Source organism: Nicotiana tabacum, chromosome 2, assembly GCF_000715075.1.
Source record: "Nicotiana tabacum cultivar K326 chromosome 2, ASM71507v2, whole genome shotgun sequence".
In the NCBI taxonomy this organism is placed as follows: domain Eukaryota; kingdom Viridiplantae; phylum Streptophyta; class Magnoliopsida; order Solanales; family Solanaceae; genus Nicotiana; species Nicotiana tabacum.
The window spans coordinates 62,307,931-62,380,019 of NC_134081.1; the positions used below are offsets into that span (position 1 = coordinate 62,307,931).

Consider the following 72,089-nt stretch of genomic DNA (forward strand, 5'->3'; position numbering starts at 1 on the left):
TAAAATAGGAAAAGTCCCCCCAAAAGGTGTCCCCCCCCCTTTTTTTTTTTTTTAAATTCTTTTAATTTTTTTTTTTTAATGTTTTATTCAATTCTGCTCCAAATCTCTTTATCTTCATACTGCTTTATTCCTACACAATTAAAATATAATATTAAGCATAAAGTAATATAATTAATACTCAAAAGACGATTAAAAATATTAAAATATGAGACAATAATAATTAAATATATGCATTTTTGGCCGAACATCACAACAACTTTCCAGAGGGTTATTTTTGCACTTTAATTTGCAGTTACGACCAGGTTGTAGTTGAAATATTCTACATGATGGTTTAGTTTAAGAGTTATAACATCTAACTTAGACGAATTCAACTTGGTGCAATGCATAGATTTCTTTAGCTTTTGCTTGGTTACTTCTGTACTAAATCTCTATTGATTATTACTCTGTGAGTCTGTGTTTTAATCAGAAGGTTTAATTTGGTAAACGCTCATTGTATAAATTATTATAATCCTACAGATATAGTTTAACCTCCTTCATGTTAAACACGACTTATTTTAGCCTCAACATTTAAACAAGTTAAAATTTAAGTTCTATCCGTTGACAATGTAAAACTACTTACTCCCGTTTCAATTTGAATGACACGCTTTCCTTATTAGTCTGTTTCAAAATATGACATATTTTTATATTTGAAAACAATTTAACATTAAACTTTCGTTATACCCACTTTGTCCTTAATGAGAAGTTTTTATGCCCACACAAATATCATGACCCCATAAAACTTTTGTCCTTAAGCTTTTATGACCACATGTTTTAAAAGTCTTTTTTTTCTCTTAAATTTGGTGTCAAGTCAAACTATATCATCTAAATTGAAACAGAGGGAGTACATAAGTATAGGGCAAGTGCACACAGTCATTCTTAGGTATGTTATTTAGAGATTAGCCAGTACTTATTTTGTCCTAAAATTTTAAATTAAAAGTCTTAACTTTAGGACAATTCATGTCATTTTTGTCCTGAAATATTGAATTTGCAAAACTAAAATTCAGAACGCACTACCTAATACCAAAATAGCAGCCCTTTAGAGTGGCTATCTGATGTCATTTCTACCATAATTAATCTATGTGAGTGGCTCCAACATGTAACCCATCTTATATATATATAAGGCATATTGCGTGGTCAGATGCTTATGTGTATCTTGCATAGAAAGTCAGGAACAAGATTCAAATAAATCAAGATAAGGTAATGAGTCGACAGATGCTTAAATACATCTTCTAATGAAAATACACGAACAAGATTAAGAAAAATCAAGATAAAGTTGGAAATATATCTTATTTTCATGACTTGTTTCTAGATGTAAGCGCATTTACAGAAAATAATAGAATATGATAATAATTGGGGTATATCCATGCACTGCTAAATTATTAGATGTATATACTTTTTTTCTTCTGAAAAGGGAATATATTAAAAACTAAAAATAAGAATTATTGCAAGTACTCGGGAACAAATCTAGTTTACTTAATTTGTCCCTGTTAGGTTCGATACGTAAAAGTTGTTTACATGGTAAAAAGTAAAAGTTACTCACACGGAATATTTATACCAAATTACACCAACTTACTATGATTAAATGGTTTAAATTATTTAAAGAAAAGGTCTTCTTGACCATCCAACCTCAAACTCCATTTTGCAAATTGATCAGCAACTTGGTTGGCCTTTCGAAATAAGTGTTCTACTCTTGGTGACCATGCTATAATCATTAATGACCTAAAATCATCAATAATACGTTAGAACGCCCATGATTCTGCAATCGCAAAGGGGTCAACCCTCGATTGCCGGTCAACCCTCACTGACCGGCCAACCCTCACCACGATCATGAATATCGTTCCACACGCGATCATGGGAAAGTGAATTTTTTCGGCTATTTATACGGTTAAAACCGGGCCCACCCGATTTTACTATTTGACCGAGACCGGGAGGTTGCATCGAAGGACGGCCTCGTAATGGAACAAATCACGAGGATAAGGTACCGAGTTCAGAATCGAGGTACCTGTCGAGATCGAGGCTAGTAGCGATCGAAGCCAAATGAAACAGATATCGAGCAAGATCGAAGATAGCACAGTAACAGAAAGACGAGATATCCGTGACTGGTCGAGGATCATGGCGTAAATCTCAGAATGGATCAAATCGAAAACGGTTAATTAGCTAATCATGAGATTTCCTTCTGTAATTAGAATTATACCATAAGTAAAATTCCTCTACTATTTAAAGGGGGGTTCAAATCATTTGTAACACACATTGTTCACAGATATCAAAGCAATATAATTCTCTTTCTCGTTTACACTATTGTTCATCAGCTTGTTATATTTTAATTGTTCTTGCATCAACCAGTTCGAGGGTATCCAAACTCGAGGGCTGAGTTTCATTCTAACACTGGTTTGCTTTACTTTATAGTTCATTTTTGTTATTAATCTTCATATTTATCAATTGGTATTAAGTGAAATCACGTATCCTAAGAACCACATTATAAGTTTAATTGTTATCCAATTTTAAGGGTAAACAGCTTGGCACCCACGCGGGGCCAAAGATAATAGTTATTGCTTAATACTGATTCCGATAACACATGCTGCTTTACACTTGTTCTCGTAAGAATCTTTATTTTCAGGATAAACATGTCAAAGTCACAAGCAGCACCTATACATGGTGACAACGACCTCAGATTTTACGGGAAAAATGACAATATAGACGCCCAGGGATCGAGGCGCCTCTGGCTGACCTCGAGGGAACACCAATTGCAAATTTCATCGATGTCAGTTCACATGTCGCCCTAAATGCAAATTTAGGCATTGATCCCGAAGGTAGCGTAAGCATGAAAGTTCGATTAGGTGGTCGAGATACGCAGGGCGGAGAAGATGGTGGAGTTAGCCTCCAATTGATTTTTGAAATGTTACAGGCTCAACAAGCCACTATAGCACAACTACAAAATCAGCACCGAACACCGAGTAGCATCGAGCCAGAAGTCGTCCACAGGACCGAGCCTGTGCCGGAAAAGTCGAATGTCAACGAATTGGGGACTGACCCCGCAATTATGAAAATGCTCGAGGATCTCACTAAACGGATTAAATCGGGAGAAAAGAAAATCGAGGCAAATGACAAGAAAGTAGAGACATACAACTCCCGGGTTGACCAAATACCGGGGGCACCGCCGATTCTAAAGGGTATGGATTCAAAGAAATTCGTACAGAAGCCTTTTCCTCCAAGTGCGGCTCCGAAACCCATTCGGAAGAAATTTAGAATGCGAGAAATTCCTAAGTATAATGGGACCGCCGACCCTAATGAGCATGTCACTTCTTATACATGCGCAATAAAAGGGAATGACTTGGAAGACGATGAGATTGAATCTGTTCTACTGAAGAAATTTGGAGAAACCTTGTCGAAAGGAACAATGATATGCTACCATAATTTACCGCCTAATTCCATCGATTCCTTCGCCATGATTGCAGATTCCTTCGTAAAGGCACATGCCTGAGCAATAAAGGTTGCGATTAGGAAGTCGGACCTCTTCAAGGTGAAACAAAAAGATAACAAAATATTGAGGGAATCCGCATCTCGGTTCCATATGGAACGCATGGAACTACACCGGTCACAGACGATTGGGATGTTCAAGCCTTTACTCAAGGTTTGAACGAACGAAGTTTGGTGGCATCACGACAGCTAAAGCAAAATTTAATTGAATATCCAACGGTAACCTGGGCCAATGTACATAATCGGTATCAATCAAAGATCAGGGTCGAGGATGATCAATTGGGGACCCCTTCCGGTTCCGTTTATCCAAACAGGTCCGTCGGCAGAACTCAAAGGGATATCGACAAAGAACCCCTGTCGAACAGAGATCGGTATCAACCATACAACGCAAATCGTAGAAACAACGGCCCAGGATACAATCCCATCCAAAATAATCGAAGGAACGATCGGGTACAGAGCTCTCGAGGGCTCATGAGAAAAAGTGGCTTCGATAATCATGCCGATCCCACAGAAGCACCACGATTATCAGATTACAACTTCAGCATCGACGCATCAGGTATTGTGTCAGCCATTGGGAGAATCAAAGATACTAGATGGCTCAGACCCCTACAAACTGATCCATCCCAAAGAAACCCCAATCAAATATGCAAATACCAAGGTACACATGGTCATAGAACCAAAGACTGCAGACAACCAAGGGAGGAGGTGGCCCGTCTATTCAACGAGGGTCACCTTCGAGAATTCTTGAGCGATCGAGCTAGAAATCATTTCAGAGACGGGGATGCAAATAGGAAAAACGATCAAGAAGAACCACAGCATGTGATTCACATGATCGTTGTTGGGGTCGATATTCCACAAGGGCCCGTGTTCAAATGCTCTAAAGTATCAATCATCAGGGAAAAATGAACTCGAGACTATGTTCCAGAAGGCACTTTATCATTTAATGATAAGGAAGCAGAAGGGATCTCACAACCCCACAATGATACTTTGGTAATCTCTATCATTATGAATAAAATTCAGGTTAAACATTTTTTAATTGATCCAGGAAGCTCGGCCAATATTATTTGATCGAGGGTCGTGGAGCAGCTCGGCCTATAAGATCATATCGTACCCGCAGCTTGGATTCTCAATGTCTTCAACATGGCGAGTGAAACAACTAAAGGTGAAATCATCCTACCAGTAAATGTAGCCGGAACTATTCAAGAAACAAAGTTCCATGTGATCGAGGGCGATATGAGATACAACACACTACTCGGAAGACCCTGGATTCACAACATAAGGGCGGTCCCTTCAACCCTTCACCAAATGCTGAAGTTCTCAACACCGGATGGAGTAAAAACGGTGTATGGGGAACAATATGCTACTAAAGTGATGTTCGCGGTCGATGAAGTAATACCTGTATCGGCACTTTCGTCAACAAAGGGATCGGAGTCCAAAGGAAAACAGGAAGCTAAATAGCAACCACAGCCACCAGACTCGACTCAGTCGGAGAAGCAGGAAACGGATGAGGACGATGACTACTAGACCCCTCGATCCTTCATAATCCCCGAGGATTCCGACGCCACCAAATCGACAGTCGAAGAGCTAGAAAAAGTCATATTGATCGAGCATCCACCCGATCGAAAGGTATACCTGGGTACGGGATTAACCCCCGAGCTCAGGGAAAAACTCATCAAATTTCTTATCAATAATATGGATTGTTTTGCTTGGTCCCACCTAGATATGACAGGGATCTCGCCGGAGATCACTACACATCGACTGAGCTTGGACCCGAAGTTCCGCCCGGTAAAACAAAAGAAAAGGCCCCAGTTCGAGGTAAAACATGCATTCATCAAGGACGAGGTAGCCAAACTTCTCAAAATAGGATCCATTCAGGAAGTAAAATATCCCGAATGGTTAGCAAACGTAGTCGTAGTCCCTAAAAAGGGAAATGAACTTAGAATGTGTGTAGACTATAAAGATTTAAACAAAGCATGTCCTAAAGACTCTTTTCCTCTGTCGAATATCGATCGCATGATCGATGCCATGGCCGGCAACGAGATCCTTAGTTTTCTCGATGCCTACTCCGGGTACAATCAAATACAAATGAACCTGGAGTATCAAGAAAAGACTTCGTTCATCACTAAGTACATCACCTATTGTTATAATGTAATGTCGTTTGGAATAAAAAAATTTTTGGTGCCACTTATTAGCGCTTAGTAAATCGAATATTCGAAGAACAAATAGGTAAATCAATGGAGATTTATATTGACGATATGCTAGTTAAGTCCCTGCGAGCAGAGGACCATTTGACACATTTGCAGGAGACCTTCGATATACTAAGGAAAGACTACATGAAACTCAACCCGGAGAAATTTGCATTCGGGGTCGGCTCGGGTAAGTTCTTCGGCTTTATGGAATCAAATCGGGGGATCGAAATTAACTCCGATAAGATCAAGGCAATCGAAGACATCACAGTCGTGGACAATGTTAAGGCCATATAAAGATTAACAGGGCGCATAGCCTCCCTAGGCCGATTCATATCGAGGTCTTCAGATAGAAGTCACAGGTTCTTCTCACTATTTAAAAAGAAGAACAATTTTGCATGGACCCCGAAATGCCAACAAGCATTGGAAGAATTAAAGCGGTACCTCTCGAGCCCGCCACTACTTCATACTCCAAAAGCGGACGAGCAACTCTACTTATACTTAGCAGTCTCGGAAATCGCGGCAAGTGGGGTCCTAGTTCGAGAAGAGCAAGGTACGCAATTTCCTGTTTACTATGTTAGTCAAATTTTAGGTGAGGCCGAGACCCGGTACCCACACTTAGAAAAATTAGCGCTTGCCCTAATAAGCGCCTCTAGGAAATTAAAACCATATTTTCAGTGTCACCCGATCTGTGTGGTGACTGCTTATCCCCTTCACAATATTTTGCATAAGCTCGAACTTTCGGTCCGATTGGCCAAATGGGCCGTCGAGATTAGTGGGTACGATATAGAGTATCGACCTCGAACGACCATCAAGTCTCAAATCTTAGCGGACTTTGTGGCCGACTTTACGCCAGCCCTCGTACCCGAGGTCGAAAAGGAACTATTATTAAAGTCGGGTACATCATCGGGGGTGTGGACCCTCTTCACAGACGGCGCTTCGAATGTGAAGGGGTCCGGGCTAGGCATCATTTTGAAGCCGCCCACGGGTAATACAATTAGACAAGCTATCAAAACTTTCAAGTTAACTAACAATGAGGGCGAGTATGAGGCCATGATTGCAAGTCTAGAGCTAGCTAAAGTTTTGGGAGCAGAGGTCATCGAGGCCAAATGTGACTCCCTGCTTGTGGTAAACCAAGTCAAAGGAACCTTCGAGGTTCAAGAAGATCGAATGCATAGGTACTTGGAAAAACTACATATGACTCTCCATCGGTTTAAAGAATGGACCCTACAGCATGTGCCTCGAGAACAAAACAGCGAGGCCGATGCCCTTGCACATTTGGGGTCATCAGTCGAAGACAACAAAATTAGCTCGGGGACTGTCATATAACTTTCAAGGCCAGTAATCGAAGAAGGCCACGCCGAAATCAACTCCACAAGTCTGACTTGAGATTGGAGGAACAAATATATCGAGTACCTAAAGAACGGGAAGCTTCTATCGGATCCTAAGGAATCGAGGACTCTACGTACGAAGGCCGTACGATTCACATTGGCCAAAGATGGAACACTATATAGAAGGATGTTCGATGGACCATTGGCAATATGTTTGGGACCAGGAGATACCGACTACGTCCTACGAGAAATCCACGAGGGCATCTGCGAACATCATTCCGGTGCCGAATCATTGGTTCACAAAGTCATCAGAGCAAGATACTATTGGGCCGATATAAAAAAGGATATAAAAGAGTTTGTTCGAAAGTGCGACAAATGTCAAAGGTATGCGCCGATGATTCACCAACCCGGAGAGCAACTCCACTCAGTCTTATCCCCATGGCCATTCATGAAACGGGGAATGGATATCGCCGGCCCTCTACCATCGGCCCTAGGTAAAGCTAAATTTATTTTGTTTATGACTGACTATTTCTCTAAGTGGGTTGAAGCACAAGCTTTCGAGAAAATTAGAGAGAAAGAAGTCATAGACTTCATCTGGGACCACATTATATGTCGATTCAGGATGCCTGCCGAGATCGTATGCGATAATGGAAAGCAATTAGTCAGCAGCAAAGTGACAAAATTTCTCAAAGATCACAAAATAAAAAGGATCCTGTCGATGCAATATCATCCTAGTGGGAACGGACATGCCGAACTGACAAACAAGACCATCATTCAAAATCTAAAGAAAAGATTGAACGGCGCTAAGGGAAAATGGAGAGAAATATTGTCCGAAGTCCTTTGGGCATATCAAACAACGTCAAAATCCAGTACGGGGGAAAGACCATTCTCTTTAGTATATGGCGCCGAAGCTCTGATCTCGGTTAAAGTCGGGGAACCTAGCGTCAGGTTTCGATATGCAACGGAAGAGTCAAATCACGAGGCTATGAATATAAGCCTTGAATTGCTAGATGAAAGAGGGGAAGCCGTCCTCGTTCAAATGGCCGCACTGAAACAACGGATCGAAAGGTACTACAATCGAAGAGCCAATCTTCGATACTTTAAAATCGGGGACTTGGTTCTGAGGAAGGTCACCCTCAATACTCGAGACCCAAACGAAGGAAAACTTGGCCCGAACTGGGAGGGACCGTATCAGGTCCTCGATATCATTAGAAAGAGATCCCACAAACTTGGCACGATGAACGACGAACAATTACCAAACAATTGGAACATATCACTCCTCAAACGATATTACTGTTAAGGTATGACCTTCTCCATTTCGTTTATATTTTATACTAACCATTTGCAGGTGTTTAATCGAAGACACCAAAGGATTCTTCAAACACAAAGTCCTTAGGTCTGAAAGCATGCGTTGCACTCTTTTTCCCTTAGACCGTTTTTGTTCCAAATGGGTTTTTCCGGTGAGGTTAACGAGGCAACCATTGTTCGTCCTAACTTAGAGCAATTCAATAGTATCCGAGGCTCCTTTACAATCAACCTCGAATACTGGGGGGCATCACCCTCAAATAGTTACAAGGAAAATACTTCATGTCAATAGGGTCTCGATAGGTAAAGGACCAAACGGTCAAATGAACCGTGTCCATGTAGATTACTCGAGCCCTAATGGCAAAACATGTACGCATGTATAATCTATTAAAAGAAGTATTTTTCCTTACTAGATGTTCCATGCCTTAGAGAAATTTATACTTTATAATTTCATACTTATGATCTATTGTGAAAACTGGCTTAAGGGCCGATCACAAATGAAGTTCAAATAATTTACCCTATACTTGGGGACTGCCGTTAAAAAAATCGACATGATCGAATTACTAAACCTCAAAATCGTAAGACCTTAAAAAGGCAATCCTCAATTTTATAGGCCACGGCCACCCCACTCGGGGACTGACACTTCGAACGAGTTCGAAGTATAGCAGGGAAACACGCCTAAGGGACAAATCCCAAACTAAAGTCTACGACCAAATTAACACGGTTCAGAGACGTCCGAATTCCGCTATAAAATAGGCCTTCAAATATTCTCATAAACCGGTTAAAAAAGGCAACCCTCGACTGAATTACTAAGGGTCTCTATAATATCGACCCTCAAAAAACCCTAAGGGGTATCGAATTGTTCGAACTCCCGGACAATTTTGTCCTAAGGCATAACAATGCAAAGGATTTCGATAATACCAATCCTTGAAAAACCTAATGGGTACAAATTTATCTCGTGCTAAGTCATGACAAAGTTTTATGATTAATTTTTCAAGCCGAAAAAGGGGAAAAGCCATTCTTTTGAGGCCATATCGGCCTAATTCAAGAGCCTAAGGTCTATTTTATTTTTTAAGTTCGAGAAATCATCCTTACTCAACTAAAACCTAAGGGTCACTCTACTTCGAGTTCGAGCAAGTACTCACTCGATTTTAAAGACTACACTGGTCCGACTTCGGTCTAGTTGCCTAAAATCCCAAACTTGTGAGCAAAATCTCCATAAGGCATGAAGGCATGAATGAAATAGAATTTTCACGAGCCAAGAAATAGAATAAAGAAAAGTCAAAGAGAAAAAATATCTTTTGTATATAAGAAAATATTTACAAGGACCGATCAGGGTCCCGCACAAAAAAATCAAAAAAGAAAAAGCCTAAGATTCCTAATTTTCCTCAGGGGCAGCTTCTTCTCCATCGAGGTCCTCCCCATTCTCGGACCCGCTCTTGCTTCCATCATCATCATCATCATCGAAAGAGGCTAGCGCTCTAGCATCAACTTCATGCTGTTTAGCATTTATTATCTCGTCGGTAAGATCGAAACCTCGAGCATGGATCTCCTCGAGGGTTTCCCTCCGAGATTGGCATTTGGCAAATTCAACAATCCAATGTGCTCGAGTTTGAGCGGTCTCGGCTGCCTCTCTCGCTTGGACTTGACCGGCTTCAGCATCGGCCCGGTAGACGGCCACGATTGCCTCTGCCTTGGCCTTTGCCTTTTCGGCTTCAGATTTGGCCTTTGCAAGTTCGAAAGCCAATCGAGCCTCGAGCTCCTCTATTTTCTTTGCCTAAGCTGAGCTTTTCTCCTTCATGCCTCGAAGTTGACAATTGGGCTCGAGCAGCCTCTTTTTTAGCAGCAAAGCGTTCCATACTTTCTTTCCACCCCAAGGTCTCCGCCTTCATTATGTTGACCTCCTCGCGGAACTGCTCGATCCTCTCGACCTTCTGCTGCAACTGTGAGATTGAAATGTTAGCCACCGTTCCCGAATTGAGCCCATGAGCTTTTATGATTTTCATTACCTGCTCGATCAGGTCGGTCTGATCTTGGTAAGCCTTGGCCAACTCGGCTCAGAGGTCCTTGATCTCCTCTTCTTTTTGCCCACTGAGAAGTTTAAGGGCATTTCTCTCCTCCGTGAGCCCTCGGAGGTCGGCCTCACATCGGCTCAGCTTTGCTCGGGACTTTGAAAATGCCTCCTGATGGAGTGCCAAAGCCTATACGGAAAAAAAAGAAAGGAAATTAGATAGGAAGAATAGAAATAAACTAAGTATGATATCAACAAAGGGAGTTGAGACTCACCCGATTCAAGGCTTGTTGAGCCTCATCGAGGAGAATTGATGCTTTACTCAGGTCGGTAGCATCCTCGACCCCAATAAAGTAACCACGAAAGGGGTCCTCCCCTCCATGGGCCCTGTCTACTTCGGGAGTCCTCGTAACTTGGGCCTCCCGAATTACCTCCTCGAAAAACGCAGGGAGAATCAGCGAATATTGCCCTAAGTGAGCCACTTGGGGAGTTCTCCTCGCTGCGAAGGACCTCGGAGCCGGCCCCTTCAGACATACCTGCCTTTTGCTCATCTCGGCGGGAGGCATCTTTGATCTTTGACAACTCGGGGACTTTGCGCGAGTCCTTTTCTAAGATTCGCTCGGCTCGAGGCGGAATATCCTCAACCACCACCGACTCAGAGGCCTTTGGGGCCTCGATGGTTTTCTTCACTCGGGCCACCAGTTCCGAGCCATTGTCTTCATCTTCTTCTTCTTCCTCCCTTAGCCGTTGAATCACATCTGCAAGCAGGGCAACAATGTCTTTCTTCGGCTTACGAACCGGATTCTTCTTAGGCTTTGGATCCTTGGAGGTTGAGGTCCTTTTCCTCTTCTTATCCTTCTCCAGCTTTAGAACCAGGGTCGAAGTCTCCTCCTCACCAGACGAGGGCCTCATGACTGCATTATTTCCCAGGCCTGTACACGAGAAAATTGAATAAGTAGAAGAAGGGCATCTTAATCAAATCATCAAATACAAAAAAGTGGGCTTATCATGATTCTTGGCCTCCCATCGGCCCTTTGCTAAATCGCACCATGAGCGCTCGGCGTTTGTAGAGGCCGAGGCCAGGTTCTGAACCCAGCTCTCGAGGTCGAGAATCACATGGGGCATCCAAGCGACCGCTACATCATGGAGAAAGACATCAATGATAAAAGACAAAGGAACAAATAATACATGGAAGCTAATAGTGAGACAGTACTTACGATTCATGTTCCATTTCTCAGGAAATGGCATCTTTTCGACTGGGATTAGGTCGGAAGTCCTCACTCGAACGAACCGGCCCATCCAACCTCGATCCTTGTCCTCGTCTATGCTCGAGAACAACACTTTGGTAGCATGACGTTGGAGTTTTATTAACCCGCCTCGATAGAGGCGGGGGCTATACAATCTGATAAGGTGATTGAGGGTGAAAGGGAGCCTTTCGACTTTGCTCACGAAGAATCACAGCAGAATAACAATTTACCAAAAGGAAGGATGGATTTGGCCTAGGGTTATTTGATATAGATGGCAAAAATCAACGATTACGGGGTCGAGGGGGCCCAGAGTGAAAGGGTAAGTGTAAACACTTAGAAAACCTTCCACATGGGTGGTGATGTCTTCTTCGGGGGTCGGGATCACCACCTCTTTGCCCTCCCAGTTGCAGTCTTTCTTTACCTGCTTAAGGTATCCCTCAGTTATCGAGCATATATACCTCGACATTGGCTCGCATCGACCAGGAATCGACGAGGCTTTATCGGTCTTGAAATCGGAGTTTAGCGCGCACCCCCGAGGAATGCATTCCTCAAGACGGGGTTCCACCAGCGTTTTCCCGCCGGCCGGTCGAGAAGATGAAGCAACTTCTTTTTGTGGTACTATTTTCGATGTTTTTACCATTTTTGTGTAAGTTTGAAGAAGAGGAAGATAATAGGACTTGACGTTTGAGAAAGGATTAACAGCAAAACCTGAAGATTTGTAGAAGGGAAGAACTTAAGAGATGTAAAAGCTTTGGAGATTAGAAGGAAGTGAAAGTAAAGTTTGAATCAATGAGAAAGGGGTCTATTTATTGAATTCACTGCGACGGTTCAAAGGCACTAGTGGCCGACCACCAACTAATACTCATTAATGACTTGGGGAACTGTACCGGCGGGACGTTTTGGTCACTCCCGTCACTTACATCACGAGGATGACGTCATGACAGGTCGAGGTAGAAAATTGAAGGCTCAATTTGTTTCTTGTCATTTCACTCTAAAAAATGAGGGGACTATCTGTATACGGTTAAAACCGGGTCCACCCGATTTCACTATTTGATCGATACCGGGAGGTTGCATCGAAGGACGGCCTCGTAACGGAACAAATCACGAGGATAAGTTACCGAGTTCAGAATCGAGGTACCTGTCGGGATCGAGGCTAGTAGCGATCAAAACCAAATGAGACAGCCATCGAGCAAGATCGAAGATAGCACAATAACATAAAGGCGAGATATCCGTGACTGGTCGAGGATCATGGCGTAAATCTCGGAACGGATCAAATCGAAAATGGTTAATTAGCTAATCATGAGATTTTATTCTGTAATTAGAATTATACCATAAGTGAAATTCCTCTACTATTTAAAGGGGAAGGGGGGGAGGGGGAGGGGGGGTTCTAATCATTTGTAACACACATTGTTCATAAATATCAAAACAATATAATTCTCTTTCTCGTTTATACTATTATTCATCAGCTTGTTATATTTTAATTGTTCTTGCATCAACCAGTTCGAGGGTATCCAAACTCGAGGGCAGAGTTCCATTCTAACACTGGTTTTCTTTACTTTATAGTTCATTTCTGTTATTAATTTTCATATTTATTAATTGGTATTAAGTGAAATCACATGTCCTTAGAACCACATAATAAGTTTAATTGTTATTCAATTATAAGGGTAAACACCCCAGTTTATCTCGGCTGCAATCGCAGTCTAAGTCTTGCGTTGGTAGCCCACCTGCGTTGCCACCTTACTATTTCTTTGTTATGATTGTGGCTCTCCTTTTGCAATTGCGGTTACACGAGAACGTGTGCTGGTGTAGAGTTCACGTTTCAAACTTGTCCAGAATGCATCTGGAATCCTTGGAACTCAACTAAAATCATTCATACACGTGACATTCAGTTATATCAACTTTGTAGCATGCTCAGAATACAATTTAGAACGCAAATAAGAAAACCTTGGTACCGGGCTTCTTTCTTCCCATAATTCTTTTGCCTTAATGGTTGAAATGCATCCGTAATTTAGAAGTACTCTAAAGTTCCCTAATATGGTCCAGTTTGAGCACACATATCCAAGTGCAAATAAGCCAATAACTATATTTGATCAATAGAAATGTCAAATAAGCTCACACATATATACTTGTATGTTATTCTTTGAAAGTCGTACGAAAAATTCAAAATCTTCGTATCAGTGGCTTAGATTGAAAGTCCGATATTCTTCAAAGCTCACCTAATTAATGCTTGTTCCTTTTAGTGGACGAGTTGCACTCATGATCACACTGCCATAAAATTTGAAGTGCTAATAAAGTTTAAACAATAAGGGCCAATTATTTTGAAGGCCATCGATTTTCTAGATCGTGAAAAGTCCACCTGGTCCTCACTAAAGAGATTTCTCCAAAATTATGATTTCAACTTAAATCCTCTGCACATAGATAGATAGACAGAGTTCTAATTTTCCACTATGTCTATATATATCATTCTTAAAGGGAATTTGTGAGAGTCACGACCGAAAATCCAAACCGTCGTTATGGCACCTAACCCAACCTGCTAGGTAAGTCAATTAACAAAATAATATAATATAATAACATTGATGTGAATCAAAGATGAGATAACCAAATTTTGTACAACTCCCCAAGGACTGCTAGTACAAATTATGAGCTTCTAAGCTATAGAGTTTACAAAGCTGGTTTGAAATAAAATAGACCATCTATTTGAAATATACATGAACAGATCTGAAATACTAAAGCTACCAAGATCAAGAGGTAGCTGTGACTGGAACGCATGTACATCTTCAGATTTCAGCTCCCGCCGTACGCAGCTACATCAGCATCCAACATTTGCACGCAAGGTGCAGAAGTATAGTATGAGTACTACTTACCCCATGTACTCAATAAGTAACAAACGTAACCTTAGGTTGAAAGTAGTGATGAGCTGGGACAAGGGTCAGAGTCCAACTTCAATAACCATCAACAGTTCATAACAATATAATAAAAGCAACACAAGTAATAACTCAACAATAAAGATGCTCAGCTCATTCACAGTTCCGGAAAATAGATATTTGCTTTACAAATATAATAGTAAAACCCAATCTTTTGTCGAAATCACCGAAAATATGAGTAAGTCTCAAAACTGTAATTTTTCTCAAAACTTTCAACAACATATAAGAAATTTCAATATCAAATGGCATGAGGAAAAATACTTCTCTATGCCTATATATCAAGTATGCATGTCTAATGCAATGCAGCACAGTGATGAACTTATGTACTCACACCCTCAGAAAACTCAATCTCATTGTACATGGAAGATCTAGCCCAAGGAAGATCCATCCCTCACACTCAGTCACTCAGTACGGTTTAGGGCAAATCTAGCACAGGTAAGATCCATCCCAAATATAAATAACAAATGCGCTCACTAGGGGAGTGCAGACTCCAGAGGGGCTCCTTCAGCCCAAGCGCTATAATAAGGCAAATCCAGGCATCAATCAATAATACATGTTGCAGCGTGCAACCCGAACCCATAAATATATAGTCGTAAGGCTCGTTGCGGCGTGCAACCCGATCCACATAATACATAGCCATAGGGCTCGTTGCGGCATGCATCCCGACCCACATATACATAGCCATAGGGCTCGTTGCGGCGTGCAACCCGATCCACACACATATATATATATATATATATATATATATATATATATATATATATATATATATATCACAACACGACACTCAGGCCCCAACTCAGTCACCAATCTCTCTAGTCTCACGGGCTCACAACGCTCATACTAAGCAGCCCTAATCAATGATGACAATATGATGTGATAACAAATGATAACAGAGATTGAGATGTGACATGTAAATGAATACGTATGACTGAGTATGTAACTGTAATTAAGCAAATAACTCAACAGCAAAGAACGACCACTATGGGTCCCAGTAGTGCCAACATATAGCCTAAACATGATTTCTAGCATGAATTACAGCTCAAGAGCTCTAACACATAGTGTATAGTAAAAATGTTCAGATAAGATGGCTACACAGTTCCATGGATACGACTAAATCATAATTGACACGGTGCATACACGCCCGTCACATAACATGCGTGTCACCTAAACATCAATCACATAACACGTAATTTGAGGTTTTCATACCCTCAGCACCAAGTTTAGAAGTGTTACTTACCTAGAACAAGCCAAATCCAATACCGAGTAAGCCAAGCGATGCTCCAAAAATTCCATCCCGCACGTACTTACCTCTGAATGACTCGAAACTAGCCAAAAGCAACTCAAAAACAACAAACAATGGCAAAGGAAACAAACCCAATCGATAAAAGTCGAATCTTTAATCAAAAGCCCAAAATCATCCCAAAAGTCCAACTCGGGCCCGCACTTCGGAACTCGACGAAACTTATAAAATCCGACAACTCATTCAATTTCGAGTCCAACCATACTAGTTTCACCCAAATCCGACTCCGAATCGATGTTCAAAACTCAACAACTCACTTTATGAAACTTTAGGCTAAATCCCTCGAATTTCCTCTTTAAAATTCATCAACCAATTGCCAAAAATGAAGATAGATTCATAAAATATAGACAAAATCGAGTTAAGGATGCTTACCCCAATTAGTGTGGTGAAATTCCTCTTCCAAGTCGTCCAAAACCAAGCTCCAAGTCTAAAAAATGGGAGTAAAACGACCAACGCTTGAAAATATAGCTTCTGCCCAGCACGGTTGGCATCTGCGAAGAAAATAGCCGCTTCTGCGGCAACATCATGCTTCTGCGATCACAACTAACTAGCCAACCCCTTGCACTTGCAGAACAATATCCGCTTCTGTGACATCGCAAGTGCGAGCTCCTCTTCGCTCCTGCGCAAGACCCCGCTTCTGCGCCCAAACTTACCGCATCTGCGCCTTCGCAGGTGCGAAAAAACCTCCGCTTTTGTGGACTCCTGCTCCCAACAGCACTCCCGCCTCTGCAATTCCACTGCCGCTTTTGCGGCTCCGCACCTGCGCCCATAGCTCCGCAAGTGCGATCACACCAGAAGCCCAGCCACACCAGCCTAGCCAAAAATGATCCAAACGAACCGAACCTCGTCCGAAACTCCTCCGAGCCACTCGGGACCCCGTTCGAATATACCAACAAGTTTAGAAACATAACATGGACCTACTCGAGGCCTCAAATCACGCATAACATCATCGAAATGATGAATCGCATCTCAAATCAAACTTAAATGAACTTTGAACTTTCAACTTTCAAAACTCGCTCTGAAATATATCAAATCAACTCAGAATGAACTTAAATTTTGCACACAAGTCCCAAATGACATAACGAAGCTACTTCAATTCCCGGAACTACAATCCGAGTCCGATACCATCAAAGTCAACTCCTGGTCAAACTTGTGAACTTTCCAAACCTTCAAAATTTCTATTTTCGCCAATTAGTGCCGAATCCTTCTAGGAACATCTAAATGAAATTCCGAGCACATGCACGAGTCCAAAATCACCATCCGGACATAACGGAACCATCAAAACTCCAATCCGAGGTCAAATACTAAAAAGTCAAACTCGGTCAAATCTCCCAACTTAAAGTTTCAAATATGAAATTCATTCTTCCAAATCAAACTCCAGGTCACCTAAAAGCCGAACCGACGATTCACACAAGTCATAATACCTCATACGGAGCTGCTTATGCCCTCAAACTACCGAACAAAGTGCAATTGCTCAAAATGACCGGTCGGGTCATTACATCCTCCCCACTTAAACATACGTTCGTCCTCGAACGTGCCAAAAGTTGTTCCGAAGCCATCGAACCACCATGCAACCTTACCATGCACATACCCGGGTGTGGTCCCATGCCACCCTATTCCATATGGGCCAGACAACACAACATAACTGAAGATTATAACTTCAACCTTAGCCCGTAAACCACAGAATCCAATTTCCAACATCCAGAATTTCCTAAAAGACCCGAACCTCGCGTCTACACACTGTATAAGTCTGAACAAGCTGTATTAAGCCATAACCATAACCCAAGATGTAATCACATGACATACCACAAGACTCGTAGCAAAATTTCTGATCACAGTAGCTGCTCAAAATAACCCAATACCGGTAATAAATCTCATATCAAACAAAAACCTCATTCTAAAACCTTCGTACACTACCGATGAAGAAATAAACATGCAGAAACTCATAACCACTCATCAGATCAACAAGACATGGAGCTCCCTCTCCTTCGACAAGAATTATAGCCAAATTTCTAAGCCGACTTCTGATATTATTCTTCCAAACATACTGTAATCAAATCCGATAGTATCCATCCTAGGTCCAATGACCTTACCTCATCAAGTGCAACTTTTCCATTGACATGCCACACCAATACTACTTAGAATCGTAACCTGTGTTACCCGTGCACTAATAAGCAATAATTCAAATGTACCCAAAAATGGAAAATGACTCAAGCGAGAGAACCGTCCCGCAAGCTCAATAAGTACCACTACAACGCAACGATAAGTATCCATCACACACAGTAGAACCAAAACACACGAGACCAGCACAAAGAATCATGTCCTATCATAGCCCAGCTTTAATACGTGACCCCATCCAAACACGGGTCCATATGAAATACCTCAAGACACCATGATCAAAATCAATAATCGCGCGCAATTCGACATCAAATACATGAAGTGTATGACCATAACCACGGAGAAGCAAATGACACAATGCCACACAAACCAGAAAGAATATAGCCAATGCGCAATCAATCACTCAACACCCGTATACCCATCTCGCTCAAATTCCACTATAAGGCCCAAATAGAACCGCACCACATGTGCATATAACCAACAGATCACAATCCCTCATCGCATAGAAAAGTAACTCATAGAACATATCAGAACACAAATGAGTTCAACTCTAACCGAATGGCACATCCCTCAACCATAGCATTACGGAGTCAACCAATCCGACCCGGTGTAGAATACACATCCTCATTGGGCCTACCAATGTGCCCCAAATCAACTCTGGTCATCCACAAATAGATAAATAACCCTCCGAAAGTCCACAATGACCTAACCATAACACATACCATTCTCTATCTAGCTTTGGCCACATTTTCACAGTCCACAACCACGAAATAATTTGCTCCTGAGAACTCCTGATCTCCAAGTCCATAGAACACATGAATCACCATATCTGATCCGAACTCCACCGCCCGAATATCTAACACACCTCTCATACACGATCATCCCACGAGGATTACTTATAATTCTTTCGTGTCACATAGCAAAATCTGAATATCAGCAATCAATCAACCAGGTGAGTACAACAATACCAATGAAACATTCGTAAGTCAACACACAGTACGCCTTTTGAAATGCGCACCCTTCTCAGGAATTACCAAGTAGTTATAGCATCAATCTAAACATCGAAAACCGTCCATGCCATCTAAGAATTTATGATCTTCTCTTCAAAACTGACCGTGACCTTGCACATGCAAATCTCAATCCCACACAACACACCACAGCTATCATGCCATCATATAAAAAGTACGAGAATCTCATAATCAACTCTGAGTCGCAAGCAAACTACATAATCAATTCTGAGTCGCAAGCAAACTACATACTCAATTGGCTAGGAACCTTCCATTTGATCTCATCCAAGAGAAAATCACAATACGCAGCATGTTCCTCACGCAGATAGGAAATATACACCTCTAACCGTGGTAGAAATCCTCGAGAGCACTTTGAAACCCATTTGCAGACAATCAAGCCATCAACACTGAATCTCTCTAACTCAACTAAGCCATGCAGGTCGCCAAATCCAAGGGTATTGCCGCCGAGCACTTGTAGAGACTCACCACATCATAAGTACCCAGAGAACTGATCATATCTATTACCTTGCTAATCCAACCTACTACTAAGCTGTACTATTTCTCTGAGTTCCTTCTGAATTACTCTCATGGTGACACTTCTTATTGCCAGAACACCACAATCCTTAACCAAAACTCACCATGCGATATCCTAAAATAAAACCGCACCTCCCTAAGGCCCAAATGTTGCTGTATTCCCTCTTAAATACCCCAAAAGTACCACAACCGAGATACCCATTTTGAAGAGACCTTCTGTGAATCTAAAGTCGTTTTCCTCTACCTCCTTAATACTGAAATGTAAAATCCATAATGACATATAAATACCGCAAGTCTCGACACCATCCAATGTAAATCTCAGATCCTAGCTATAAAATAATCTGGAAAAACTCACAATTGCTACATATAAATCTTGAATCCATTAGATCCTTCTCGAGAGTCATCCATTCTGCTCAATCTCAATTGCGTTGCCCAAATAGGCCAAACAACCTGTGCCCCATTAGCACAACAACACACAAAGAAGTAATCCACACCTTTATTCAATCAAGTTATTTCCTACTCCACGCGCACTACATCCTTCACGAATAACAACTCAATCATCCCATGATTCTCATATACCCATAAAGTGTAACATAACCCGTATCCAGAAATTTCTTTACTTGAGTCATCCTCGATCTCAACCTCTGCAAGTGATAACCGATCCACAAGTATGCCTCAGACCAAAACCAATACACACGTAACCGCACAATCAAATCGTCGATAACAGACTCCCCAACTTAGCTCAATGCCATAGAATAGAACATCTGATAACTTACTATACCCATACCCTATTACTGCCATAATACCACAAGGAAATTAACCTAAATCCTTCATAAGTTCACACAAGACAAACCATATAGTACCTCAAATCATCTACTAAGCTCGCATACATCCACATGACAATCATGTCGACTTTCTCAACCAAATTCAAATTCAAATGTCAACACATATACCCTGCTGGTAGAAAGGAAACTCTCCACACAACATAATAAGGATCACACCTCCGTAGATTACTCCGTAGGAGATAACCCACCTGCTTAGCCTCAAATTGGCATCTTGCTATACCCTTTCGCAGCCACGATTACTACGCCATCACTTAATCTTCCTCAGTATGAACTCACAACAAGACATGAAAATCTACTTCATTCCACAATTAAACAACATGAAAAATCTTCCAACACACTCATAACTCGAGACTATACGTCACATCAAGGCAATAATCAAGCACCCAATAATCCTTTTTACATCCCAAGAAAACTCTTTCCGTCACATTCAAACCATCTGAACATATACTGCACTCACGTCATACTCATCATGTGGCCATCCAGCCACTCATCGAGTCACAAAGTCTGCTCATAAGGACGCTACCAGACATATAAGTCCAAAAGCACGTGCTCACACAACTGAAATCCCCGTGCTTAAGCTACGGTCAAACCCAGCCTCAAGTCCTCCAGACTGGCCTATCATCAGCACGCCAAAATCACATCGCGCACCTCATCCATGGAATCACAAGCCGTCGATGTACAACTGATACTGAGCGCTCATATGCACATACGAATGCATGGAAGGAATTCAAAGAGTTACGCTTCAATATGAATCAATGCCGCACGGTAAGGAAACAAAGATGGGATGTTTATCCTAAATGCCCTGTAGCCTCTCGAAGATAGGTATGGACGTCATCATACCGATCCTCAAGACTCTACTAGACACTTGTTCATGACTTGTAGAACCTATGAACCTAGAGCTCTGATACCAACTTATTACGATCGAAAATCCAAACCGCCATGATGGCACTAGCCCAACCCGCTAGGTAAGCCAATTAACAAAATAACATAATATAATAACTTTGATGTGAATCAAAGATGAGATGACCGAATTTAAAACAACTCCCCAAGGACTGGCAAAACAAATTATGAGTTTCTAAGATATAGAGTTTACAAAGCTGGTTTAAAATAAAATACACCATCTATTTGAAATATACATGAACATATCTAAAATACTAAAGCTACCAAGATCAAGAGGTAGCTGTGACTGGAACGTAGGTACATCTTCAGATTCCAGTTCCTGCCGTACACAACTACATCAACATCCAACGTATGCACGCAAGGTGCAGAAGTATAGTATGAGTACTACCGAACCCATGTACTCAATAAGTAACAAACCTAACCTTAGGTTGAAAGTAGTGACAAGTTGGGACAAGGGTCAATGTCCAACTTCAATAACCATCAATAGTTCATAACAATATAATAAAAATAACACGAGTAATAACTCAACAATAAAGATGCTCAGCTCCTTCCCAGTTTCGGAAAGTAGACATTTGCTTTTCAAGAATAACAGTAAAACCCAATCTTTTGCTGAAATCACCAAAAATATGAGTAAGTCTGAAAACTGTGATTTTTCTCAAAACTTTCAACAACATATAAGAAATTTCAATATCCGATGGCATGAGGAAAAATAATTCTCTATGCCTACATATCAAGTATGCATGTCTAATGCAATGCAGCACAATGATGAACTTATGTACTCACACTCTCAGTGTACTCAATCTCATTGTACAGGACAGATACAGCCCATGGAAGATCCATCCCTCACACTCAGTCACTCAGTACGGTTTAGGGCAAATCTAGCACAGGTAAGATCCATCCCAAATATAAATAACAAATGCGCTCACTAGGGGAGTGCAGACTCCAGAGGGGCTCCTTCAGCCCAAGCGCTATAATAAGGCAAATCCAGGCATCAATCAATAATACATGTTGCAGCGTGCAACCCGAACCCATAAATATATAGTCGTAAGGCTCGTTGCGGCGTGCAACCCGATCCACATAATACATAGCCATAGGGCTCGTTGCGGCATGCATCCCGATCCACACACATATGTGTGTGTGTGTGTGTGTATGTGTGTGTGTGTGTGTGTGTGTGTGTATATATATATATATCACAGCACGATACTCAAGCTCCAACTCAGTCACCAATCTCTCCAGTCTCACGGGCTCACAACGCTCATACTAAGCAACCCTAATCAATGATGCGAGATGTGACAATATATAAAACCGAGACTGGGATATGATATGTAATGATGAATACGACTGAGTACATAACTACAATTAAACAAATAACTCAACAGCAAAGAATGACCACTGTGGGTCCCAGTAGTGCAAGCATATAGCCTAAACATGATTTCTAGCATGAATTACAACTCAAGTGCTCTAACACATAGTGTACAGTAAAAATGTTGAGAAAAGATGGCTACACAGTTCCATGGAATCGACTAAATCACAATTCACATGGTGCACACCCACACGCCCACACGCCCGTCACATAGAATGCGCGTCACCTCAACATCAATCACATAACACATAATTTGGGGTTTTTATACCCTCAACACCAAGTTTAGAAATTTTACATACCTCGAACAAGCCAAATCCAATACCGAGTAAGCCAAGCAATGCTCCGAAAATGTTCTCCTGCTCGTACCGACCTCCGAACGGCTCGAAACTAGCCAAAAGAACCTCAAAAACATCAAACAATGCCAAAGGAAACAATCCCAATCGATAAAAGTCCAATCTTTAATCAAAAGCCCAAACTCAACCCAAAAGTCCAACTCGGGCCCGCGCCTCGGAACTCGATGAAACTTATAAAATCCAATAACCCATTCAATTACAAGTCCAACCATACTAGTTTCACCTAAATCCGACTCCGAATCGATGTTCAAAACTCAAAACTTGACTCTATGAAACTTTAGGCAAAACCCCCTCAATTTCCCTTTTAAAATTCATCAACCACTTTCCTAAAATGAAGATAGATTTTTGAAATATAGACAAAACCGAGTTAAGGATGCTTACCACAATTAGTGTTGTGAAATTCCTCTTCCAAGTCGCCCAAAACCGAGCTCCAAGTCTCAAAAATGAGAGTAAAATGACCAACCCTAAAAAATATAGCTTCTGCTCAGCACTGTTCGCATCTATGAAGAAAATAGCCGCTTCTGCGGCAAGATCACACTTCTGCGATCACAACTAACCAGCCAACCCCTAGCACCTGTGGAACAATATTCGCTTCTGCGACATTATAGGTGCGAGCTCCTCTTCTCTCCTACGCAAGACCCCACTTCTGCGCCCAAACTCACCGCATCTGCGCCTTCACAGATGCGAAGAAACCTCCGCTTCTGCGGACTCCTGCTCCCAGTAGCATTCCCGCCTATGCAATTCCATTGCCACCTTTGCGGCTTCGCACCTGCGCCCATTGCTTCGCAGGTGCAGTCACACTAGAATCCCAACCACATCAGCCTAGTAAAAAATGATCCAAATGAACCGAACCTCGTCCGAAACAACTCTAAGGCACTCGGGACACCGTCTGAATATACCAACAAGTTTCGAAATAGAACACGGACCTACTCGATGCCTCAAATCACACATAACAACATCGAAACGACGAATCGCACCTCAAATCAAACCTAAATGAACTTTGAACTTTCACCTTCCAAAACTCACACCGAAACATATCAAATCAACTCGGAATGAACTCAAATATTTTATACAAGTCCCAAATGCCATGACGAAGCTATTCCAGATCCCGGAACCACATTCCGAGTCCGATACCATTAAAGTCAACTCCTAGTCGAACTTGTGAACTTTCTAAACCTTTAAATTTCCATTTTCGCCAATTAGTGCTGAATCCTTCTAGGAGTATCTAAATGAAATTTCGGGCATACGACCGAGTCCAAAATCACCATCCGGACCTAATGGAACCATCAAAACTCCAATTCGAGGTCAAATACAAAAAAGTCAAACTCGGTCAACTCTCCCAACTTAAAGCTTCAAACATAAAATTCATTCTTCCAAATCAAACTCCGGATCACCTGAAAACCGAACATACGATTCACACAAGTCATAATACCTCATTCGAAGCCTCTCATGCCCTCAAACTACCGAGCGAAGTATAATTTCTCAAAATGATCGGTCGGGTCGTTACAGCGAGATGCTTTGATGGTTGTGATATTCGGCTTAAAGTATGTATATTTATATGCATATTGCCTCACATTTTACTCATATTTCATAAATTTCGGATGTGTAATGTAATAATTTGTGCTAATTCGTGGTATTTTTATCTGTAGGACTCATCCTGAGGCAATGTGGGATAAAGGTGAACGATTTGAAGCAAAAAGGGAACAAATTGGAAAATTTGTCACAAAGTGGCGCCACAGTTGGGGGGGGGGGGAGGGGGCTACCTGTGGCGCAGTTTCCTAAAGCACAAAATTTCCAACGCTAGGGCTAGAGCTCCATGCTATTTAAAAGTAAGTCGAAACCTATTTTGGAGAGGGAGACGCCACTTTAAGATAAAAACACAAGTACGAAATACTTGAGAGCACGGAATTCATCAGTTCTTCAATTCTTCTTCAGGTATTGATAGCTTTTATGTTTAAAAACAATATTTTGATTTTTTTTGAATATGAATGGCTAAGAACCTCATTATTCTGGGGTTATGGGTCGTTCTTGACTATTGTAACTTGACGGTTGATAGTTTTGCTTGACTTTATCATATTAATTTATTTATTCAATCTTGCACTTAATTATTCTATTGCATAGCTAACAATAGTGTACTATCTATGAATTTATAGTTAAACTCGAAAGTGGGAACTATAAATTGTATATAGGATTGAATAAAGTAAGTTCTTGAATCCGGGCATCGGAGAATAGATTCGTGATTAGGATAGACATATTCAAGTTTCCTTGCTTGGTTATTTTTGCAGGAAATATACATGCGTTCTTGTCAAGTTTAATTCTATAGACATATAGTCTTAGGTTGGCTTGAATAGGCGAGCGAAGTGTCGAAATAACTTCGCAAGCATAATAAACCATGCTCATCAATAAATTAGATAAGTAAAGTGATTACATCAACCCAAAAAATGTAATAGGAGAGACGTTAATCCCATAACCCTGGAATATCCCCATCTCATTGAATTCTTTCTAAGTGTTTGTTTGCTCTACTTGCGATTTTACTTTCTTGCTTGTTTATTAATTCGTAGTAATTTAGTTACAAAAATCACAATCATCTTCTTCACTCACTTGAGCATTAAATTTATAAATAGCTTAGATTGGACAATAGTTGATCATAAATCCTCGTGGGAACGATACTTTCTTATCACTTTATTTATCTTCTTCACACTCACGTGTGTGTTTGGACCCAACAAGTTTTTGGCGCCATTGCCGAGGATTTAGAAATTAGTTATTTTTCTGAAATAAGCTCTTATTTGTTTTTGTTCAAGTGTTAATCTGTTTGACTGTTTCTAAATCTACAGTTGTTCACCTTGAATGCTTAGAAGAAGCAACAGTTTGAGCAACCTTCCTCCTCCTGATCCTTAACCCGAAAGACTCTTCCACATATTAAGGAGTGAGGCGGAAGAAAGAGCAAGAATTACAGAGTTGGGTATTGTAGTCCAACCATAGCCAATCGAGATGTCAGAAAATAAAGAAAGACCGGTGATTGAGGTCGCAAGGCCTAGTCTCGCGAACATGACTCAGGCTATTGTGAAGCCTGATATAACTAGGCACTTTGAGCTGAAGTAGTACATGGTGCAACTGATTCAATCCACAGGGCTATTTGTAGGGTTGTCAAGTAAAGATCCCCAAAGGCATATACAAAATTCCTTGGAGATTACGGATACATACAACTATCTGCACGTCTCTAAGGACTATGTTAGAGTGACTTTGTTTCCCTTTTCTCTAATGGGGGAAGCAAAGGAATGGTTAAACAAGGAGCCTGCAAACTCGATCCACACTTGGGATGATCTGGCGCAAAAATTCTTAATCAAGTTTTTTCCCACTAAGAAGACAAAGGCACTGAGGAGCCAGATTCTTGGGTTTCAACAACGAGATGGTGAGACTCTTCGTCAAGCTTGGAAAAGATACAAGAAAATCCTCAAAGACTGCCCACATCATTGTCAGACAAATGAGGTACTAGGATATTCGTTTGTGGATGAGTTGGACAAGACCTCCAAATTAAATCTAGATTCAGCTTGTGGAGGAAGTTGCATGCAAAAGCCATACAGTGAGATTCAGACTCTACTAAATAATTTCACTACAAATGATCATAACTGGCATGGTGAAGGTGCCTCAAGAAGGATGATAAAATAGAAAGCAGCAGGTACACTCGAGATGGATGAGATGTCAACTGTGCGAGCAGAGATTGCTAAACTAAACAAACAAATGGCTAAAATGGAAATAGGTCAAGGGAATCAGATGCAGCAGGTTCAAATGATGGCTATATGTTGTGAAATTTGTGGAGATGGCCATATGAGTGACCAATGTCCAGTGAATCCTGAATCTATTTATTATGTGGACCATCAAGGTAGAGGTCCAATGAACTAGAATAATCAATGTGGGTACACCTATAATCCCTACTGGTGGAATCACCCAAATTTCTCATGGGGTGGGAACTAGACCACTCAGAATCAATACAGTCCTCAAGGGAACTATAATAAGCCTCAAAAGCCATTTCAATAGATAGAAGAAAGCACTAATGATATGTTGGAAAAGCTATTGATTGACAACCAACAACTTCGAACAAATAATGAACAATTGAGGACCGAATTTCGAAATATAGAGAGGCAGATTGGGCAGTTGGCTGCACAACAAAATACTCGACCCGCAGTGGCCCTTCCGAACGATACAGATAATAATCCTCAGGTAAATGCTGTAACTTTAAGGAATGACAGAGAATTAGAATAAGTACCAAAAAGAAAGAAAGAAAGAATAAGTCACTACTAAGGGTGAACCGGTCCCCAAAATTGTGGTGAAAACTAAGAAAGAAACTGAAGAAAGTGAAAAGACTCAATTTGCAAGGCCACCACCTCCCTTCCCACAAAGATTGAAGAAGAAAAGTGACGACAGGATGTTCAACAAATTTCTTGATATGCTGAGTCAAATTCAATTATATCTACCATTGGTTTATGTGCTACATAAAATTCCAAAATATGCTAAGTACATCAAAGATATTGTGGCCAATAAAAGAAGGTTGACAGAGTTTGAAACGGTTGCACTTACTGAGGAGTGTAGTGCTAGAGTAGAGAGTAATATCCTGCACGAGGTTGGTAGAGCCTTGTGCGATATGGGAGTGAGCATTAATTTGATATCACTATCAGTGTTCAATCAGCTCAATCTTGGAGTCCCCAGGCCTACTACTATAACTATATAGCTAGCAGATCGATCATTAGCAGTGCCTGAAGGAATTATTGAAGATGTGCTGGTGCGAGTGGGGAAGTTCATCTTTCCCGCAGATTATATTATTCTTGACTACATGGTCGATGATGAGGTTCCAATTATTTTGGGGCGACCATTCCTGAATATTGGTGGAGCACTTATTGATGTGAGGGAGGGCAAGCTAAAGATGAGACTGCTTGATGAAGAAATCACATTTATTGTGTACACGACGCTTAACCTTCTTAAGCATTATAAGGATTTGTACATGATCTTTGTGGTAGAATCAAAATTGATAGAGCAAGATCCTCATGTGGAGCCTACTGGCATGGAAAAGAAAATTGAGTTAGAAAAAGTGGTGTTGCAAGCTGAATGTGTAAATGTAAAAGAGAAAAGGATTAGAGAGAAAGAGGAGATCCTCCTAGAACGCGCAAGAAGGCAAAGCTCCATGGAAAGAAGAGGAAACGAAATCACCCAGCCTGAGTAGAGTAGCAGAGTCGTGCCACGACTATAAATAAGGCGCTTGTTAGGAGGAAACCCAACATGTATTTTATTTATTCTTATTTATTTTTAGTGTTATATTTTATTTATTTTTATTTTGCAGATTACAGGAAGTCTGAGTATCCGAAGTTGAAGTTGAGGAGCATGTTTGAGCTTAAGTGTGGGGTCATCCCGACCCTTTATATTGAGGATCATATGCTAGCCAGGACCTAGAGGGTCTCAAGGAGTATTTCTTATCCTTGTTTTAATATTCTTCTATGTGATCATGCATCGAGGACTATGCATGTCATAAGTGTGGGGTGGAGGAATTACTTTATGAGGTAGTTGTATGAAAATATTTTCTCATTTTTTTAATATAACCCAGTTAGAAGTAGTCTAGTTTAGAGTAGTATACTTTAAAAAAAGAAAAAAACAATTTAAAAATGAAAATATAAATAATAATAATAAAAAACTCGGACTTTTCCTGACGATGAATCTCTTGGACAACTTTCTTGAGGGATTAAGGTCCGACTAAAAACACCAAAAGGTTTTTTTTTTTTTGATTTTTTAGATAGTTAGGTAATATCCCTTGGTTTTTCTTTGGGTGCCGGTTCTTTTCCAAGGGTGTAGCCTGAACCAGATATTTTGCTCTTATCTTTTTAGGAGTAGGATAGGAAGAAATCTAAGTTTCTCTAAGATACCTGTTGACATGTTTGGTGCCGGTACATTAGGCTATGTCATGCGCTCTGTCTTCTTGTTATATTTCATTTGAATTATGATGCCTAAGTAATATAAATAGACTACTCTGTGATGCCTTTTCTCAGTTGTTTGACTTGTATGTCACCTAGTGCATTATTGCTTAAAATTTCTCAACTGTATGTGCTTGTTGACTTGAGAGTTGAACATAACCGTATTGATTGAGTCATGTGCAAAGTGTGTGTAAGGATTCGTGATATTCTGTACTATCCTGTGTAGTATAGAACTTGCCCCGTGTGTTAATCCAAGCGAAATCATTAAGTTGTACTAGTCTAGGAGACGGCGTAGGCGTTTCTTGCTTGATCATAGAGGTGCTTGTCACTTAAAATTGAATTTTTCCGTTGCTAGCCCTTTTAGCATATAGACCTTTTCTTTGGCACCCACACTACAATCCTTATCCTAATTTTGTTCGTAATTTGAGCTTATTGAACCTTTACCTCCGAAGACACTTCATCGCTAAAAGAAGTAAGGTGAGAGATTTGGAAAGCAGCTTTCGAGTGAAATCATGGAAGGGCCCATAAGGTGTACTAAAGTTGTGAAAAATACCACTAGCTGATGAACCTTAATGTATGGAGTGTGTGTAGAAAAAAAAGAGTAAAAGAAATTGCAAGAAAAAAATAGACAAATAATATTGATAGTCAAAAAGAAGAAAAACACACACCTCCTAATCTTACTAATTTGTGCTAGTGGGGATGTAGAAGTGCTTAACTGAAGAAAGGGCTATGTTTTGTATGGTTTGTGGCGAATGAATTAGTTGAGAAGAAAAAGTGCTCGATTCTTGAGTGTAGTGTACTAAAGTGCTTAGGAGGGTTAGTCACTATTTCTAAATGTATCTTACCCATCCCTTAGCCGACATTATAACCTTAAAGTCTTAATTGATCCTAGATTTGGCTTGCTTAGATTAGTAGAGATGTACACTACTGACAAGCTTATGGTACGACCAAGGGATGCACATGAAATTCTTTGTGAGAGTGAGCGAATTTTGTTCAATTGTGTGATGTCCTTAATTTATGTTCAAAGTCATATTTGAATGTGCGAACAATTTCTATATTCACTCTCTTATTTGTTGGTGAGTTCACTTGATCTCATGACGGATTGGTAATATTGTGAACTTCTTTTGTTGGGTGAGTGCGCGAGTTGAGGGTACTTAGTGGTAATGAGTCGACTCTTGAGGTAGGGTGGTTATGGGTAGGTTGTTTGAATTACTTGAAGTAAATTGTTTATACTGGGGCATGTTTAAAGTGGGAAGAACGTGAATTTCATATGTTCATGCTTGACTTTCGGTATCGACCCTAGTCAACGGTAGAGTGTATGATTGAAAAATTGAATTGCTCCTCCATAGTTGATGTGTACGTTATTGGGGTGTAGTTATAGTTCCATTGCTCGAGGGAGAGCAAGAGTTAAAGTGTAGAGTGTTGATATTCGGCTTAAAGTATGTATATTTATATGCACATTGCCTCGCATTTTACTCATATTTCATAAATTTCTGATGTGTAATGAAATAATTTGAGCTCATTCATGGTATTTTTATGTGTAGGAATCATCCGGAGGCAATGTGGGATGAAGGTGCACGATTTGAAGCAAAAAGGGGAAAAAATTGGAAAATTGTCACAAAGTAGCTCCACAGGTAGTGTGGGGCACTACCTGTGGTGCAGTTTCCAGAAGCCCAAAAATTCCAGCGCCAGGGCTAGCTCCCCACGCTACCCCTGGACGCTGGGTGACGAGAACTTGTCCTATTTCGCTTGGGACTTGGTTATTTCGACCCAAGACGTCCCCAACTGGTATAAAAGCAAGTCTAAACTTATTTTGGAGAGGGAGATGCCACTTTAAGAGAAAAACACAAGTACAGAACACTCGGGAGCACATAATTCATTAGTTCTTCCATTCTTCTTCTAGTATTCATAGCTTTTATGTTTAAAAACAATATTTTGATGATTGTTATGAACATGAGTGGCTAGGAACCTCATTATTCTGGGGTTATAGATCGTTCTTGACTATTGTAACTTGACACTTGATTGTTTTGCTTGACTTTATCATATTAATTTGTTTATTCAATCTTGCAATTAATTATTCTATTGCGTAGCTAACAATAATGTACTATCTTCGAATTTATAGTTGAACTCGAAAGTGGGAACTATAAATTGCATATAGATTGAATAGAGTAAGTTCTTGAATCCGGGCATCAGACAATAGATTCGTGATTAGGATAGACATATTCTAGTTGCCTTACTTGGTTATTTTTGCAGGAAATATACATGCGTTCTTGTCAAGTTTGATTCTATAGACATATAATCTTCGGTTGGCTTGAATAGGCAAGCGGAGCTTTAAAAGGACTTCGCGAGCATAATAAACCATGTTGATCATGCCCAACTATGCCTTGTAAGAAGGACTAAGCGGTCGCTGCAAATATAACCCGGTTCAAGTCTGGAGTCGAATCCCACAGGGAACTAACCTATTTACTACAACCTTAAATAGTACTAATGTTAAGCTCAGACAACTTTCAGATGCAATAGTTCTATGAATAATCAGTGGAATTTATTTAGCCAAGGAAAAATGACAATAAAATTAGCAATAATCAAGATTAAAATTAAATTCAAGGGTAAAAGGATATAGGGCTATTGATTTCCCCAATTGCCGGATTAATTCTCAACTCTTTAGCTATAATCTCGCCGTAATACTCTATGAGGATTATGAGTTCCGGGCTACCGTAATTACCTTTCGATCAATTACGATAATTTACTAGAAGCATTATCTCGAACTACTCTAGTTAACAAGTTATGCAACTCAGAATCATCCCACCAAAGCTTTGTTATTTCTAACCCCACTTTTAAATTCAAGTAATTAATCTCTTAACTTCCCCCAAAGTGGTATTGTTTAACAACAATCTAACCAAGTGTTCTTTCTCAAGCAACACAAGGTGAATAGACACGATTGATCAAGGGCCCTTTCAATTAACCAGAATACAATACGTAATTGAACAATCATAGAACAAACACGTCTTAATTATAACAAAATAGAGTCAAGACTTCATCCAACAATTGGTTCCATCAACCTTAGATAACAGATTTAGCTACTCATGCTAATGGAAAACAAGTCACTAAAATAAATCATAATCAACAAATAGAAGTATCAAGAAGAAGATGAAAACTCTTAGGAATTTATCTGTCTTCTCCCCCTCGTTCTTGCCTCTAAAATCTTCTAAAAATAGCTATATCTCACTTCTGGGCGAGTTTAGGTTTCATATAGGTATAGGTTAGTCACCTAGAAAATTACATAATTAACCCTGCGTGTTTGGCTTTCGTCTGCCCGTCCGCGGCCGCAGATTCGACCGCGGATCCGGCCACGGATTTGGACTGCCTCACTGCCTTGAGTTCACGGACCAGTTCGCGACCCACTCAATGGCCGCGTACCTGGAGGGGTCGTTTCGCTACTTTTCTCGCTCCTTTTCGATCGGGCTAACCTTTGATTGCCCTTTCACATTCCATGTTGACTCCAAAACACTCGTTAGCTCCCTCCTAGCTCGGAGTAGCTCCTGCAAAGCATCAAATTCTTAATTAGAGCATTTTGTTATCTTTTAGCAATCAAATATCAATAAAGAGCGGCTAAATTAGAGTGTAAGTAGTGTCTAAATTGCATGAATATAGCCTACTATCAACACCCCACACTTAAACCATTGCTCGTCCCCGAGCAATCAAACCACACTCTAAGAGGCTTCACTGAGCGACTTCCCTACTCGTCACACCAAGAATATTTTACATAAATTGAGTACATTAGTGCAACATCTACACCTCAAAAGTTGACTCCCTCTAGCCACGCAATGTTCCTAACTGGCTTACTTACTCTATATCAAAGGTCCAGACTTACCTCTCCTTCATGAATCAAGTGCCTGCTCACAACAAAAGAGACTCATTTCACAATCAGTAAAATTCACACACATTGAGGAACTTTAAAAGGAACAGAATTCACTCACCCTCAGAAATGACATTCTTGTGCCACAGAAAATGCACTATAGGCTTGCCCGTAGTGTACGACTCTACTAATTGAGCTCACTCAGTCTAGGATCAAGTAGGACTTTATTTGGATGTAATATAGGCTGTAGGTTGGGTAGGATATATTTGTATATATAATAGTGACTATACCTCCCTAAGCACTTTAATACATTTATTTTACAATCAAGTCCACACCTAAGTTAAACCAATATTTTCATTTTTGTTTAACACCACATATACCACCCCACACTTCTTCTTTGAGCACAATCACCTTAAAAGCCACCAAAGATTTATTACCAATCAACATGATATACTATTAACAATGTTCTTCTCTTTTTTTTTCTTTTTTTTTTCCAAGTAGCCTTTTCCAACAAGATTTACCTTTCTCCTTATTTCCTAGTTCCACTCAAAAGCTCCATCAACTACCCCACACTTTATCCTTTGTAAATTCATAGTATTTCCAGTGCTTACGAGAGGTAAAGAATTCGAAAAGATGGTCAATTCAAATAAGGGATAGGGCTTGTAATGTGGTTGCCAAGGAAACAAGATTACATGCTCAATGGGGTTAACTATGGTACATAGCAAATAGGTGGGTGGAGTATGTATATATATGGTTCAACAAAGAAATGACTATATCACTTCCCAGACTAAACAAGACTACCATTTCGCTTTGCAGGCACACAGGGCAAGTTCTAGGCGTTAAATGTCGTGCATAGAATATAACAAGCCTCCCACACACATGGAACATGACTCATTCTAGATTAGATCATCAAACACTCAGATCAGGGTATTTCAGCCAAATTAAGAACATACATTTTAAGGCCTTCTTATAAGAGTCAACAAATGAGCCTAAGCGTCACACTAAAGTAACTGCTATATTCAAGGCATTACAAAATCAAACAAGGCTTCCTATTTTAATTCTGCCCATAGCCCATAAGTTCCTAACTAAAAAAAATAAAAAGCTAACGACACCCGGTTCAAACAAAACCCTTGGAAAAGAACTGTGATTTGAAGAAAAACCAAGGGGGGAATTGATACACTACTACAAAAGAAAATCTTTTTTTTTCTTTCGACTTTAGTCCTTCAAGAAACCCGTCGAATGATATTTATCATTGGGCCAAGTCAAAATTGATTTATACAAATAAACTACGAAACTATCTACATACAATAAAGTATTCCCCACCCAACACTTAAAAAGATGGCATGTCCCTATGTCATACAAAGTAAATTAATGTGAGGTAAAGGAACTTCCCTGGTGGATCATTCTTGATCGGAGACAGTGCCAGGGTCGAGATGATATGCTCTCCCCAGCGCAAGTAGCCAGCCCGTGATTTTCTTTTCTGACTTCGCATTTTGGGTTGCCAAAGCATCAACTCTGGTCCCTAATTCTATGACGGAAGTGTGCAGTCCTGCCATGGCTTGTTCTAGAGCTGTCATTCACGTACTCTGTCTGACCTGGGATGGTCCTTCAGCCACTGCAGCTTCTTCCTACGGGGGTGAGGTAGGTTTAACCTCCTCTTGTCCTTCGTCTCCCTCTTCCGACGCATTAGAATCGTCACTATGAGCTGCTCCTGGTGCCACCGGGTCTTTCCCGATGGTCACTTTGTCAGCCCGGAGCTTTGCTTCTTTCTTTACCATGCCATCCGCATTTTGGTTCTCAGGCACCCTTGCTGCCCGGCACAATCTAGTGATCAGAGAGGGGAAAAAAGAACCCATACCTCTTCTATGTTGAACGGACGAACATCTCAGACTGAAGAACCTTGGCCACATCCAAGTCGTGGCCATTCACGAAGCACCATATCAAGGCTGCTCTCAGACCATTTACCTCCGTGGTGTTGTGGGACGGCAGGAAGCGATTGTTGATGATGTACAACCAGCATTTTCCTTCAAAAGTGAGTGAGGAAGAGTGTAGCTTCGATCCCGGCACAACCCACACTACCTCTTTGTCTGGTGCACAGATAGTTCTGAAAAACCTGTTCCATGTGATGGGTTCTCTCCTGTAAGTATCATAGAAATCTTTCTCCCCATTGATTTCAGGCAATCGATACACTCTCCTGATGGCTTCTAATGAGGCATCCACCTTCGTGTGTCGCACAATGCATATTCTATCCTCATGTTCGGGGCAGTTGGCATAGAACTCCCGAACAAGAATCAAGTTACCCTCCTCCGGCTCTTCGAAAAAGCTGTCCAATCTGTTCCTGATCAACTCCCGATACATATTAGGGCATTCATCCTAGTACGATCAAACTGAGCTGCACTGGTCTGTGCCCGTCCCCGAGATGAGCCTCCATGACCACTTGATGAGGCCCTGATAGCGCGTCTCTTCCTTGAGGGTTGCATTTTACCTACACAATAAATACTACTATCAGTGGATAGAGGAATATGTGTCCCAATGGCGGTTACTCAGACTTCACTCGCATAATTGGTCACAATTTATCTTCAACACTCATTAAGGCAAATCAACAAACAGGTAATGTGCCTAAGTACCCCCAAGTCACCCAAATACCCAATCAAACCCAACAATGGCTTCCTCCAAATCAATCAATTCAAATAGCCTCCATATACCACATATAAACCACAATCCAAATCCTAAATAAAAGTACCTATGATTTTACTACCCTATATAGAAAAGGAAAATAAAATTAAAAAAAATACTAAGAAAGAGGAATAAAATCATGTACTTACTTGGAGATCTTGAGAATAGAATTTTTCCGTTGCTAGCCCTTTTGAGCATATAGACCTTTTCTTTGGCACCCACACTACAATCCTTATCCTAATTTTGTTCGTAATTTGAGCTTGTTGAACCTTTACCTCCGAAGACACTTCATCGCTAAAAGAAGTAAGGTGAGAGATTTGGAAAGCAACTTTCGAGTGAAATCATGGAAGGGCCCATAAGGTGTACTAAAGTTGTGAAAAATACCACTAGCTGATGAACCTTAATGTATGGAGTGTGTGTAGAAACAAAAAGAGAAAAAGAAATTGCAAGAAAAAAATAGACAAATAATATTGATAGTCAAAAAGAAGAAAAACACACACCTCCTAATCTTACTAATTTGTGCTAGTGGGGATGTAGAAGTGCTTAACTGAAGAAAGGGCTATGTTTTGTATGGTTTGTGGCGAATGAATTAGTTGAGAAGAAAAAGTGCTCGATTCTTGAGTGTAGTATACTAAAGTGCTTAGGAGGGTTAGTCACTATTTCTAAATGTATCTTACCCGTCCCTTAGCCGACATTATAACCTTAAAGTCTTAATTGATCCTAGATTTGGCTTGCTTATATTAGTAGAGATGTACACTACCGACAAGCTTATGGTATGACCAAGGGATGCACATGAAATTCTTTGTGAGAGTGAGCGAATTTTGTTCAATTGTGTGATGTCCTTAATTTATGTTCAAAGTCATATTTGAATGTGCGAACAATTTCTATATTCACTCTCTTTTTTGTTGGTGAGTTCACTTGATCTCATGACGGATTGGTAATATTGTGAACTTCTTTTGTTGGGTGAGTGCGCGAGTTGAGGGTACTTAGTGGTAATGAGTCGACTCTTGAGGTAGGGTGGTTATGGGTAGGTTGTTTGAATTACTTGAAGTAAATTGTTTATACTGGGGCATGTTTAAAGTGGGAAGAACGTGAATTTCATATGTTCATGCTTGATTTCCGGTATCGATCATAGTCAACGGTAGAGTGTATGATTGAAAAATTGAATTGCTCCTCCATAGTTGATGTGTACGTTATTGGGGTGTAGTTATAGTTTCATTGCTCGAGGGAGAGCAAGAGTTAAAGTGTAGAGTGTTGATATTCGGCTTAAAGTATGTATATTTATATGCACATTGCCTCGCATTTTACTCATATTTCGTAAATTTCTGATGTGTAATGAAATAATTTGAGCTCATTCATGGTATTTTTATGTGTAGGAATCATCCGGAGGCAATGTGGGATGAAGGTGCACGATTTGAAGCAAAAAGGGGAAAAAATTGGAAAATTGTCACAAAGTAGCTCCACAGGTAGTGTGGTTTCCAGAAGCCCAAAAATTCCAGTGCCAGGGCTAGCTCCCCACGCTACCCCTGGACGCTGGGTGACGAGAACTTGTCCTATTTCGCTCGGGACTTGGTTATTTCGACCCAAGACGTCCCCAACTGGTATAAAAGCAAGTCTAAACTTATTTTGGAGAGGGAGATGCCACTTTAAGAGAAAAACACAAGTACAGAACACTCGGGAGCACATAATTCATTAGTTCTTCCATTCTTCTTCTAGTATTCATAGCTTTTATGTTTAAAAACAATATTTTGATGATTGTTATGAACATGAGTGTCTAGGAACCTCATTATTCTGGGGTTATGGATCGTTCTTGACTATTGTAACTTGACACTTGATTGTTTTGCTTGACTTTATCATATTAATTTGTTTATTCAATCTTGCACTTAATTATTCTATTGCGTAGCTAACAATAATGTACTATCTTCGAATTTATAGTTGAACTCGAAAGTGGGAACTATAAATTGCATATAGGATTGAATAGAGTAAGTTCTTGAATTCGGGCATCAGACAATAGATTCGTGATTAGGATAGACATATTCTAGTTGCCTTACTTGGTTATTTTTGCAGGAAATATACATGCGTTCTTGTCAAGTTTGATTCTATAGACATATAATCTTCGGTTGGCTTGAATAGGCGAGCGGAGCTTTAAAAGGACTTCGCGAGCATAATAAACCATGTTGATCACGCCCAACTATGCCTTGTAAGAAGGACTAAGCGGTCGCTGCAAATATAACCCGGTTCAAGTCTGGAGTCGAATCCCACAGGGAACTAACCTATTTACTACAACCTTAAATAGTACTAATGATAAGCTCAGACAACTTTCAGATGCAATAGTTCTATGAATAATCAGTGGAATTTATTTAGCCAAGGAAAAATGACAATAAAATTAGCAATAATCAAGACGAAAATTAAATTCAAGGGTAAAAGGATATAGGGCTATTGATTTCCCCAATTTCCGGATTAATTCTCAACTCTTTAGCTATAATCTCGCCATAATACTCTATGAGGATTATGAGTTCTGGGCTACCGTAATTACCTTTCGATCAATTACGATAATTTACTAGAAGCATTATCTCGAACTACTCTAGTTAACAATTTATGCAACTCAGAATCATCCCACCAAAGCTTTGTTATTTCTAACCCCACTTTTAAATTCAAGTAATTAATCTCTTAACTTCCCCCAAAGTGGTATTGTTCAACAACAATCTAACCAAGTGTTCTTTCTCAAGCAACACAAGGTGAATAGACACGATTGATCAAGGGCCCTTTCAATTAACCAGAATACAATACGTAATTGAACAATCATAGAACAAACACGGCTTAATTATAACAAAATAGAGTCAAGACTTCATCCAACAATTGGTTCCATCAACCTTAGATAACAGATTTAGCTACTCATGCTAATGGAAAACAAGTCACTAAAATAAATCATAATCAACAAATAGAAGTATCAAGAAGAAGATGAAAACTCTTAGGAATTTATCTGTCTTCTCCCCCTCGTTCTTGCCTCTAAAATCTTCTAAAAATAGATATATCTCACTTCTGGGCGAGTTTAGGTTTCATATAGGTATAGGTTAGTCACCTATAAAATTACATAATTAACCCTGCGTGTTTGGCTTTCGTCCGCCCGTCCGCGACCGCAGATTCGACCGCGGATTCGGCCACGGATTTGGACTGCCTCACTGCCTTGAGTTCACGGACCAGTTCGCGACCCACTCCGTGGCCGCGCACCTGGAGGGGTCGTTTCGCTGCTTTTCTCGCTCTTTTTCGACCGGGCTAACCTTTGATTGCCCTTTCACATTCCATGTTGACTCCAAAACACTCGTTAGCTCCCTCCTAGCTCGGAGTAGCTCCTGCAAAGCATCAAATTCTTAATTAGAGCATTTTGTTATCTTTTAGCATTCAAATATCAATAAAGTGCGGCTAAATTAGAGTGTAAGTAGTGTCTAAATTGCATGAATATAGCCTACTATCAACGCCCCACACTTATACCATTGCTCGTCCCCGAGCAATCAAACCACACTCTAAGAGGCTTCACTGAGCGACTTCCCTACTCGTCACACCAAGAATATTTCACATAAATTGAGTACATTAGTGCAACATCTACACCTCAAGAGTTGACTCCCTCTAGCCACGCAATGTTCCTAACTGGCTTACTTACTCTATATCAAAGGTCCAGACTTACCTCTCCTTCATGAATCAAGTGCCTGCTCACAACAAAAGAGACTCATTTCACAATCAGTAAAATTCACACACATTGAGGAACTTTAAAAGGAACAAAATTCACTCACCCTCAGAAATGACATTCTTGTGCCACAGAAAATGCACTATAGGCTTGCCCGTAGTGTACGACTCTACTAATTGAGCTCACTCAGTCTAGGATCAAGTAGGACTTTATTTGGATGTAATGTAGGCTGTAGGTTGGGTAGGATATATTTGGATATATAATAGTGACTATACCTCCCTAAGCACTTTAATACATTTATTTTGCAATCAAGTCCACACCTAAGTTAAACCAATATTTTCATTTTTGTTTAACACCACATATACCATCCCACACTTCTTCTTTGAGCACAATCACCTTAAAAGCCACCAAAGATTTATTACCAATCAACATGATACACTATTAACAATGTTCTTCTCTTTTTTTTTTCCAAGTAGCCTTTTCCAACAAGATTTACCTTTCTCCTTATTTCCTAGTTCCACTCAAAAGCTCCATCAACTACCCCACACTTTATCCTTTGTAAATTCATAGTATTTCCAGTGCTTACGAGAGGTAAAGAATTCGAAAAGATGGTCAATTCAAACAAGGGATAGGGCTTGTAATGTGGTTGCCAAGGAAACAGGATTACATGCTCAATGGGGTCAACCATGGTACATAGCAAATAGGTGGGTGGAGTATGTATATATATGATTCAACAAAGAAATGCCTATATCACTTCCCAGACTAAACAAGACTACCATTTCGCTTTGCAGGCACGCAGGGCAAGTTCTAGGCATTAAATATCGTGCATAGAATATAACAAGCCTCCCACACACATGGAAGATGACTCATTCTAGATTAGATCATCAAACACTCAGATCAGGGTATTTCAGCTAAATTAAGAACATACATTTTAAGGCCTTCTTACAAGAGTCAACAAATGAGCCTAAGCGTCACACTAAAGTAACCGCTATATTCAAGGCATTAGAAAATCAAACAAGGCTTCCTATTTTAATTCTGCCCATAGCCCATAAGTTCCTAACTAAAAAAAATAAAAAGCTAATGACACCCGGTTCAAACAAAACCCTTAGAAAAGAACTGTGATTTGAAGAAAAACCAAGGGGGGAATTGATACACTACTACAAAAGAAAATCTTTTTTTTTCTTTCGACTTTAGTCCCTCAAGAAACCCGTCGAATGATATTTATCGTTGGGCCAAGTCAAAATTGATTTATAAAAATAAACTACGAAACTATCTACATACAACAAAGTATTCCCCACCCCACACTTAAAAAGATGGCATGTCCCTATGTCATACAAAGTAAATTAATGTGAGGTAAAGGAACTTCCCTGGTGGATCATTCTTGATCGGAGATAGTGCCAGGGTCGAGATGATATGCTCTCCCCAGCGCACGCAGCCAGCCCATGATTTTCTTTTCTGACTTCGCATTTTGGGTTGCCAAAGCATCAACTCTGGTCCCTAATTCTATGACGGAAGTGCGCAGTCCTGCCATGTCTTGTTCTAGAGCTGTCATTCACATACTCTGTCTGACCTGGGATGGTCCTTCAGCCACTGCAGCTTATTCCTGTGGGGGTGAGGTAGGTTTAACCTCCTCCTGCCCTTCGTCTCCCTCTTCCGACGCATTAGAATCGTCACTATGAGCTGCTCCTGGTGCCACCGGGTCTTTCCCGATGGTCACTTTGTCTGCCCGGAGCTTTGCTTCTTTCTTTACCATGCCATCCGCATTTTGGTTCTCAGGCACCCTTGCTGCCCGGCACAATCTAGTGATCACAGAGGGGAAAAAAGAACCCATACCTCTTCTATGTTGAACGGACGAACATCTCAGACTGAAGAACCTTGGCCACATCCAAGTCGTGGCCATTCACGAAGCACCATATCAAGGCTGCTCTCAGACCATTTACCTCCGTGGTGTTGTGGGACGGCAGTAAGCGATTGTTGATGATGTACAACCAGCATTTTCCTTCAAAAGTGAGTGAGGAAGAGTGTAGCTTCGATCCCGGCACAACCCACACTACCTCTTTGTCTGGTGCACAGATAGTTCTGAAAAACCTGTTCCATGTGATGGGTTCTCTCCTGTAAGTATCATAGAAATCTTTCTCCCCATTGATTTCAGGCAATCGATACACTCTCCTGATGGCTTCTAACGAGGCATCCACCTTCGTGTGTCACACAATGCATATTCTATCCTCATGTTCGGAGTAGTTGGCATAGAACTCCCGAACAAGAATCAAGTTACCCTCCTCCGGCTCTTCGAAAAAGCTGTCCAATCTGTGCCTGATCAACTCCCGATACATATTAGGGCATTCATCCTGGTACGATCAAACTGAGCTGCACTGGTCTGTGCCCGTCCCCGAGATGAGCCTCCATGACCACTTGATGAGGCCCTAGTAGTGCGTCTCTTCCTTGAGGGTTGCATTTTACCTACACAATAAATACTACTATCAGTGGATAGAGGAATATGTGTCCCAATGGCGGTTACTCAGACTTCACTCGCATAATTGGTCATAATTTATCTTTAACACTCATTAAGGCAAATCAACAAACAGGTAGTGTGCCTAAGTACCCCCAAGTCACCCAAATACCCAATCAAACCCAACAATGGCTTCCTCCAAATCAATCAATTCAAATAGCCTCCATATACTACCCTATATAGAAAAGGAAAATAAAATTAAAAAAAATACTAAGAAAGAGGAATAAAATCATGTACTTACTTGGAGATCTTGAGAAGAACGGAGGTTAGAGATCGGTTGAGTGGAGAAGAGAAGGAAGGAGAAGAGTCTTGTGTTAAAAGGAAAATATGGGGGAAAGGAAGGGTTTGGGTTCTTGAGGTTAGTGAGGGAAGAAGAGAAGTGGTGGGGGGGAGTGAGGGGTTTGGGTTCTTGAGGTTAGGGAGGGAAGAAGAGAAGTGGGGGGGGGGGGGGAATGAGGGGTTTGGGTTCTTAGAGTTAGGAAGGGAAGAAGAGAAGTGGGGGAAGTGAGGGTTTGGGTTAAGGAAAAGAAGGGGGTGGGGGATTAAAATAAAAAAACTTACCCGGACAAGCCCGGGCTTCCGTGCCCCAATCCGCAGTCCAATCCGCTCCCGCGGATTCTGGGCAGAGGGGGTCCCAAAATCCGCGGTCCAATCTGCGGCCGCGGACGGGGGGCAAAACACAGGCCTAAATCCGCGGTCCAATCCGCGGCCGCGGATCTCCGTCTCCAGCCAATTTTTGTGTTGCCGCATTTTGTTTACCTAGTCTTGGGTTAATTTCGACCCCCAAATCCTTCCGATACGCGTGATCTTTGCCCTGCACACTAGTAGTTCGGTCAAAGTCGTTCAAAATCAATTACAACAAAAGAATTAAGAAAAATAATGGGTTGCGTCCTAAAAAGCGCCTAAGTTAATGTCGCGACACGACGATTTACAACAAACCATGGGTTGCCTCCCAGGAATTGCCTAATTTAACGTCGCGGCATGGCGCAGGCTTTCATTATCACTCCTCGTTCGCGTACTGGGGCTCTTCCAAAGTTATATCTACTCTATCCCCTTTCTCTTTGACCATTCCAAGGTAATGTTTCAACCTTTGCCCATTTACCGTGAACTTGTTTGTCCTATCTTCGGATTCAATCTCCACAGCTCCGCTTGAGAACACTTGCACCACTCTGAAGGGTCCTGACCACCTGGACTTCAACTTACCCGGAAACAACCTCAATCTCGAGTTGTATAACAATACTAAGATCTCCGGACTTGAAGTTCCTATCTAAGATGTGCTTATCATGGATCATTTTCATCCTTTCTTTGTATAATCTGGCATTTTCAAAAGCATGGAACCTGAATTCCTTGAGCTCATGTAACTCAGTGACTCTGCTGGTGCCTGCGGTCTCTATATCCAGATTCAGCTACCGCAATGCCCAAAGTGCTTTATGTTCGAGCTCTACCAGAAGGTGGCATGCCTTTACAAATACCAACTTGTACGGTGACATACCAATTGGAGTTTTAAATGCTGTGCGGTATGCCCATAATGCATCATCCAGCTTCTTCACCCAATCGGTCCTTGTTGCATTCACTGTCTTTGTCAGGACACTTTTAATTTCTCTATTGGACACTTCAACTTGCCCGCTCATCTGTGGGTGGTATGGTGTGGCTACTTTGTGGCGAACTCCATACTTTTCCAACAGACGTGTGAATGCTCTATTGCAAAAATGGGTTCCACCATCACTGATTATAGCACTCGGGGTGCCAAAACATGTGAAGATGTTTTTCTTTAGGAAACGTATTACCCCTTTTGCATTATTGGTTGGGAGAGCCATTGCTTCGACCCACTTGGAGACATAGTCAACCGCTACCAATATATATTTGTTACCATACGAGCTGACGAACGGCCCCATAAAGTCGATCCCTCACATGTTAAAAACCTCCACCTCTTGAATTGTTGTCATCGGCATCTCGTGACGGCGATATATGTTGCCTGTCCTTTGGCATTCATCGCAACTTTTGACCCAAGCATGGGCATCCTTGAACAGAGTAGGCCAATACAATCCCGATTCCAACACTTTTGCTGCTGTCCGAATTCCTCCAAAGTGTCCACCATATGGTGAAGCATGGCAAGCCTGCAAAACAGAAGGTTGATCTTTCTCGGGGATACACCTCCGGATCATGTTATCTATGCATATTTTAAACAATAGAGGTTCATCCCAATAAAAGGCTCGGCAGTCGTGGAAGAACTTTTTCTTTTGAATTGAGGAGAGTTCATAAGGTACAATACCGCTTGCTAAATAGTTAGCAATATCAGCATACCAGGGCATCTCCTCCATTGTCACAGCAAGTAACTGTTCATCCGAGAATGTCTCTGTTATGTCTTCAACCTCCATTCTCTTTTCAGCTCCTTCCAATCTTGAGAGGTGGTCTTCCACTTGATTGTCTGTTCCCTTTCTCTCAAATTTTCAGATCGAATTCTTGTAGCAAAAGAACCCAGCGAATCAAGCGTGGCATTGACTCCTTCTTTGATATCATGTACCTAATTGTTGCATGGTCAGTATAAACAATAACTTTTGAACCAATTAAGTACGACCTGAATTTGTCGAAGGAAAACACTACAGCCAGCATTTCCTTTTCCGTTACAGTGTAATTGAGATGTGCACCGCTGAGCGTCCTGCTTGCATAGTAAATCGGGTGTATCATCTTGTCTTTTCGCTACCCCAAAACTGCTCCTATAGCATAATCACATATGAGCTCGAATGGTTGCTCCCAGTTGGGTGCAACAATGATGGGTGCAGTTATTAGTCTCTTCTTCAGCTCCTCAAATGCCAACCTGCAATCATTAGAAAACATAAAGGGCTGATCCTTTTCAAGAAGTTTACATAAAGGGTTAGCAATTTTGGAAAAATCTTTTATGAATTACCTGTAGAACCCGGCGTTCCCAAGGAAACTTCTCAATGCCTTGACCGAAGTGGGCGGTGGTAGTTTCTCAATCACATCAACTTTAGCATAGTCGACCTCAATTCCCTTACTGGACACTCGATGCCCCAAAACTATTCCTTTTTGAACCATAAAATGTCACTATTCCTAATTCAACACCAAATTTGTCTCCACACATCTTTTGAGCACTCTTCTTAAATTGTGAAGACAATATTCGAATGAATCCCCCACCATGGAGAAATCATCCATAAACACCTCCATAATATCCTCCACCATGTCAGTGAAAATGGCTAACATGCACCGCTGGAATGTAGCCGGTGCAATACAAAGTACAAAGGGCATTCTCCAAAAGGCAAAGATGCCATATGGACAAGTGAAGGATGTTTTCTCTCTATCTTTCGGGGCTATTGAGATCTGGTTATACCCCGAATATCCATCCAAGAAACAGAAGTGGGACCGTCCAGCTAACCTGTCCAAAATTTGGTCAATGAAAGGCAATGGGAAATGGTCCTTTCGAGTGGCTATGTTAAGTTTCTGATAGTCCATTCAAATCCGCCACCCTGTGACTGTACGAGTCGAGATCAACTCGCTATTCTCATTTTGTACGACCGTCATTCCTCCCTTTTTCGGCACACATTGGACAGGACTGACCCAGTGGCTATCAGAGATGGGGAAGATGATACCCGTATCTAGCCACTTGATCACTTCCTTCTTTACTACTTCCTTCATATTTGGGTTCAGACGTCGTTGATGTTCCCTGGAAGGTTTGTGCCCCTCTTCCAGAAGAATCTTGTGCATGCAAAAGGCTGGGCTGATACCCTTTATGTCTGCCATGGTCCAACCAATGGCAGTCTTACATTCTTGAAATACCTTCAATAGTTGCTCTACCTGCACAACTAGCAAACCAGATGATATAATAACAGGCAAAGTAGAATTAGGCCCCAAGAAAGCGTACTTGAGGTGGGCTGGAAGCGGTTTCAGGTCCAGCTGTGGTGGCTCCTCTATTGATGGTTTTGCAGGTGGTGTTGCTCTCTCTTCTAAGCATAGGGGCTCGAACTGAGGTTCCCTTTTCCAGAATCCTTGACCTTTGAGAGCCATGACCCACACTGCCAAACCTTCACCGTCCATCTCTTCCAAATTCATCAAGTAGGCTTCTAGTGGATCCTTGACATTAAGGGTCTTATCCTCTTCTTGCAGTATCACATCTACGGCCTCCACTAGTGAGCAGTTTGCAAATTCATTGGGTCTCCTCGTGGATTGTTGAACGTTGAATATTATTTCTTCATTGTTCAACCTCATTTTCAACTCTCCAGTCTCACAATCAATTAATGCTCTCCCAGTGGCTAAGAATGGCCTTCCCAGAATGATGGGTATCTCTTCATCCACCTGACAATCAAGAATAACAAAGTCTGCAGGAAATACAAATTTCCCCACTTGCACAAGCACACCATCAAGAATTCCTTTCGGTCTTTTGATTGTGCAATCAGTCAGTTGCAGCAACATTGAGGTTGGTCTAGCTCTGCCAATGCCCAGTTTTGTATAGATTGCCAAGGGCATAAAGTTTATGCTGGCTCCTAAGTCACACAATGCTTTAGCAAAAACATAACTCCCAATAGTGCATGGGATAGTGAAGCTACCTGGATCAGACACATTTTGGGCCATAGGTCTTGTCACTACCGCGCTATAGGTCTGTGTCAGAGTTACAGTGGACAGGTCCTGGAAGTCAAATTTCCGCGACATCAGATCCTTTATCATTTTTGCATACCCTGGCATTTCCCTCAAATCATCCATCAGTGGAATATTTAATTGAATCTGTCGAAGCATTCCCATAAATTTCCTGTATTGATCATCTTTATTTTGTTTTGCCAATCTCTGAGGGAATGGTGCAGGAATCAATCTCTGTCCATTACTTGATTTATTTCCTTTGTTGGAAGCTTCTGGCACAAGAGGTGCCATATGTTCTGAGACTTGTTCACCGTCCTTCTCCTTACCCTTGTCAACCTGTGCTTGTTCAATTACAACCTTGGTGAGCTTTGCTGACTCATCTGCCTCTAATGTAACTGGAGTAGTTGGCGTAGTCTCTCTCCTAAATTGAGCAACTTCTTGCTCTCTCTCTAAATCTATTCCATTCCTGAGACTCACTGCCATTAGTTGATTTGGGTTCTGTTCCTTTGGGTTAATATTTGTATCTGCAGGCAATGTTCCTTGGGGGCAATTTTTCAAGGCCATAGACAGCTGTCCCAGTTGAGTTTCAATGCCTTTGATTGCATCTTACCATTTGTTCCAATGAGTTGTTGCAGCATACCCCTGACTTCTACCATATTGTTGTTCTGTTGTTGATGAGGTGGTTGGTAGGCCAACTGTTGCTGATGCTGCTGATTATAGCCCTGCTGCCTTTGATAAGGCACAACTTGACCTTGTGGTCGTGCGCCTCCAGAATTGGGGTTGTGTGTGGCAGGTTGGGTTTGTACTGCTGGTTTGGTACTGGTCCCCATTGTTGCCCACCTTGCCTCTGACCTCCAAAATTATTGACATAATTCATGTCTTCTTTGAAGCCCTGATTGTCATTCTCTCCACTCCACGAGCACACATATGACTGGTTTATGCAAGGAGTGCACAATCCTCCATTCGTTGTATCAACAATGTGCACTTGCTTTGTACCCATCTCATCAATTTTCTTTGTCAGTATGCTCATCTGAGTCATGAGAGTGGATATGTTCTCTACATGGGAATTGTTTGGGTCAAGAGCAACGGAATGCACTATTGGTGTAAGTGTCCTACCTCTAGCCATGCAGCCTGAATTTTAAGTCATCTTGTCAAGAAGAATCTTGCACTCTGTGAATGTCTTGCTAAAAAAAGCACCCTTAGCTGAAGTGTCTACATTAGCCTTCAAACTATCTGCTAAACCCATGTAGAATCTCTGTCCCAGCATCTGATCTGGAATGCCATGGTGTGGACACTTCACTAGCATACCCTTGAACCTCTCCCAGGTTTCTTGCAAGGACTCAGTTGGTTTTTTCCTGAACTACAATATCTCATCAATCTGCCTTGCAGTCTTGTTGGGAGGACAAAACTTGTTTAAGAACTGTTTGACTTATTCTTCCCAAGTGGCAATGGAGTTTATTGGGAGTAAATTCAGCCAAGTTTGAGCCTCTCCAGTCACAGAGAATGGAAACAGTAATAGCTTGATGGCTTCAGGAGTCACATTTGGTTGTCTTTGGGTCACACATATTGATAAAAAGTTCTTCAGATGTTGTTGTGGGTGTTTAATGTATGACCCGGAGAACAGTCCCTTATGTTGCAATAGATGCAGCATGTTGTTGGTGATCTGGAATGTCTCCACTTGTATCTGAGGTACAACAATGGCGGTGGCTAAGTTATCAGCAGTTGGTTGTGTCCAATCATATAGAGTAGCTTCTGGCACAAGAGGTGCCACCGCTCCATTGTTTGGGTCAACCCGATTATTCTGATTGTTTTCGTTGACATCGTCCACGTTATCCATTTCAATTTCGAGTGTGTGTTTTTGTTGTAACTGTTTGTTCTTCTTGTTGGCTCGATTTAATTCCCTGAATGCTTTCTCAGGGTCTGAAAGTCCTTCAAAAAGTTCACCATCCCTCGAAGAGCTTCTAGACATACACCTCAGTCACAGAAGAATTCAAACGTGAGAATTTCAATAAAAAAAAAAATTTAAACACCGTAAGAAATTGATCCAAACTAAGAATCCTAGCAATTCTTCTAAGTTGTAATAAATAACACCGTTAGTTCCCCGGCAACGGCACCAAAATTTAATCACGTCCAACTATGCCTTGTAAAAAAGACTAAGCGGTCGCTGCAAATATAACCCGGTTCAAGTCCGGAGTCAAATCCCACAGGGAACTAACCTATTTACTACAACCTTAAATAATGCTAATGATAAGCTCAGACAACTTCCAGATGCAATAGTTTTATGAATAATCAGTGGAATTTATTTAGCCAAGGAAAAATGACAATAAAATTAGCAATAATCAAGACTAAAATTGAATTCAAGGGTAAAAGGATCTAGGGCTATTGATTTCCCCAATTGCCGAATTAATTCTCAATTCTTTAGCTATAATCTCGCCGTAATACTTCATGAGGATTATGAGTTTCGGGCTATCGTAATTACCTTTCGATCAATTACGATAATTTACTAGAAGCATTTTATCGAACTACTCTAGTTAACAATTTATGCAACTCAGAATCATCCCACCAAAGCTTCGTTATTTCTAACCCCACTTTTAAATTTAAATAATTAATCTTTTAACTTCCCCCAAAGTGGTGTTGTTCAACAACAATCTAACCAAGTGTTCTTTCTCAAGAAACACAAGGTGAATAGACACGATTAATCGAGGGCCCTTTTAATTAACCATAATACAATACGTAATTGAACAATCATAGAACAAACACGGCTCAATTATAATAAAATAGAGTCAAGACTTCATCCAACAATTGGTTCCATCAACCCTAGACAACAGATTTAGCTACTCATGCTAATGGAAAACAAATCACTAAAATAATTCATAATCAACAAATAGAAGTATCAAAAAGAAGATGAAAACTCTTAGGAATTTATCTGTTTTCTCCCCCTCGTTCTTGCCTCTAAAATCTTCTAAAAATAGCTATATCTCACTTCTGGGCGAGTTTAGGTTTCATATAGGTTTAGGTTAGTCGCCTAGAAAATTACGTAATTAACCCTGCGTGTTTGGCTTTCGTCCGCCCGTCCGCGGCCACGGATCCGGCCGCGGATTTGGACTGCCTCACTGCCTTGAGTTTGCGGACCAGTTCGCGACCCACTCTACGGCCGCGCACCTGGAGGGGTCGTTTCGCTTGCTTTTCTCGCTCTTTTTTGACCGGGCTAACCTTCGATTGCCCTTTCATATTTCATGTTGACTCTAAAATACTCGTTAGCTCCCTCCTAGCTCGGAGTAGCTCCTGCAAAGCATCAAATTCTTAATTAGAGCATTTTGTTATCTTTTAGCATTCAAATATTAATAAAGTGCGACTAAATTAGAGTGTAAGTAGTGTCTAAATTGCATGAATATAGCCTACTATCATGTGCCTTAGATAAGTAAAGTGATTACATCAACCCGAAAAATGTAATAGGAGAGACGTTAATCCAATAACCCTGGAATATCCCCATCTCATTAAATTCTTTCTAAGTGTTTGTTTGCTCTACTAGCGATTTTACTTTCTTGCTTGCTTATTAGTTCGTAGTAATTAGGTTACAAAAGTCACAATCATCTTCTTCTCATTCACTTGAGCATTAAATTTATACATAGCTTAGATTGGACAATAGTTGATCATAAATCCTCGTGGAAATGATACTTTCTTATCACTTTATTACTTGTCGACCGCGTATACTTGCGTGTGCATTTGGACCCAACAACTTGTCCTTCTTTATCTACTAGGGTGGGAATCTCTCACCATACTTGAGGCTCTTGATCAGCCAGGTGTAACAAAGAGAAACATTTGAAGGTACCTTTTCCATATAGTTTGAGAAAATGAATCATCCTTTTAAAATTAGCGATTTAAAGGAAATTTAGAAAACGGGATAAATGAAATATTTAAACACCTCCATAATATAAGATTATGATTAAGTTGTGGATATACACTTGCATTTAATTTTAAAAACACTTAACACCTGATATATTGAAAATTGTGTACACATATAACAGTTACCTTTATATTTCAAAGGTAAATACTTAAAAGTCCCTTTAGAATACAAATCTTACGTACACAAAATGCCAGTTTGGACCAAAACATCCTCTATCATTCCCTCGGGAAAAGGATGTTGGGCATATTTGCATAGGTTTTGACATTACTTTATTAGCATTTTTATCGCTTTTTTAATCGTATTTTATGTTGAGCATGCCTCGACTTAACTTGATTACTGGTTTTACACTGATTTAGGGTGTTAATATATTTTTTTTAGGAAAAATGGAAGAGGAATTAGAGTGCAAAGTTAAATAGTTCTGAGCAAAGTAAGTAGCTTTTAGTTGGCCAAGTAGAGTCGGCTGAAACTAGCTTCATTGTATGATTACATGCATAATGTTCCAATCAAAGGAGATCAGGTCACACTCTTGGAGCTTTTCTAATTCGATAATTTTGTTTGAAAATAAAAGCATCAAGATTTCAAGTCAGTGTGAATGGTAACGAGGCAAACATGAATCGTAGCGTAATTAGAAAAGGCCAAAGCTATCCGGCGGTGTTTTAAGCAAGGTTTCACATAATTTTTAGGGGAAATCACGTCGGGAGGCAGCAAATGAATGTAGCAGCGCTGTTGGAGCACTTTGAAAGCCAACGCCGAGTTTTTCTTCTCTTTAATTTTAAGTTTATTAGTACTGAAGATGTGGTTGATCATGATTATTGAACGATTATTTTCGTGTTAATACGAATTACCATTCTTGATTGTTTTTTTAATTCTAGTGCATAATTGCTCGATTGTTTTCCCATCAGTTAAGTTTTATTTACTATCTATGTTGTGCTTGAAAAAGGCGTACTTAGAATCGAGAAGAATTAAAGAGAGCATATTTAATTTCTGAATCCGTACCTTGAGAATGATTTCACATTTGGAATAAGGATATACCTAACAGTCTTGCTCAGTTGAATATTGTATTTTATTCGTGTTTAATAGATTCAATTTCATAGGGATATAGGTGTTGATATATCTTGAATAGACGAGTAGTATTGTGGGAGTATGCTAGTCATATTTACGATCCAGTTAATTAGCAATCATAGGTAATTTGAATTAATAGGTGTAATCAAAACTTAATTGAATTAGTAAAACAACCACAACCTTGAAATATTCTCTTTTATTGATGTCAATGCAAACTTGCCTAATTGTCTTCATTAATTGCTTTATTTTACTATTTTAAATTAATTGTAGTTAGTTAAAATTAACAACTTGAGAAATCACTTGAATAAATAAATTGCAATAGTTTAACTTAGTTAACCGTAAAGAATAAGTATTCGTGGGAACATTAATTTACTTATTACTTTATTACTTATCGATCACATATATTTACATGTGCATTTGACTGCAACAAATCTTGAGCGTTGTTGCTGGGGACATAGAAATAAGCTATTTTTTATATTAGACTTTTACTTTTTTTTTTTTTAATCTATTTAAGTTCTTAATTTTAATTTTTCTTAATATTGCTTTACGTTTTTTGAGATGGCATCTTGAAGTAAAAATTGATCGAATTCTGGTAAATTCATATTTTTGTGATCCTTGTCCATATAATGAAGGACCCTGATGGTGAAAAAATTATCAAAATATTCTTGGAAGCGACATTTGTGCACCATCTAAATCCTTTGTGTAGAACATTTGTAATATCTGTGGTGGTCAAGAATACCATTGTAATAGTTGTACTAATCCTTTTATTCGCCCATGAGTATTTGTTATGATGATTCTAATAATTCTTGTAATTTTGATATGAGCAATAAATTAGAGGTTGTGGAATTTGACGCTCATATAAATGATATGGTGAGGCAATTAGTGGAGCAAAGTGATAAACGCCAAAAACACATGAAAAATCTCAAAGTAACATTAAATTAAGAGAATCAAGGCCACAGTTGGTTAAAACATTGGAAATTTTATCTCCTATAGCAAAGGTATACACCCTATTTATTATAAATTAAAATTATTTTAAAATATTATTTTCTATAGCTACATTTTATATTTTATAACAAAATAAGTATTTATGGTATATACTACCATTGAGGAATTAAATAAGGCATGAAATATGCTATTATATTTTTCCTATCTCTTAGATAGCTGGACATACCTATTTTTAAGGTGATTGCCGTTACTGTATTCATGAATACATGACGCGAATACATGTAAATATATGCGCATACAGCAGGAATGCCATGATTTTAGGCACTTTTTACTGTTGTATTCATGAATACAGCAGCACGAATACATGCGCGTACAACTGGACTGCCTGATTTTAAGCGCTTTTTGCTGCTGTATTTATGAATACATGGCGCGAATACATGTGAATACATGCGCGTACAGCTGGACGACTCTGATTTTAGGCGCTTTTTACTGCTATATTCATGAATACAACAACGCGAATACATGTGAATATATGCGCGTACAACTGGACTGTCCTGATTTTAGGTGCTTTTTGCTGTTGTATTCATTAATACCTGACGCGAATACATGTGAATACATGCACGTACAGCCGGACTACCTTGATTTTTAGGCGCTTTTTGCTGCTGTATTCATGAATACAACAGTGCGAATACAACGAATATACTACCGTAATAACTGAATAGTAGCCATAGGAAGTAATTATGTATATGGTAGCTATAAGAAGTTAATAGCCACTAAACAATAGTGGTTTCTAAAAATTCCTCTAAAACATTCAATGATTAACAAGCTGCAGACTTATAGCCTGCTTGGCCAAGTTTTTTTTTGGGCCAAAAGTGTAATTTTTGGCTAAACGTTTTGGCAAACGATTGTGGTGTTTGGCCAAACTTTTAGAAGAAAAAAAAGTGCTTTTGAGGAGAATCAGAAGCAAATTTTGAAAAGCAGAAAAATGTAGCTTCTCTCCAAAAGCACTTTTCTGAGAAGCACTTTTGAGAAAAATATACTTAGAAGCAGTTTTCAAAAGTTTGGGCAAATACTAATTACTACTCAAAATTGCTTTTCAAATTAATTAGCCAAACACAAATCGATTCTCATCAAAAGTACTTTTTTGAAAAGCACTTTTGAAAAAAGCACTTCTCAAAATAAGCAAATTTTAAAAGTTTGGCCAAACAGGCTATTAGTTGATATTTAGGACGAGCCTCAAATAGAAGAAGAGAGTGAGTTTTAGCAAGAGAGAAATTTTGAAGAAGTGAAGATTTTGAGTCAAACTTGGCTAATGGAATAAGCTCCAGATTTAGAAATATATGAGGCTCAGGTGAGAAAATTATAAATGGGATGAGATTCTTTATACAAATGAGAGGTGAAGTCGGACAAGAGATCGACCGATTTGGTATTGCTATTCATGATCTGGAGACTAAAGTGAGTGCAATGGTTGAAACATCTATAGCCCACTAATCAATTAGTAATTATGAGTTGTGTGAAGTTAGAAGAAAAACTTGATAACCAAATTGTGGAGTAAATAGTAAAATTCCAACCCTTCGACTCTCTGATATTTGATGATACTAGGATTAAGGAAATGATACTAGAATTAAATAAAAAAGTAGAAAAAATTATAAAGATTTTAGTGTGTGCAAAGATAAGAATGTCGAAAATAATACAATCTTGAAGTTGGAGCTCCTTGCGCCTTATTCCAAATACTTTTCAATATTACGTTTGGCTGGTGACATGGGAATCGTGGCATCCGCATCTATGGATGATTAAAGGGAGGAGGAACAAGATGCATATAATCTGAAATTTATCATGCAAATGAGACAAAATGAACCCAGAAATATAAAATGTGACAGTATTTACTTGGTTCTTTTGAATTTGTACCACCACCCCCAAAAACATAGCTGAAAACTTGAATCAAAATTGGAGATACAATTTGTATCTTCAAAGTGAAAGCAAAAGTGGCAAAGTTGGTACATATTGTGTCACAACGTTAATAAGGTAATTCTTGAGAGGCAACCAAGCATTTTAATTCGCTTTCAGAGTTTATATTTTAATTCTTCTATTTTAAAATTTTGATAGTTTGTTATTTTTGTTCTGATCTTACATTAATTTTGTAGGAATTATTTTTCAGAGGAGTATGGAACTTGGAGAAGTGTTGGGAAAACTGCTGGGAGTAACAAAGGTATACATGTTACGTTTGTATCAGTTTTCAGTGAAAAAGTGCAAAGAAAAATTACTTCAGGTATGGGAACGAAGGGGATGTGTCGCGAGCAAAATTGAGTCTACTAAAATCTTTAAACAGTGTACTCCTTTTATCGCGACTAAGGTCGCATCCTGTGAAAATTGGAAATATCACGTTGTACACATCTTGTCCCTTTCAGCGCGCCTAAGGATAATTGTTTCAACTGAACAATTAAACGCACAACACATTGTTGCATCCTATTTTGCACAAGACAAAACAAACTACAACTTATAATACTCTACAAGGTTATTTAAAGTTTAGAGTCGTCACCTAGTATTTAAGGTATACCAGGACACCTACACTATACTACGTAATATAAAATTTAACTATGATCTGCGCAACCAATGAGATTCTAGGTAAGGGTTCAAGTTATCTCGAGGGGAAGGTGTTAGGCATCCTTCAAGATCCACAAAATGTGGTTCCTGTGGACTCGATCAAATAAGGGAGGGAAGGTTCAAAAGAATGATTAACAAATACTCACAATTATTACAAAGGATAAAAAGAATGATCAACGTCTACTAGAATGAACAGTGATGATATTAAATATGTAATGAATTATGTGCGGATAAAGTATGCAAGTATTTTTGAATGAAATGATTAAAATATATTAACTCGTATGAAATATATGAAAAGTGGACAAGGGAATTGTATTCCAAAACATAAGCTTTTGCGGAGAATCATTGGAGGCCGCTCACCGCACCTGCGGAGAAAGCCCCGCTTCTGCACTAACGCAGGTGCGGCCAGTGTTGCGCTTCTGCGTTGCCTCTTTGCTCCTGCGCCTTTCTCGTCCGCTTCCGCGATCACTTATTTTCCGCACCTGCGGAACTGCCCAGACCTGCCCATTTCGCTTCCGTGACCATTTCACGCTTCTGCGTGCACACACCCGCGGACCCTCACGCGCAGGTGCGAAGACACCAGTTAACAGAAAATTGCAGCAGCCCCAAACAATGCTCCAACGATCCGAACCCCGTCCGAAACTCATCCGAGCCACTCAGGACCTCGTCCGAATATACCAATAAGTCCCATAACGTAACACGGACCTACTCGAAGCCTCAAATCACATCAAACAACATCGAAATTACGAATCGCACTACGAATCGAACTTATGAATTTCCAAGTCTTCTAACTCCCAAAACTGGTACCGAAACATATTAAATCAACCCGGAATAATGCCAAATTTTGCATGCAAGTCCCAAATGACATAACAGAGCTAATCCAACTCTCGGAACCGCAATCCGAGCCCGATATCAGCAAAGTCAACGCTCGGTCAAACCTCTCAATCTTCCAAAACTTTAACTTTCCAATTTTTTGCCGAATGCTTCAAATTACCCTACGGACCTCCAAATCTAAATCCATACGCACGCCCAAGTCCAAAATCACCATACGAAACTATTGGAATCACCAAAATGCCATTTTAGAGTCGTCCATACAAAAGTCAAAACTCTGGTTAACTCTCACCGCCTAAGCTTCTAAAACAAGAATCCTTCCTCCAAATTGATCCCGAATCATCCGAAAACTAAACTCGGCCATACACGCAAGTCATAACACATAAACGAAGCTACTCGAGACCTTATGCCGCCGAACAGGACATTAATTCATGAAACGACCGGTCGGATCATTATATTCTCCTCCTCTTAAACAAACGTTCGTCCTCCAACGTGATAAGAACTATTCCGAAGTCATCAAATCACTGAGTGAACCCCCATGCATACACCCGCGGGTGACCCCACATCACCCCAATCAACATAGGCCCGACAACACTATCTTCACTGAAGATTATTCCTTCCAGCCACACTAATAGGCCTTAGAGTCAAATTTCTCACCATCCGACCATCTCCAAAAGACCCGATTCCTACATCCACACCCATTATCAACCTCAGCCAGCTGCAACAACTTATGCCTACACCTACAAGGTGCAACCACACGATGCAACACGTCACACATATGCCCATAACCACATCTCTAGCCACAGTAGTTTCCCATAATCATATCCAGCACCGGCAATTAGCCTCATAACAGTTAGAACCCTGTTTTAGACCTTCATAACACTGACAACGATGCAAGAAACATGAAGACCTCATAACTATTCACCCGAATCAATAAGTCACATCTAACGCCACCGAGGCACACACCTCGTAAGCTAGAACTCAATAAGAACAGCACGAATATGACTGAATATACAAGGAAACACATGAAGGAACTATCAAACAATCCCGACAGGCATCACCCCCTATCAGTACCATACTACAAACCAATTACACAAGGGAGAATCAAAACATATGAACAAATCGCAAGGATCTCATCGTGATATAACTCTACCATGGCACGCAGCCCAGTTCAAACACATCGAAACACATGACACCGTGAGGGTCTCACCCTCAACTCTGAAACACAAGTAGAATAAACATCATACCAACCGAAACCTTCCACTAATTCAATTCCTAGAACAAAATCACAACACATATTGAACTCCCACACCGATAGAGCATCTAAATCACAAATCGTAACCTATCACCCAGAAATCACATCAGAACTACTGAAATGAGTAACAGTAGGTCACTTCTAGTCTCATAACTCTCAATAATGAATAAAATAAAATGATGGACACGGGCTACCACTATAGAATCTCCCGACAAGGGTAAACACATAAGCAGAGTACAAAATCGCGAAACTCACCCATATGTGAAGTAAAATAGAAGGACTCACCCAGATAAACAGAACTGGAATAAGATACGAATGATGCTCCTCTATAACAAATTGAAACCATAACCGTACGACATCATCTAATGCAGCGGCCTCAGCCCTACTATAGAAAACACATCAACGAGCCGGGCCTCCCCCTCTTAGGCACCCTCTATTCGCCTGACCTATACCCCAAGCTGGCAGTGCAGGGATATTACCCATGGGTACCTGAAACACTGTGTGAAACCTGAAGTGCAAACTGAACTGGCTGACCCACAAAAACCTCTACCATGCCGTACCCTGCCTCTAAAATAGGAACTAATAGGTCTCTCCGATCTACGAGGCCTCTTAGCCTCCCTGTCCTCTCTCTCCTGACTCTGCATGCCCTCTAATCGGCGAGCGTTCTCTACCACCTGCTGAAATGAAACATCTGACTCCAACTCCCGAGCCCTGTTGAACCAGATATCATGACTGAGTCCCCCAATGAACATGCGACCTCTTTCTCTAACTATAGAAACCAAAGTAGGTGCATGTCTGGACAATTTATTGAATATAATGGCATACTCCGACACTGACATAGTGCCCCGGTGCAGCTGCTCAAACTCCGCGCGCCATGCATCCCGAAGGGTCTGGGGAAACAAACTCTCTCAAGACCACCTATGAAAACTGTACCCATGAAAGTGAAGCTGCATCGGCCGGACTACCCAACTCATACGCTCGACACCACTAATATGATGCTCTCTTAAGCTGGACCATAGTAAAAGCAACCCCACTTGTCTCCACAATACCCATGGAGCGGAGAATACGGTAGCACTCCCCTAGGAACCTATGTGCATCCTCTGAAGCCAAACCACTGCAAGTAGGAGGGTATTACTTCTTGAACCTCGCAAGTCTAAGCTGCTCTTCCTCATATGTTATTTCCCTAACCACAGACTGAACTGGAGCAACCGGATGTGTCGGCATGATACCTAGAACCTGACCAACGTGGACTCGCTGCTCTGGAGTACGGGCGGCGGTAGTTTGAGCTCCCCCCATATGTGATATAGCTGATGCAACCGGAATCAACCCTGCCTGAGCTAATGTTCCAAATATGCTCAGGAACCATGCTAAAGTCTCCTGAAGTCCTGGGGTAACAATAGGCGCCTCCGGTAACTGTCCCCCCAACAAGAGCTACTGGCGGCTCCTTAATTGTTGCTCTGACAGATGCTTTAGCTGTAGCACGTGCTCCTCCTCGGCCTTTTCCTCTGCCCCGGTCCCTAGCAACACAGGCTCTGGGGCAGTGTTGTCGGTAACTGCAGTGCGTGTCCTCACTATTTGTGAAAGAATAGAATGACACAAGTTCAAACTCTGAGATTAATAAACTCGCATGATAGGAATGAAGGAAGTGAAACTGTCCTAATAGTTCCGTAGCCTCTTGAAGATAAGTACAGACGTCTCCGCACCGATCCACAAGACTCTACTAAAATTGCTTATGACTCGTAGCACCTATGAACCTAGAGCTCTGATACCACCTTGTCACGACTCAAATTTCCCTCCGTAGGATGTCGTGACAGTACCTAGTCTCTAAGACTAGGTAAGCCTAAGAATTACTTAATTAATAGAAGAATTTAACTAATAATTGATAAATAAGAAATAGAAACCTTATTACACAACTTACAATTCCCAAAACCGGTAGTACAAGTCATAAGCTTTACTGATTTTACTAGGAAAATCCCGAAATACAATTGTTTGGAATGGAAGTTAAACAATACAAATACTAAATAAGAGGGTGACTCCGAGGCCTGCGAACGCGACGACAGGTTTACCTTGAGTCTCCACAGCTCGACCAGCCAGCTAATAATCAACAACAACCGTGGCACCTGGATTTGTACAAAAATGTGTAGTAGCGTAGTATAAGTACACCACAGCGGTACCCAGTAAGTATGAAAACTAACCTCGGTGAAGTAGTGACGAGGGACAGTCAAGACACCTACCGGGCTAGCCTGAACAACTATGAAGGTGAACTAACAGAGGAAACAATATTAAGATAAAGCTAAGCAGGATAAGGAACACAAATTAATACTTGCAATGATACACTAATAACAACAATTTTCAACAGGAAGCAGTAAGGTAATAATGTTGTAGAGTAAACTGAACAAAGTCTAAGTTAGTGAAACTAAATAAAAGAAAACCAACAACAACTCAATAAGAACAATCGCTCTCACACCAGATTTGTTCGAGCATTTCCACGAAGTACTGAACCTCATAATTACGACTCAAGGGTCCTAATTCTTAAACTCTAATCACTTGGCACCTTGTGCCCACATTTCAATCCATAACCGCACGAACGACTCACATGCCAAGAGGACGACTCTCACACAGAAGGCAAGTAGGCAAGAGTACATGTGATGGTCAATAACGTCAGGACTCATCTCCTTAAACCAATATGGGTGATTCATCTACGTGTATGCCTGTGTAAGTGTTCTACCACAATTAAGAGTGGAGATAAGGAATGACACATAAGAAACGATCACCACAAAATATACAGTGTAAATAGGACAGCAATGAAGTGGACGTAACGGCAAGCACAACAAGATTAGCTACATAGAACTGCACAAATAGAGCAACACGGAGGAAAATAATTAGCATTATGCTAAGGAAAACAACAATCAAAGACAAGTGCGCAGAAAAGGGGAAATGACAACAGAGCCCTCCTGAGGTACCGCCTTGTAGTCTCAAATCGTAAAATGAATTACAACGGCACGACAGAAGCCTCATGCCATAATAACAACCTCACGGCAAAACCTCGTGCCACAATAACAACCGCCCGATAGAAACCTCGTGCCATAATAAAGAATGCATGGCAGAAACCTCGTGCCACAATAACGACCACATGGCAGAATCCTCGTTCCACAATAACGATCGCACGTCATAAACCTTGTGCCACAATAACAACAGCATGCTAGAAACCTCGTGCCACAATAACAACCGCACGGCAAAAAACCTCATGCCAGAATAACAATCGCACGACAGAAACCTCGTGCCACAATAACAACCGCACGACAGAAACCTCGTGCCATAATAACAACCGCACGCCAAAAACCTCTTGCCACACAACACTGAATACAGCAGCAACAACAACAATACATAAGAATACGTCAAGTAAATCAACTCAGGAACTCCAGAACACAAAGAGACGGAAGAATGAGCTCACAATGAAAGACACAACAGGAAATAATGGTACAACATAGAAATAGCTCAACAAGGAAGAGATACTGTGTAGCAATGATTCGACATAAGTACAATTCAACGATAAGAGGGAAATCGTGAATCAGTGACTCTAATTAAGGGTAAGTCAACTGTCACACCCCGACCTCGGGGAGCACGACCGACGCTCAACCGAGATACCCCGGTTAAGCAAGCCTGTTAGATTTCTTCTACCCAACCTTGGCCATTAACAATATAAAAACCAATATAAGTGATAAACATGAGAAGAGTCAAGTGTTCCACAATATTTTCCACTACTAAAGGATATTCATTTATGATTCCCAAAATATAACAAGTTTACTGATATGATAAAAACATGTTCGCCCAAATACCAACACTTACTAGTTTAATTCCCAACATCATATACCACCCACAACCTGTCTACGAAGCCTCTAAGTACAATAGAAGAGTAGTATGGATGTGTCGGTGACAAGGCCCCGGCTATACCTCAAAATATAATGTACAACGTCAAATAACATGAAGCCCAGAATAGAGTAGGGCTCACCAAAATCTGCTGAATAGAGAGTAACTGCTAACGAGGCTCAAAATCACCTGCTAACGAATCACCTGCATCCATTGAAGATACAGCGCCCCCGACAAAATGGACGTTCGTACATATGGAATAGTACTAGTATGTAAAGCTAAATGTCCACTTTCAAAATAGAATACCATTATAAGAAAGGGAAAATCATAGAAACAGCAAGTCACAATCAACAAAATCCAAATGGCCAGTTTTCAAAATACAAAAAATAATATATATTTTTGGTTACGAGATCATTAGCACCGATATACCACTGTGTTTTTAGCACGGAGTCCGATCACGCCCGATCGGCTAGGCCATCTCCCCACGGACAATGTGGTTGGATATGTGATGCGAAAAATGGGTGTTACCAAGAGCAGTACTACCATGTGCGCAATATGGCGTCCGATCTCCACCCGATCGGCTAGGCCGCCTTCCCACATATGCCGTGTGGGTTGACTTTCCAATTCACAGCTAATATCAATCTCATCCAAAGTAAGGGGAATAATCACAATCAATCACCATCCACCCCTACACCAACAACTGTAGTTTCGGGTGTGGGCTTTATGACCCACCCTTCCTCGGTTTGCTAATGATACTCCCAAAAACATGTTTTTTTTTTCATACAAAGGTAGTATAATTTCAAATGTATTCACCCCATCATCTTTCACATTGTATAATCCTTCATTAGTATTTTCAATGACTCACAACAACAATATTTCCTTGGCTCTTTTGGCCATTCACAAGATTCATTATTCATGGCACGTCGGCCGTATTTCATATTCCACACTTTCTTTTCTTTATCTTCAAGGATCATCAACATAAGCTTCAACATATAGAGTATTCTGGAAATCACAATTTTAAGTTATTAGCAGTGAAGACTTAAACACAATGAATTCCTTTCCACGAAATGAAGTAAAATGGTTGGCAATCAAAGCACATGTTAGAAGCATAAATGAGTAACACATCATTTAATCTTGAAATACTTTTCCCAAAAAGGGAAATACACACTTTCAACTCATGAATATATATATAAGAGCTAAAGACACAATGGAAACACTTACAAAGCATATCATTAGTTAAAACAACCATGTTTGGGCACAAGTATAACTCTCATTATTGGCACGGTGGCCACACTATCCATCTCCAACCCCCTTCTTTTACTTTCAAGCATCCTTATAGATTATCAACAACAAGGCATTTTAATTCAAAACTTTAGATACACATTTAAGCAACTAACCAGATTAAGGGTCTTAGACACATGTGATTTCTTACACAATTCGACATGCTAGTTTTCATTAAAATCATTAATAGTATCTCAACAAAGAAGAACGTCTTCTCAAATAGTAACTCAACAAAGAAGAACGTCTGGAATTCAATTCGAACGCATATATCTTTTGACACAAGGCTTGTTCGGAATAATCAATTTATAATGAGCAACACGTGACTTACAAGGCCATTGTGGGGTTCAATTCTAAAAGAGGAGTTTAGCCAAAATATCTTGTTTGAGCTTTCATTAAGTTACTACAACGTCCCAACACTTCTAGCAATAACAATCTATAAGAAGGTAGCGAAAATCGGATAATAATTAGAAGGATTCACATAGTGTAACTCTCTTAGGAATTTTGTCGAACACCTAGTATGCAAAATGGACTACAAAGCTCTACAATGGTAATCTCTTCCTCCCTTAACCAATTTCAACAAGAAACCACCCAAACTAGTTCATTAAACCCACACACTTCAACCTATTGTCACACGCATGGCCTATTTCCAACCCCTATAACCTAATTAAACCCATAACAATTGCATGAAGGTTTTAAGACAAGGTCTTACCCAGATAGATGATAATCTAGTGATTGGTTTCCTTGACTCTTGAAGGTTGGTGCAAGATTGGATGATTAGAGTATTAGGTTTCCTTCTTCTCTCTCTAAAATGCTCTTATCTCTCTCTAAAATCATCAGATAATTGCCTCAAAATGAGACCCAAAGGCTATTTATCAAAATGGGGTCAGGTTATACAAATAAAAAAATAAACCCTCCGAACTCAGGTCTGCGATCGCAGAACTGATTGCAGAATAGGTATGCGGTCCACATAGTGGACCGCGAAAGTGATGCCCAACAACTGGGATGATCTGGACAGGTCTGCGGTCCACAGACCACTTATGCGGCCGCAGAATTGCCCAACAAAATTTCTCGTGCAACTCTGTGATAGAAGTGCGGACAGCGAAACAGGTTTGCGATCGCACAATGGACTGCGAAACAACCCTCAAAATTCAACAACTTCCTGCTCAACTCTACAACGCTAATGCGGCCCGCAGAATGGATCTGCAGCCGCGAATCTGACCGCATAATTGGCCGTTCAGCAAAAAATATTTTCCACCAACACCTCGATGCATTCTTCAATCCAAAAAGTCTGTACCGAAGCGAGCAAGCTCGCCGCGAAGAATTTCTACAACCCTCAAACACGTAAGCCTACTTCGACACCACGAACCCTTAAATTCCTTGGAAAAATTTTCGGGGCCTTGCATCAACAGTAATAAGGGATAACAAAACATTAATTAGGGTTGAGCAATTACGGAAGAGAATCAACAAACTCAATTAAGAAGAAGCAGATTATAGGAAAGATAATAATAACTTCAATCAAGGATAAGCAATTACGGAAAGGATATCACAACAATAAAAGAAGCAATAAATTTAGTTAAGGAACATAAGATTTTAAGTAGCAATAAGGGTAAAACATGGAGCAATTAATTCCAATTAAGACAGATAAGGGTCAATTTCGTAAATGGGGATTTAACATAACAAAACAACTTCATATCTAATGAACATAAGAACCTAAGAGCCCTAAACGGTCAATCTTCACAAATAAGCAAGAGCACGTACTCGTCACCTCGCGTACACGAGCTTCACATGACACAATTGGCACCAAAGACTCAAATCCTAAGGGGTAGTTTCCCCACACAAAGTTAGGAAAGATACTTACCTCAAAGAAGCTAGGCCGTTGCTCTAAAATTACCTTCTCGAGTGAAACAACCTCCGGACGCCTCAAATCTAGTCAAAATAACTTCAATTCATAAATTAAACTCATTGAAAAAACTTACGGGTAATAAAGCTTCAATCTTTAACAAGAACTAAAAGTCAACCCAAAAGTTGAACCACGGGCCCGCACCTCGGAGCCCTATAAAATTTACAAAACCCGAATGCCCATTCCGATACGAGTTCAACCATACAAAAATTATCAATTTCCGACATCAATTTGTCCTTCAAATCATCATTTTACATTTTGAAAGATTTTTTCATAAATTCCTATTTTCCTCAACTCAAAACACTAATTATAAGATAAAAATAATGATGGGATCATGGAATATAGTAAATTCAGTGTTAAGAACACTTACCCCAATGATTTACTTGAAACACCCACGAAACATCTCTTAAACCGAGGTCTACAACTTAAAATATATTGAAAATGGCCAAACCCTTGACTTATATGATTCTGCCCAGGCACGATCCCACCTGCGACGCATTGGCCGCTTCTGCGGCATCGCATTTGCGACAAAACATCCTCTTTTGTGGAGAATCACTGGAGGTCGCTCACTGCACCTGCGGAGAAAGCCCCACTTCTGCACTAACACAGGTGCGGCTAGTGTTGCGCTTCTGCACTGCCTCTTCGCTCTTGCGCCGCCTCTTCGCTCTTGCGCCTTTCTTGTCCGCTTCCACGATCACGCAGGTGCGGAATATTCTTCGTAGCTGCGGCACTGCCCAGACCTGCCTATTTCTCTTCCTCGACCATTTCACGCTTGCGTGCACGAACCTGCGGACCCTCACGTGCACGTGCCAAAACACCAGCTAATAGAAAATTCTAGCAGCCCCAAAACAATGCTCCAATGATCCGAATCCCGTCCGAAACTCATCCGAGCGACTCGGGACCTCATCCGAATATACCAATATGTGCCATAACGTGAAATGGACTTTCTCGAGGCCTCAAATCACATCAAACAATGTCGAAACTATGAATCACACCACAAATTGAACTTATGAATTTCCAAGTCTTCTATCTCCCAAAACGGGTGCCGAAACATATCAAATCAACCCAGAATAACGCCAAATTTTGCATGCAAGTCCCAAATGACATAACGGAGCTAATCTAACTCTCAGAACCACAATTCAAGCCCGATATCACCAAAGTCAACTCTCGGTCAAACCTCTCAATCTTTCTAACCTTCAGCTTTCCAATATTTCACCGAATGCTTCAAATTACCCTGCGGACCTCCAAATCCAAATCTGGATGCACGCCCAAGTTTAAAATCGCCATACGAAGCTATTGGGATCACCAAAATTCTATTTTGGAGTCGTCTACGTAAAAGTCAAAACTTTGGTCCACTCTCACCGCCTAAGCTTCTAAAACAAGAATCCTTCCCCCAAATTAATCCCGAATCATCCGAAAACTAACCTTGGCCATACACGCAAGTCATAACATATAATACGAAGCTGCTCAATACCTTGTCCCACCGAACGGGATGTCAATTCATGAAACCATCGGTCGGGTCGTTACAAACTATAATTTTTTGAAAAGACAATAAATTGATAAAATATCCTAATATTTGAAAAATAAGATAACTGTCAATAAATCACTTAAAATTTAGAAAATTCGCAAAAACGGTAATCTTTAGCTAATTGCAATAAAATGATAAAAATTCTTATATTTTGTAAGAATATGAGTAATTATCAATGAATTGCATTAAAGCTAAATAATGTGTAAAAACTATATTTTTATCATTTTTGACAAGGAAGCCTACAAAATTTGTTTTTAAATACGGAGGGTCAAAATTGGCTGTCAATAGCTGCCCTCTTTGACCGGAGATGATGTAAGAGTTTTCGGGCAAAGAAATTGACATCATACTCAATTTTAACCCGACATGACAGAGTGGGGGGGGGGGGGATGAGGAGGTTTTGAAGAATGTGACTGAACTCTGGTACCTGCATTGCCTACATATCTCGGGTTTCACGAGAATCAGGTTGCATGTAGTTCTGGACGATTGAGTACTACTTATGAATCGTAGCCTCCTGGAGTGGAAGACAAATGTTGAAGGCCGAAAAGGTTCGCGTGATCTCGACATTGCTTCTAAAATTGCCCCGGTGTCGGATTGTCGTGACATTGGGATGTGGATATTGGATAACAGATGGATTGATTGATAGGTTTGTATGGATATGGCCGGGCTTTGTGTTGAGTTTTCCTACATATCTCAGATGTAACGAGAATCAGGCCAATTGTAGTTCGACAAGGCGATGAGATGAATTGAGTTTTGATTTTGAGAGTTGCCCAAAACGTCAAGCTGTGAGGATACTGGGTATTTTAGTTGACTACGGGGGTTCGGATTGCCTGCACACCCCATGTCAATGGGACGTAAAAACGATACTTGGGGACATGTCGCTGATTGCTGTTGGAAAGCTCGATGCCCATCCTCAAAATCTGCCCCACTTTATTTGCTAGAAGATAATTCCACATTATGTCGCGCCTTTGATAAGCAAAGTTGACGATGTGTGAACTATGCTTCCGTTTGACTTGTGAAGATGAATATGTGATTTTTTTGAACAAAATAGGATCCCAGGTTGGAACTCTAATTTGAAAGGGATCCGGGCTAGGTACCAGTCCGAACTGATCGGAGCAGTATATTTTGAAAGAAATTTGGGCTGGATATCGGTCAAAAGTGATCGGAGCACTTTGATTTTTAAAGTAAATCCAGTCTGTGTACCGGTCCGAAGTGATTGGAGCACTTGAAATATAAAATACCCGTATTAGAAGGTGAGCGCCTGTAAAATTTGAACTTGAAATGAAATGCCCATTGTTCAGAAGGGCTCCTGGAAAGTTGACTTTGAAATGAAATGCCCATTATTTAGGAGAGCGCATGGAAATTTGACTTTGAAAGGAAATGCCCATTGTTCAGGAGGGCGCCTGGAAAAGCTATAAGCTATTTTTTTTTCCTATGTAAGAAAATGATGAAAAGGGTTATGTTATTAATGACTCAGGTAGGTGATAGCTGCAAAATGATAGGATTTTTAAATGATATGGCCGGGTCTGACTAAGACTGCATACGCATCCCAATGGAATTAGGCCAAGACGTAGTTCGATTGCAAAAGATGACTGAATCCGATGTGGATTGTCTACGTATTCCTACCAAAGGAAATCAAGTTACGGCATAGTTCCGGATATATAGAAATGAGTTTTTTTGATTTTCTATTCCAATAGTGGGACCAGACCCTATGTGGGTGCCTACGTATCCCCCCGTGGGAAGTCAGGTCGAGCGTAGTTCTGCTACAACAAAACCTAACTCTGCCGTCAACAAAACTTGACTCTTTTTGTTTTCTGTATTTTTGCTATTTTGTAGCTTTTTGTAGAGAATATTGTAAAGAAGGATTGCTATTTTATTGATTGATTATCTTTTTGACTTGACGTTGGTTAGTACCAACAATTAGTTTTGTGCGTAGGAATTCCCACCATATACTTTCCATCAAACCGAGATCAGCTTATGGGTAATTCTTATAGTTTCGAGTGATACCTCAGATATACCCAAATTCGACAAGATTTGTTCGTCCTGCTTCAATCATAGGTTCTAAATTCTTTCTAACTCATGTGTCAAGTGCCTCACTACAAAGAAAGTCCTAATTTTCACACAAATATGAAGTCTTTTTTTTTTTGTATTTTGACTTTTAGGACATTTTGAGAAGTACGCTTACACTCAGAATGACATTCAATGCATGCGATTGAGATACCATATGCTTGGCCTTTATGTGAGTATTCACTAATGTGAGAACACTTGGAATAGGATCATGTAGGACTTTATCATTGGCTTGTAATATAAGCTTGGGGTCGGGTAAGATGTTCCTTTGGGATAAAAATTGTTAATCCCTCCCTGAGAACTGCACTGTGTCCGTGTCTTCAGAGTTCAAACCATGCTTCGGAGCTTGATCTTGCTTGACTCGATGTGCCTTTCTTTGCTTTGACTTCATTTGAACTTGTAGGATGTTCTTCTTCCATTTTTGGAGGTTTTTTCCTTTATTTTATTTTTTTTTTCCGAGGATTCTCCTGTGTTGCAAGAGTTTTTCCCTTCTTCTCTTTTTTTTTCGTGGGGGTTCCTCCTCTTTGAATTGTGGAGTTTTTCCTTTTTTCTCCTTTTTTGATTTTTCTTTGAATTTGTGGAAGTTTTCTCCTTCTTGTTGGATCCTCCTTTTGAATGGTGGAGTTTCCCATTTCTTTTCTTGAAGTCATGTCTCCGTTTTCTTTGACTTTGCATCCTTCGCCTTTTCATGCTTGTCGCCTTCGCGTTGGTCTTCGTCCGAAATTATACGTTTTCAGTGTGCGCCAGGAGGTTAGGCCAAGAGAGGGGTAGTACTCTTAAGCACAAAAGGGTATAAGCTAACATGTGATTGTCAAAGAAAAAGGCTTAAGGCTCAAAGGGGGAATGCTAGGGATTGATGTCATTTAGTAGGCTAGAAAGGCTCAAACGGGTCAAAGAAGGCCTACGATCCTTTCCCAAACCAAGTGTTACTCAGGATTCGCCTCAACAAACATTCGGGCCAAGTTCTAGATCTACAATATAATGAATTTTAATCTAGGATCACCACACAATGCACATAAAACGATGAAGTCGGCTTTGTTCTTACCCTAACTGTAAGCACGAGAATTTTTCAAGTGTCACTAAGGTATAATTAAATGGTACCACAAGATTTATAGTTTACCCGAAGCTGATCCTTTCCGTCATACCACTTAAACATTTATTCTTTACCATGCACACTCCTAACTATGTTGGTAGCAAGCAAGTCAATATTTAATAATTTTTCCTTTTTTTTTTTGATTTTTTGATAAATGGGACTAAATCAAAGGAAGAGTTCCCCCTTTTTTGAATTTTTGGATTTTGACTTAACAACAATATTTGTTTTTCTCTCTCTTTTTTTTGACTTAATCAAATTTTTTTTGTGATTTTTTAAAAATGAGACCGAACCCGAAGGTTGCCTACGTATCTCGTTGAAATGAGAATCAGGTCAAGCGTAGTTCAAGAAGGGTGGAAAAAAATATATTTTAGATATTCATTTCATTTTTTTAAATTTTGACTTAATCAATTTTTGTGATTTTTGATAAAGAGAATTGAATGTAAAACGGGCTTTGTGGTTACCGTTCCGAAGCGCTATCAGAGCATTGAATGTTAGACGGGCTTTGTAGTTATCATTCCATATAGGAGCATAGATAGGAAAGTAAAATGACGGGTTGTGTACCGTTCCGTATAGGATCATTGTTAGTATGAGAGTGGGTACCATTCGGTTTAGGAGCGCTGGCAGGAAAGTAAAATGGCGCGCTAGGTACCGTTCCATTTAGGAGCACTAAAAAGAAAGTAATATAACAGGATATGTACCGTTCCGTATAGGAGCATTGTTAGTATGGGGTTGGGTACCGTTTCGTTTAGGAGCGCTGATAGGAAAGTAAAATGACGGGCTGTGAACCATTCCGTATATGAGCATTGTTAGTACGGGGCTGGGTACCATTCCATTAAGGAGCGCCGACGTAAAAGTAAAATGATGGGCTGTGTACCATTCCCTATAAGAGCATTGTTAGTACGGGGTTGAGTACCGTTCCATTTAGGAGTGCTGTCATGAAAGTAAAATGACGAAATGTGTACCGTTCCGTATAGGAGCATTGTTAGTACGAGGCTGGGTACCACTCAGTTTAGGAGCGCTGACATGAAAGTAAAATGACGGGCTGTGTACCGTCCCGTATAGGAGCATTTTTAGTATGGGGCTGGGTACCGTTCCGTTTTTGAGTGCTGACATGAAAGTAAAATCTCCGCACGATGGGAGTAACAGGAATTGAAAATCTACAGACGATGGGAGCATTTTTTGATTTTTTGAAAAATGAGATCGAACCCGGGGAGGGTCCTTGATTGATGATTTTTTTTTTTGAAAAATGAAATCGAACCCGGGAAGGGTCCTTGATTAATAATTTTGTTTTCATTTTTTGAAGAAATGAGATCGAACTCGGGAAGGATCTTTGATTGATAGTTTTTTTTTTTTAAAATGAGCTCGAACCCGGGAAGGGTGTATGCATATAAATTTTATTGGAGTTAAATCCATTAAATAATTGGGACTATATTTTAAATTCGAGATATATTAGTTCAAATGAATTTATTGGGCTAATATAATTGAATTAAGTATAAGTCCAATATATATGGATTAAATAAATAATCTTAATCCATTGGGCTACAAATGATGAACCCACTTTATTAGGCCCAATATGCCATCTTTCTAGAGGCCCAATTTGGTGGCTTGTGTCAAATGACATGGCACGCCAAGTTAAACAGAAGAGTCATTAGGATCGTGCCATGTGTCAAAATGACAAGGCCTATCAAGTCAAATTAAAAGGCCAATGAAATCATACCACGTGTGTAAGTGACATGTTCTAACCAATCAAATGGGGCCTTGTCACCCTTCAATCTAATTGGTCGGAAAGTGTTTGTTCTCATCACAACTCTTTCCTCCCACAACTATAAATAGGGGTCTTCATAACCCAGAAAAAGGACCAGAAGTTATAACAAGATGACACAAGGGAGCTCGTGGATCAAAGGCCACAATTCTCTGCAAACTGCAAGTGTTCAAGCATTCAAGCACTTCAACAAAAAATTCAAGTATTCAAGATCAAGAACGAAGTCAAAACAAATACAAGGCGTTCAAGATCAAGGCTACTTGTTCGTGATAAAATTTGTGGAAACAATCAAAGCGTTCGTGACTAATAAATTAAATTCAAATCAAATACTACGATTGTTGCAATATTTTTCAGTCTTGATTATTTTTTTTAGACAATAAAATTGCGTGCATTCAAATTATATTTTCGAACACAGAGTATTATTATCCGATCAAATTACCGCATCCCAATTCATGTGGGAAACTAATTATCAGAGCCGCCTAAACATTGATCCCACATCGGCACTTCACGTTCCAGTATCCCCCTTTGAGATCTATATAAACCCATGCTCATATGTTTATTAAGCATCAATTGCAATTTACAAACTTGCTCGAATTCGTATCTGACAGGTAAAATTTTTCTTCTTCTTTTTCTTGCGTTTTTGTCTCTTTTGTTTTGGTAGGTCAAACAAGAAGGATAAATTTATGACGACATATAGATGATCAAATCCACAACAACATATAAGAAGATAGATCCCTCGCAACATATAGATGGACAAATCCACATTTCCATATAGACGAATAAATCCATATCAACATTTAGACGGATAAATCCATACCAACATATAGACGGGCAAATCCCTTAACAACATATAGAAGGATCAAATTCGTGATGAGACTAGCTTAAGGTGCAAAGGGACTACAACGTCCACCTTAAGACCGAAAAACTATAGTTCCTTTTAAGGACAAACCCGTGAAGAGACCAACTTAAGGTGTAAAGGGATTTAAACGTCCACCTTAAGATTGGCAAATTTTAGTTCCTTTTAAGGATAAACCCGCAAAGAGGCCAACTTAAGGTGCAAAGGGATTTAAATGTCCACTATAAGATCGGAAAATTATAGTTCCTTTTAAGGACAAACCCGCGAAGAGGCCAACTTAAGGTGCAAAGCGACTAACTTGTCCACATTAAGATTGAAAATTTATAAAGCTTCAACTTAAAGACTTGGTGGATTTGTAGACATCAACCTGAAGACCGACAAACTTGATGATTTGACGGACTTTGGCGCGTTAAATTGAAAAGTAGTGGACTTTAAACTTCAACTTGAAGCATTAGTAGACTTGCAAACTTCAACTTAAAGACTTGGAAGGTTTAAACCACTCAACTTAAAGACCGGCGGACTTAAGACTTCAACTTGAATACCGATGAACTTGAAGACTTGGAGGGCTTGAAAACTTTAACTTGAAGATTTGGCGGATCTAAAGATTTTAACTAGAAGACCGAACGACTTGAAGACTTGGAGGATTCGTAGATTTCAACTTGGAGACTTGACGTATTTGAAGATCTCAACTTGAAGACTCGAAGGAGTTAAACACTTGAACTTGAAGACCAAAAACTTGAAGGTTTGGCAAACATAAAGACATAGCAAATCCCCGGACTTAAATGCAAATACTTGGCATCCTCCTAAAATCGTCCCATTGAAGATACTAATTTACCATGGAGGGTTGCCCCCTTTAAATCAAATGAGATCTAAAGTTCAACAGAAGAATGGCGTTTCAGCTTGTTTTTATAT

The 72,089-nt window shown here is 40.3% G+C and overlaps 1 non-coding gene across 1 annotated transcript; it reads right to left on the minus strand.

Annotated features, from left to right (window-relative positions):
• Window positions 1-26,315: 26,315 nt before the first annotated feature.
• Window positions 26,316-26,422, minus strand: LOC142173923 (small nucleolar RNA R71). The gene has a single exon (XR_012703294.1). It is a non-coding gene; the product is annotated as a small nucleolar RNA R71 (small nucleolar RNA).
• Between the last annotated feature and the right edge of the window lie 45,667 nt (window positions 26,423-72,089).